Genomic DNA, 72,089 nt, shown 5'->3' with positions numbered 1-72,089 from the left:
GGGATATCACTGGGTGGCCGTTAACCTGGAACCGGAGTGCACACCCTGCGAACCCAGAGGAGAAAGAAAGGGGTAGAAGCAGTGAAGAGGGAGAAGAAAAAGAGAAATAAAGTGTCATGTCAGAAAAGGTAGTAGAATCATGCAATGCTGTGAACATATAACTCTGTAACATTAAGATTGCTATGGGTCGTGGGTTTAACATCCCACTACTTGGTCGGGTGTTGACTCGAATGTTAGTCCAGATCAAGTACCACATCATGAGGGTGCAGTGGTCCATCGGAAACCACTCGGCTTAACATAAACAATAACCATGAATATTAAAGTACATGTCAACAATGGCATATAGGTGTAAACCCCAAGAACGAGTAAAAAAACAAAAACACACAAAAAAAATAAATAAATAATAATTTCTCTCTCTTCCTCCTTTCCCCCACCCTCCCCTCCCCCTTAGAAAACAGGTTAGTGCATGTGGTGACCCTCTGCTCAGGAATAAACAACATGAACCAAGCATCATCTGAGTGGAACCCAAAAACAGGTGTGCCTATTAACCGTGGGGCGGGTGCAAGGCCTCACCTCATCAGGCCAATAGTAAGCAGGGGCCAAGTCCATAATGTATGAACTCACTCTAAACTTACACTATGAAAAAAAAAAACACAGGGGGGAAAAAAAAGGGGGAAGGGTGGGGTGGTCTGTCCAATACCTCAGTATACAGAGATCCGGGCAATGAGGGGCGAGGAATAAAATTTGAAAGCGAGGAAATTGTAAATTAAAATAATAATTAGAACTTCATATATAAAAAATAGTCTATATTGGGAGAACCGAAAAGGAAAGAAAAAAAAAGGGAGGAAAAAAAAAATTGAACACTACAAAAAAAAAAAAAAAAAGGAAGTGGGGAATTGAAAAAGCTTATGTAATTGGGGGGGGGGGGGGGGGGAGAAGGCAGTCATTACCTGAGTGCAACAGTTGTCCAAGAAAATATCAAGACAGTTCCCCTTCCCATCATCACCAGCCGGCAAGGTGAGCCGCCACAGTCCAGGGTTGAGGATCAGCACAGTCTGTCTGTAATCAAATAAAGACTAGCTTACTACTTTTCACAGTTGTGGTTCGCTCCAGTCTCCTGGTGGCATTAATTGCAACTGGTTCAAGAGCCAGATGCCTGCCTGCTGTGCGAAGGCAGGGAAAAAACAAAAATAAAATCAAAGCACAAACAAACAAACAAAAGGCGGAAGCAGCATTTTTCTAACGATGCCCATCTGTAGAAACCTCTTGAAACCTCTGAGCCTTGAGAGAACGGAGGGCTTGGGATCCAAGCTGTGAGGATTGTGAGGATCTTGTTGGGGCCCGGGAGGGACCCGGGCGGGCCACTGATGTTTCGGGTTGAGAAGGAGGGAGGTCAAACTGCAGCTCTTGAATTGCCGCCTCAGATCTGGCAAAGATGAGGCATGAAACTGACGTCCCAGGTGATAAAAGGAGAGTTTAAAGGGAAACCTATAGCGGATGTTTCTGGCTTGCAGGATTTGCAGGTAGGGCTTCATATTCCGCCTTTTAGCGATAGTGACCGGGGAAAGATCTGCAAACAGTTGGAGAGAGTTTCCCTGAAATGTAATGTCTGGTAATTCTCTGGCCGCTTGGAGAAGCCGTTCCTTGGTTCTGTAGTAGTGACATTTTATGATCACATCTCTGGGGGGGCCTTCAGTTGGCTTGGGAGCGAGGGACCTATGGATGCGGTCAAATTCCAGGCGTTCCGTAGGAATATCAGGTGCAAGCTCCTGGAAGAACGCTGTAGCTGTTCCCTGGAGGTCTGTAATGGTCTCCGGGAGGCCACGTATACGCAAATATCCTCTGCGAGCCCTATTTTCTGAGTCCTCAAGTTTGTCCTGGAGAGTTATAAGTTCAGCATTCAGTTTCTCCACCTCTTCCTCATGTCCCTACAGTACCGTGGTTGTTAGGTCCATCCTCTCCTCCAACTGATTAGTGCGGTATCCTAGCTCTTTAAGACCCTTCACCAGCTCAGCAGACAGTTTGCGAAAGGCTGCGGTGATCTCGTCCCTTACTATGGTATGGAATTTCTGTAGCAAAGCTTCAGAGTTGTGTCCACAGGGCTTGCTAGGTTAGAGGGAAACTGTGACAGGCTATCGTCTGAATGCTGTGTGGTATCGTCAGGTTCCGGCGGTTCGGGCGCCATCCTGCCCTTCCCTTTCGCCTTTCCCCAGATTGGAGAGGATTTCTGTTGTGATGTGTTGCGGGGACGGTTCCGGGGCATATTATACATACCCGCCAGTCACACAATAGCGCCTGCAGTGGTTGGGGTAGATGTGACAGTAATTGTTAGCTGAATATGCCTTATCCGCCAAGTGAAATGTTCCGGCGGTGCGGTGCTAGGAAATTATGCTGCCATTGTCCCTGCGACCGCGCATGCACCCCCAGTCAATTTATATATCATTATATGTCCATCCCTGGGCCCTCCAGGGCCACTGTACTCTAGTTGGGTGGTGTACAGTACTGAGGGGGAGCAGGATCTGCCTTTGGGAGTGTGAGGGGCCTGTAATGGTGTACTGGGTGTGCCAAGATGGCCACCGCCTACCTCAGCCTCCAGTGTCTCTTCCCCAGCAGCGTGCGGCCTGTTGGTGCTGGTCCCCACTGCTGGATCCCTGTCCCAGGCCTCAGGGGGGCTCCTCTGACACGCAATGGGTGCATGTATTTCGCCGCGGCACTCGAGCACGGAGGCTCCGGCGTCCCTGTAGGCCGCAAGATGGCGGCCGGCACTCGTGGAGTGTTGCAGGCCTCGGTCCCAATTGCGGGACTCGCAGACGGTCTGGGGCTTCAAGATGGTAAGCTGTGCACTCCAGGGACTCACGGGGAGTAAGCTGAGGTGTCCGCCGGCCCGAATCCAGCCTTATAGCGGTGGATGGGAGTAGATTGTATCTCGGCCGGCGGAGCTCAGCTGAGATGCGACCTTTCTCCACCACTTCCGGCCACGCCCCCCTTTTCCTATTAATTTCTTGCTCTTAAGTACGTTCTTCCTTTAATGGTGATTAAATACCACCAAAAGAAAGCTCTATCTCCAAAAAAATTATACAAATGTCATATGAGTACAGTGTTGCATGACTGCACAATTGTCATTCAATGTGTGACAGAGCTGAAAACTGAAAACTGACCTTGGCAGGAAGGGGGGTCAAAGTGCTAAGTAGGCAAGTGGTTAACCTTCAACCGCAATGTCATGCAATACTGCACACACATGAAATTGATGTTATAGAGCTTTCTTTTGGTGCTGTGCGTTGTCCAATACCAGTGCCAGTCGGCAAGGGGGCATGCGCATGTGCACGCATAAACCTGAAAGCAAGCTGTTGATGCACAGGTACCAGCCTGCCTGTGCCACCAGTTTGCAGCAAAACTGCTTTGGGTGGGTGGCAAGCGGTTAATAACATTAAATTACAATATGGCTATGTATCAATTGTACATGCTATATTGTTTTTTTCTTGTTTTTTTCCAACTGTACAAGTGGAGAAAATGTAAGAACTGTAAACATGAACATAAAATAAAACCAAAAGCAGTGCTTGGTTGAGGGATATTTATGCTTTAACAGTTCCTATGTTAGAGAATCATGGGTAGTATAGTATGGTTTGGTATGATTTGGTTTGGTTTGGTACCGTATGGTTTGGTAAGGTATGGTTTGGTACAGTATGGTTTGGTATGGTTTGGTACAGTATGGTTTGGTACGGTATGGTTTGGTTTGGTACAGTATGGTTTGGTATGGTTTGGTATGGTAGGGTTTGTTATGGTATGGTTTGGGTTTGGTTTGGTTTGGTTTGGTTTGGTATGGTTTGGTTTGGTATGGTTTGGTTTGGTATGGTTTGGTATGGTATGGTTTGGTATGGTTTGGTATGGTCAAAATGATTAAGTGGTAGATGGCGTAGGACTTTGCTCACAGGAATTAAAGCATGATACTTATTATAGGCTTACCTGTAGGTAAAAGTAAAAAAAAAAACACTAGAGTGCGCATGCGCGAAGCTTCCAAGATGGCCGCGATCATCTAAAGCTCTGCTGCCTCGCGGAACGACGGAACCCCTACCGCACGACACGGCTACTCTTCCGCTTCCCGAGCTACAGGGACGGACTCCCGAAGAGTTGGGGCACATTACCGAATGACCGGTGGACTGGCTAAACGCAATCTGGGCCCGCTGTTCACTTCATTGGACGTGTGGGAGAAATCCAAGATGGCCACCGCAGCACAGCTCCTATCTCAGGATCACAGATCCGCAGGCACAGTGGATTTCAGGTCAGATACAGACTTTCCTCCTCTCCACGCCACCCCAGGCAACCTCAGGGGTCCTCCCAAGGAAGCCACACCGTCCCCGGCCTCCACGGTCTCTCTGCTGGAACGCACCCTCCAGGAGTTCTCCCCCTCCCCAGCGGGGACATACAGGGCTACCCAGGCCGCCATGGCCTCCCATGAGGCTGCTCATGCAGACCCAGTTTCCCACATGGATGCCCTGTTTGGCAAATTCTCTGAACTATTAGAAAGGGGCCTCTCCCAAACTGCCTTGCAAATCACGGGGGAATTGAAAGCTGACTTTATTAACCTAGGCTCCCGGATCGAAACGATCGAACATAAAATGGAGGATACCATTGCCAGATCCATCCAAAACTCCAGGCACATTTATTCAGTACAGGAGCAATTAGACCTAGCCATGGCCCGTATCGATGACCTCGAAAATAGGTCACACAGATATAACATCAGAATTCGCGGGCTTCCAGAATCAATAACTGATGTGTCCAGGGCGGTGCAAGACCTCATTACACAGCTAATCCCTGACATCCCAGCTCCTAAGCTTGAACTTGACCGGGTCCATAGAACCCTCGGCCCCCCTAGGAAGGATGGCACTCCGCGTGATGTTCTGGCCAAGCCACATCACTTTTCGGTGAAAGAAGAAGTTATGAAGAGTGCCAGATCCCTGCAACACGTCACATTCCAGGGCCACCAGGTTCAGATCTTTGCGGACCTCTCCCCCTCCACCATACAGAGACGGAGAGCTCTGAAACCCCTCTTGCTTGCAATGTCGCAAAAAGACATAAAATACAAATGGGCATTCCCATTTGCGGTCAGGTTCACAGACAAAGGGAAGTCTTTTGCTTTCTCCACCTTCCCCGAGGGGGAAAAGCTCCTCACCAGGCTGAAAATCATTTCTCAAGAAGCTGATATGGACACTTCTAACCCTAGCCAGAGCTCCAACAAACGGCCCACTCCTAACAGCCCACAATCCCCGTTGTGGACCTCCGGAAGAGCCAAGAAGGTCAAGGATAATGCACCCACCTGAGCAACATTCAGACCCCTTTTCAGACTCTCCATTCTGTGCCTGACCATCCGAGGTCCTGGAGAGGGCTGGAGGACTTCTCCCCAAACATTGAAAGTTTGGCCCTCCACCCTTTTTTGCCCTCTCCTTGCCTAGGACTTGTGCTACCCTCTTCCCCATTGCCTTCAATATCCCGGGACGCTATGCAGTACTTCGTCCATCTACTGGACTGCCCGTAACCCCTCATATTATTTGCGCCCCCTCGAAATGGGCCCTAAGGGCTGCTTTGAGGACTCTTCAGGGGGCTGCAGTCCCCAGCACCCTCCCTGGATATACCATCTTACCTTTTGCCTAATGACCAGCATCCATTGTTTAGCCCCAGTGTCTTCTAATCATTATGTTTAGCCGTGCCTTAAGTTTTTCTTATTGCTGCTTATCTTCTATTGTTATTTAATGTTGATTCAACAGATCGGGTAGTTACCCGACTAGGGGTCCCCAGTTCCGCGAGGGACCACATGTGTAACTCCCCCTCCCTCGGCCTTTCCCGGGCGCCTGAGGGTCGGGACTTCTGACCTTATGGGTCGGTTGTCTACATTGTTCTTTCTTGGGATTTCGGGGGGTGTCTCCTGCCCTGATCTCCTCTTTCTCTTCTCAGGAACGCTTTCTTTCCTTGCCCTTTCTCCTTCTCTCTCCCCCCTTGATGGTAAGCTACCCCTGTTGAATGTTTACATGACACTATTTTTTTTCTCCCCAGGTCTGGCTGAGCTAACCCAGGCGGCATTGTATTCTGGGAGAAAACCACGGGCCACCGATCCCAATGCTCTTGCCGAGAACCCCGCTATGGATTGGGTAAGTGAGGTCGCTTTCAGAAGCTGGGCTCCCCCTCTGCTCCATGGCTGATCCACAGGCTGCTAGGCTTAAGATAGCCACCCATAACATTCAGGGTCTTAATTCCCCCATCAAACGGAGAAAAGCCCTTGATTACTACAAATCTCTGAAACTAGATATAATTCTACTTCAGGAAACGCACCTTCCTATCCGGTATGGTCCCAAGTTCCTACATGCCCACTTCCCTCAGTTCTACTTAGCCAACGCGGAATCCAAGACCAAGGGGGTGGCCATTTTGATTGCCAAAACATGCAAATTCAATAAAAGTTTTGAAAAGGCGGATCCAGAGGGCAGGTTTTTACTTGTAAAGGGCACTGTAGGGGACCAACTTTACTCCTTGGTCTCCTACTACGCCCCGAACACGGGTCAGGCCAAATTCTTCGAATCCCTGCTGCGCACTTTAGTGCCTCTTTTGGAGGGAACGGTTATTGTCGGAGGGGACTCTAACGTCGCCTTTGATCAAGGCCTTGATAAATCCTCCCCCTCACACTCCTGGTTAACCAGGCCCACGAAGGCAAGCCTACGGATCGCCAAATTGCTTCACGCTCATGGGTTATCCGATGTCTGGCGGGAATTAAACCCCACAAAGAGAGACTACACTCACTACTCAGCGCCACACCAATCATATGCACGGATAGACCACATACTTGTCCCCTCCTCGCTCCTTCCCAGGGTGCTCAAAGCCTCCATCACTGACACAGTGATCTCGGATCACTCGCTGGTAATTGTGACGGCCCTCGGGGGTTCGAGTGGGAAACACCCCAGGCATTGGAGGTTAAATGAATCTCTCCTATCAGAGCCATCACGAGTTATGGATCTCGACAAAGCACTGCAGGAATATTTCTCTATTAATGCGACTCCTGATGTCTCCCCCGAAACCCTGTGGGCGGCGCACAAAGCGTTTATTAGGGGAAAACTCATTCAATTAGGTACTCAAATAAAACGGGAAAGGCAATCAACCATCCTGAAGCTAGAAGAGGAATACTCTAAACTCAGAGCTCTTCACAAAAAGGACCCCCTCCGCACCCCCACCTCCCTACTAGACAAGATTCGCTTAGAACTTAATCTCGCCCTCACCACGAAAGCAGAAAAATCGGTTAGGTGGTCTGGCCACAAGTTTTACTCACAGGCGGACAAAATAGGCACACTCCTGGCTAATAGACTCTCCCCTAGAACCAAGCTAAGCACCCTCCCTCGGATCAGAAGCGCAGGACACCCGCCCACGTCTAATCCGGTCACAGTTCTGAATGCCTATCTGAACTTTTACACCTCTCTCTACAGTAGCCTCCCATCTCCCAAAGCTAACCTCCTTCCAAAGTTTTTGGAGGGACTCCCCATCCCTGCCTTATCGGACGTTCACAAACAAGTCATGGAATGCCCCTTCCAGGTAGAGGAGATATTGGGAGTCATAAAGGATCTTAAAAAAAGCTCCGCCCCTGGACCCGACGGTCTTTCGATCCCTTACTATAAAGCCTTTGCCAACACGCTTGCCCCCCACCTGGCCAATCTCGGTAATCATAAAGCTAATGGAAGCCCCCTAGATCCCCACCTTAACATGGCGTATATCACGGTCATCCCCAAACCTGGCAAGAACTTAGAGGATGTCAGCAACTACAGACCGATTTCCCTCATTAATAATGATCTCAAAATTCTCACGAAAGTTATGGCCAACAGGCTAGCCTCCTTCATCGGACGCTACGTCCACAAGGACCAAGTTGGTTTTATCCCTGGCAGACAGGGACCTGATCAAATTCGGAGGGCGATCGATATTATCTCCATTCTGCAGTCTAATTGGGAAGGGGGACCCAAACAATCTGGCTTCCTCCTTTCCTTAGATATTCAGAAGGCTTTCGATTCGGTCTCATGGCAGTACATCTTCCAGCTCTTTGACAGGTGGGGATTTGGGGCTCGTTTCCTGGGCTTATTACGGGCCTTATACTCCCAGCCGAGGGCCCAAATTCGAATGCAGGGATACCTTTCCACTCCAATTCCCATCACCAGGGGGACCAGACAAGGGTGCCCCCTATCTCCCCTCATATTTGCAATAGCCATTGAAACACTGGCGATCGCAGTCCGCCACAACATAGACATTGGAGGTGTCCAGTGCGGTAGTCAAACGCACAAATGCGGACTCTTCGCGGACGACATACTGTTATTCCTTACTTCCCCCCTCACAACCCTGCCCAACTTATCCCGAGTACTAGACGACTTTGCCAAGGTCTCAGGCTTGCGGGTTAATTACTCCAAGTCTGTGGCTTTGAATATTTCTCTCCCCACCCACCAAGTCCTCTCACTCAAACAATCCTTTCCGTTCCAATAGAGTGACACTGCCATCCAATACTTGGGTATCTCCCTTACACCCAAAATAGAGATGTTGTATGCCCACAATTACCCCAAATTATACAGACAGCTGGAAACTGATCTCTCCTCATGGTCTAAACACGAACTCTCCTGGCTTGGCCGGATTAACTCCATAAAAATGACCCTTCTTCCCAAAATCCTCTACTATTTCCGAGCCCTTCCAATACCAGTTCGGAAGGACCACCTCTGCTCTCTGCAAAGCAAAATACTGAAATATATTTGGGGTAACAAGGGGTACCGTCTATCGCAAAACACGCTCTTCCTGCACAGACGCAGGGGGGGGCTGGGCTTACCTAACCTTCACAAATACTACCTTGCAGCTCGCCTAGCCCAACTCTCCTCGATCTACTCCAAATACGAGAAACCGGATTGGCAGTCCATAGAACGCTGGTCCGTACCCTCCTTTACACTAGATTTTCTATTGTGGTGCCCGCCCAAAGCCAGGCCGCCCATCATGTCCCCATCCCTATCTCACTCCTGCGCCCTTTGGGAGGGTCTTCGCAAAGAGCCTTCCCTAGACCCCTTGCTCACATGTTCCGTAATCATGACTTCCCCCCTGGTCTGGACATTGAGGCCTTTAGATGGTGGTTGGATAAGGGACTATACCGGATAGGTCACTTTTTCAATTCAAGGGGTCCGATTTCCCTGGCTTATTGTGTTGAACACTTAGAGCTACCAGACTCAGAGAGGTTCCGCTTCCAACAAATATCTCACTTCTTGAACTCGCTTTGGAAAAACAAACCCCTTCCTCCTCCCTTTACTGAATATGAAGCCTGGTGTGGTAGGATCGGGGAGCAGAGGGGTGGTATTTCAGTGATCTATGCGGCTCTCACTTCCCCAACGGGCAAATCCCCCTATATGACGGCATGGGAATCTGATCTCCAGACCTCTGGCAGTCTTGAAACCTGGCAGCTGGCCCTAGCCAGATCCTTCCGTGGGATCCAAAACACCTCACTAATGGAGGCTAGCATCAAATTGATAACCAGGTGGTACCTCACTCCAGCCAGGCTAGCCAAAATATACCCCACGGCTAACCCCTTATGTTTTAGGGGGTGCCAACTTCGTGGCTCCATGATCCACATCTGGTGGGAATGCCCTAGGCTTCGATCGTTCTGGACTAAAATCTTTAACTTGATTTACATAGTCACAGGCTGCCGGGTTCCAAGAACTCCAGAGGTTGCGTTACTCAACGCCCCTGTTCCTTTGCTGTCTGGTAACACTCAGAAACTAACTTATTTTATCCTATTAGGAGCCAAAATTGCGATTGCCTCCGCATGGAAGCAACCCAGACCCTCCTTCCTCGCAGTTAAGAGGAAGATATCGTGGATAATGTCCCAAGAAAAACTGTCAGGTATTCTGTCAGATACCACACCTAAATTCCGAAAGGTGTGGGACCCTTGGGCCCGTTACATGGGAATTTCTCTGCTGCCTGGGGTACCCCCAGGCTCTCCTCTAGTGACCAGACCTCACCCCTAAAGCGCCCCCTCTTGCATTGAATGCTAAACATTCTCCCACTACACCCTTCCACCCTTTTAGGACATAGCTTACATCCCCTTACCCCTCTGTCCTCCTCTTCTCCTCCTCTCTTCTTTCCTCTGTCCTTCTAGACGTTCTAAGTTTTAGGTTTGCTCATCAGAGCTGTAATTGACAGGTTCACCGTACAGTCCAAATTAATGTTGCGGTGCCCACTGTGGACGGCCCATCAACTTCGTTATCCCTCTGAGAGGGGGGGGGGCCCGGGAGGATACTCCCCCATCCTGGCACAGCAAGTTCCCTATTAGGGGTGTCGGGGTGGGGGCTCCTGGGTGTTACCCCTTACGGTTCTATTGGGTGGGCTCTCCCTGGGGGGTCACCCTTTGTTTATCTCTCTTTTTGTTTAGCCCCTCGCTGAGGAGGGGCATGCTGACTGTACCCTTTTGATATTGTCTGTCTTTCACTAATGTCTCCTGTTTTCATTACTTACATTGTGTCAGCGGGCCCTCCCTGCTGCAGATTGTTTATATTCTGGTGTATGTTTGTAAGTGCCTTTATCGTAAAATAAAATCTTTTGAAAGTAAAAAAAAAAAAACACTATACAACCACTTTAACTATTATAATTTCCAAAGATTAATATCTAAACTTGCTGCAAAAATCCAGTGTAATAGTAGTCTTCCTAGCATAAAACTATAGGAACCTAAGAAAGGTCTACTAAAGTCCATATCACCAATTGCCCCTAGTAGACACCACTTTGGGTTAAAAATATTTGAGTTTTCTAAATTTTGTGAGACAATTTGTAACCTGTAAACTGTAATTTGGGACCAAAATGGTCTAACTATTGGGCAAATAATTTTGTCTTTGTATTTACTGATTTTTGTCTTTTAATTTATGAGTTTTTTTTGGGAGAGACCTGAAGTTCTTAATACATTGCTGTTATCATTATCTTTGTTACACTAGGATATCACGTCTGTTACTGGCAGGATCACCAGGTGAATATAAAGGAAATAAAGCATTAAAAAAGGAGGGGGGCGTGTCCGGACGAGGAGCGAGAAGGACGTGTGGTGACCGAGCTCCGTACGGGACGGGTGAAATCCACCGCCATCCACCGCCATCCACCCCTTAAAATCGGGGATAATAAGACACCGAACTTGTGTTGAGCCTGGGGACCACGGAACTGTCCCCCGGAGGCCATCTGACGGGACATATCTACCCGTAGCGGCATACCCACACAGGCCGCATCGCGGAGCACCCGGCGCCATATTGCGGCCTACGAGGTCACCGGCCCACGTCAGCCTCTGCCGTAGCGCCACTGTAGTAAAGAGGGAGCGCGCAAGCAAGCACCGCCACTCACCCGGAGACATTGCGGCCGGAACGACAGGGCACAGCATCCAGCGGACTCCCGGAGCGGCCATCCAGGCCCTGGAACCGGCCTACATCATCACCAGGCCGCAGTGAGTATAAACGCGCCCCCCCCCCCCCCTCGAGGCGGACTTAGTGGGCGCATACACTCTATACTGTTCTGGGGAGCAGATACTGGGGGCATAGGAACTAAATCAAGCGGAACACAGCTACATGGCCACCAGAGTAAGGAAAGCCTGAGGCTCCGGCCTACTCACTGGAGACGGCGGCCATCTTGCTACTCCAAGCACACCCTGAGTCTCCCCACCTAACACTAACTCTGTTTGGACTATAACCACCTAATCCTACCCTAGCATAACCCCAGCACTGGTGCATACCCCACTAGTAATACAGTTCTCCTACCCAAGAACTGGCAAACTCTATCACAGGGGCAGTGGCCTGGTGAGCAACACACATGCCTGTAATGTAGAAAAATCCTGGTGACCAGAGGGGCCTGTGCACTGAAAACAGACCTGATAGCCGAATATGTCCACGCAATCAAGGCGAAGCACACACAGCCATACTCTCCGTTCTCTGGGAACACCCCAGAAGAAAAAAAAGAGCTCGCCAGCAAACCTTAGCAAGTTTAAATATTGTGGAGGGAGTAAAAGCTCCAAAATGGCACTGTCACAGAGAAACAGTATTGTCGAAGATATGGAAGATGACGAAGTCTCCCTATCAGCATCTGAAGACTCAGCCGCAGGAAACGGTAAAAACGACCAACCTCTTACTTACTCAGCTATGGCAGACATTGCCGCTGATATCAAAAGCTCTTTTGCTGCAGCAATCACAGATATCAAAACCGAGCTAATGAGACTAACTGAGCAAATGGCAATCTCAGACAGAGCTGGGAAAAGGAGGGACAGAGCACTGGTCAGACTGGACGATATCACAAATTCGCACTCCCAACATTTGATCGATATGAACAGGCAGATTGAAGACCTGGACAACCGTGGTAGACGGAACAATATCAGGATCAGAGGAGTGCCTGAAACGGTATCCCCAGACCAAATTAGACCAGCCCTAACCGCTATCTTCAATACTCTAATCGAATGGCCGGAACAATCCCCCATCGAATTTGACAGGGCACATAGGGCTCTCAGACCCAGAGCGCAGGACGGAATCCCCCCAAGGGACATCATCTGCTGCCTAACTAACTTCAGCTTGAAGGAAGACATTCTCCAAAAAGCATGGATGAAGGAAAGGATAGTGCATGAAGAAGCCACGATTCAACTTTTCCAAGACCTTTCACCCATCACACTTAAAAATAGAAGAGCTCTACGTCCACTTTTAGAAGTACTGAAGCAAAAAGGAATCAACTACAGATGGAAATTCCCATTCGCACTACAAGCAAACTTTCTGGGGAAACAACATATGCTAAAAGTCCCTGATGACCTCAAAAAATTCTGTGAGGAACTACAAATTACACAGATGGAACTCCCGGACTGGTATGCTGAATTCCTCACACCACCGGCAATCAACAATCCACAATTCACGGCGGGACCTCCTCACGCGCAATCGCCTTATCAGCTAGGCAAGCACCGCAGAAGCACTGACAGACACAACTTTGAATCCCCAGCATCCTCTAAAAGTGCCAGGAGCCCGAGGGCAAGGGACCCAAGAGGCTACTGAAGTGGCTACAATTTCTACGATACACATCTTGGCTTGAAGCAAGTTACTATCCAGTTTCCTGGTATGGAACTTTGATACGGCGCAACCCACCTTGTTTTGTTCTATTTTTTGAGCGACTCACCCATTATCCCATCCGGCGGCTGTAACTAATTTTTCGCAACAGGGGAGCCAACAACCCTAAGAGCTAAAAGTTCACAAACCAAGGCTGCTCTCTGAAATCCACACCGGCAAATGATACGACCTGCCTATCTGGGGCCCCCTCCCCCCCCTTTTTTTTTTTTTTTTTCTCTTCCCTAACCATTGTTTGATCTACACATTCAGTGGAGAGACTATAATACCCTGCGACAACGCTGTTCACTTCTATTTTATTATGCCCTAACTTTTATCTTTTATTTAGGTTCTGAAAACGGCAAAAGAGTTAAGCGTCTTACATGTTGCCACTTGCATGTGTGACTTTCCCCCATGTCCTCTGAGATGGTGTCTCTCTTTTGACTGCAGAACCGTGAGTAGCATTGCACGAGTCACCGCTTTATATGTCCCCCCCCCAACATAACAAGGGGGAAGGCATACCCTAATGACTTATGGCAGGGAGCAGCGACTGGTTGACCCTACGGGCACTATTTAATATATCTTGACTGCACCTTCTTTATGCATAACCCAGGCAACCATCAGCGAAGTTCCTCCTCCCTAACCCGCTTAGACTTACCTTGCTTTGGGACTGTGAGAATGGGCTGGACCTTATATGGGAAGGACACCACACTGTGCCTTACTGTGGAAATAGACACACCTATCAATGATCTTGTGGCTCCCCTACTTGGTGTGGGAAACTCACTGTCCTTGCATAGGGATTAAAATGCCCACAGGGTACACGGAGGCATCTGGTACTCAGTATGCAATACAGAAATGTGAAAGTCAAATGCTCAGGATATGGGTTAAAAGTTTATAAGTTTTTTTTAAGCTAGTATTTGTTATACAGCCTGGCGCCCAGGCCATAGTTTCTTTTGAATGGTTTATACTGTGTTTATAATGTTAATCTCTTCTGTGAACTGGTTAATGGCAACTCGCACATCCCCTTCCCCTCTCTCCCCCCACTACTCAAGTCTACTGTAGCTTATAATAGTTGCTAATAGATGGTCTCAGATACCTTACCTACAGATAACCTCTTGATGAGGCTTAGAACCAAAAGCTGTACAGGTCTCCTACACTGGTCACCTTCATCACTGCTATAGCACAGTCCAAAGAAACAGTCGCTGCTAGACTGTTTGTTGATCACCTCCCACTCTCCCCCAAAGGGAAAGTACTAACACATACGCACGTTAGTTATCTCCCAAACTGACCCACCACCAACTGGTGGCTGGTGGGTACTCCTCTTCTTATACCCTAACCACTTACGTCTTTTTTCCTCCTTACCCCCTAACCTAACTCCCCCTCCTCCCCACTCCCACCCCCCCCGCTCTTACCCCCACGCACGTTTGCAATTTCCTTCTCAAACCCAAAGCATCGTATCCTAACACACTCTGTGTCACTAACATCTCTTGTGAACACCGTTCACACACACACAGCTTCTCCAGAACCTGCCCATCCTAGATTAAAAGACAGGATGGCATATGCTTTCTTAGGGAAAACACCAACTCTTATCTCACACAATGTAAATGGTCTGAATACTCCTGAAAAACGGTCTAAATTGTTTAGAGAACTTAAAAAAGTACGCCCCTTAGTGGTATTTCTACAAGAGACCCACTTCAAAGATAAGAGTATTCCTAAACTCACTGACAACGTATACACAAAAGTCTACCACTCTACCAACCCCCATACTAAAACAAAGGGAGTGTCCATCCTTTTGAACAAAGACGCGCCCTTTGACCTGAAGCACCAACTTACTGACCCTGAGGGAAGATATTTGTTTCTGAAGGGCACATGGGAGGGATCCCCTATAACACTTGCTAACGTGTACTTCCCGAATACATCCCATGTGCCATTCTGTAGCAAAATAATTGAAGAACTTAAATGGTTTGCAGAGGGGTGTGTTCTTCTGGGAGGGGACTTTAACATTCCTCTTTCCCCCCTCAGGGATACCTCTTCTGGACACACCCACGTCAGTTACAGGCTTCTCAAACGAATGAAATCACTATTGCAGTCTCTGACTCTGGTTGATGCATGGAGATCCGTCCATCCATCAGAGAAGGACTTTACTTTTTTTTCCGCACCTCACAAACGGTACTCAAGAATTGACATGATCTTCATCTCACAAAGGGACCTGGGCAATTTACTTGCAGCCGAGATAGGCATTATTGCCCTCTCTGACCATGCACCCACAGCTATCTCAATAGAACTGGGTGCACACAGCAAACCTGCATTTAATTGGAGACTCAACCCTACACTCCTCACTGACCAAATAGTGAGAGATGACATCCACAACACGATTAGTGCATACTTCCACAACAACACTGACAATGATACAAACCCGCTAAACAACTGGGAAGCCCACAAATCAGTGGTGAGGGGTGAACTGATAAAGTGGGGCGCCAGGAAAAAAAGGGAAAGAGAGGGAGAAATCACAAAACTATCCCAGCAAATTGCTAACTTGGAATTGCAACATAAACAATCTCACTCTCTCCGGGTAGAAGAGCAACTGACCGAATGCAGAAAGGCACTACGCTTTTTACTAGATCTCAAAATTAAAAGATCCCTGTTTTTCAAAAAAAATATTTTCTACGAACAAGGAGACAAGAGTGGGAAACAACTAGCTAAGGCCCTGAAAGAAACAACACTATCAAGTCATATACACGCCATAAGGGACAAAGAGGGCCCACTGACACTGCTTGCCAATAACCCTGCCATATGACCTTCTCATTCACCACTGCATGACAAAATCGAAAATTAAAACATTTGACGCACTTAGCTCCGAGGTGGGCGGGACATTTTCTGGCATTTGGTTTTATATGCAATTACGGGACTTTGTGGTAAACAGTAAGCACAAATCCAAATTTAAACTCCCGTTGACGCAACTGGAATCCATATGCTTAAAAAGATCGCCAGTAGCCCACACCACGTCCCTTGCCTACTCATGGCTAATTTGTACGCCACATGCGGATAACAATAAACACAAAAAGAAGTGGGAACATGACCTTAAAATGAAAATCTCAGAAAAAGAATGGGAAAAGGTGTGTACTTTGACACACAAATGCTCGTTAAGCACCAAATACCAAGAGATTCCCTATAAGGTCCTCACTCAATGGTATATGACACCACAGAATGCTGGGGGATGGTCCCGCCCTACCTCGGATAAATGTTGGAGATGTAAAACTTGTATAGGCTCATTTATACATATTTGGTGGGAATGTCCCCTCATCAGCACCTACTGGGATGAAATTAAGACATGGATAAAACATATAACGGAAACTAATCTCGAATTAAACGCAGCCACATGCCTGATCAATTTAGTCCCAACTACCCTAAGTCGGTACAAAAAATCTCTCTCTAGACACCTACTCGTTGCTGCGAAAACACTCATACCTATCTACTGGAAAACCACCACAGTCCCAGGAGTCAAGGACTGGTTAAACAGAGTGCAATACATTTACAAGATGGAGGAAATAGTGGCAATGAAAAAAGAGAACAGCACATCCTTTAACAAAACCTGGCAGCCTTGGCTGGCTTTTACCCTCTCTTCCGATTACCAATTACTTACTGGTTGAATTTCCCTTCCCCATTTCTCTATGCAGGAAAAGGAAATAGAAAGGAGAAAACAGACTGATTGAGTTATATATACTCCTATTAGACACACACCTAACCTTAAGAATTGAACCCTAGTGCGATGGCATCCCCCCTTGGCCTCCAATTCCCTTTACCCTGTACCCTCTTCCACCCTTCCCCAAATACATATCCTATCCTATGGTATCACTAGTTTCTATCTTATCTATATGATTTGGTTTTATCTTCTGTTCCAATTGAGATAAATGGTTACAACATACATGCTACCTAATTGTACCAATGCTTGTACACATACCATTGTTGACAACATCTATAATTTCATGCTAATTGTAAACCTGCATATATTTTCAATAAAAACCTTTTTGATTGTGAAAAAAAAAAAATAAAAAATAAAAAAGGAAATGCAAGTTGGCTCCTCACCACAGGAGTACATGAGTTGTATCTTAATTAACGGTAATCCCGAGTGTGGCTCGGGGAGGGGGGGGATTTTCAGTACCAAAAGTGGTAACCCCCGAGCCACACTCGGGATCGCATTGCAGAATCCAGGCAAAGTTACCTAGTATACCCCAGGATCCTGTGATGTCTCCTCGCTCTATGTGCGAGTCGTCCTCCACCGGATCTATCACAGTGCTGAGCTCCATCCCCTGTAAGCATTGCGAAGCACAGGGACGGAGCACGGCACCAAATTCAAAAAGTAAAAGACACATTACACATACAGTACACTTACAGATTGCATTACTGTATCAAATTATTTCACATCCCTTTTGTCCCTAGTGGTTTGTCCAATGCCCTGCATGCAGTTTTTATATTATATATACTGTTCTTTCTGCCTGGAAACTGGAGATTGTCCATAGCAACCAAAAAGTGTCCCCTTTACATCAAAAGCGGTTTTAGATGAGCTAGAATACAGCGATAATAAATTAGAATCACTCGCAGAATTGAGCGATAGCGATTTGTGGGGAGATCCATCATCAAATACTGAAAAGTAATGACAGCGACAATACTGCAATTGAGCAAATTTCAGAGTTTTTGATTTGATTATATTATTGAATAATTTATTATTATTATTATTATTATTATTATTATTATTATTATTATTATATTATTTGTTATAATTATTTATAGTTATTTATTATATTTTAATTTATGATTTTGTGTTTCAAGCTTTATCATACCTGGGATGTCTACTAGACTCTTGTTTGGACAGATTTAAGTGCTATTACTAAGAATTACAGGCCTACAATATAAAACTCCAAATTTCCATGCAAAACATTGTACCACTTTGAGCATCAAAAATCTGAAATAATCATACCACCAGGGAGGTTAAGGAGCTGGTATTTTTGTCACTTTGTTTCAAATCTTTATATAACAGTTTGTAAATGACATGCAGAGATTAAAAGCAAATTACATAGGCATGGGTGAACGTTTCGGCCCAAACATAGATTGACGTCACATGACATCAGAAGGGGGCAGTGTAGACAAAAAAGACACAGCAATGACAAACCTCCATCTCTATTATACATATAAAAACAAGGGAGAAAAATAGTGGGACTTTAGATGAGGGATGACACTGCATGTGCCACCGGGTGACGTAGCCGGGTGGCCCTGGCCCTTGCCTATATAAGAAATTTCAAAGAGCAGAATGGACTTACGGCGGGAGGCCTCCCAGAAGGCAAAAACATTTAATTTTTTTTTTTTTTCGGCTGTGGCAGGCATCATGATTGACGATGGATTTACATCGAAGGACACTATTTATTTATTTTTTTAATAAAGAATTGGTCAAAAACTGTCTTGTGTGGTTATTGCTTTTGCACACTTTTTTGGTGAATGGGTAAGGGTACGATGTACCTGATACCCCTTCACATGGGGGAGGCGGGATCTGGGGGGGCTTATCTGAATCTGGTGGTCGGGAAGAGGACCTTGTCCCCATCAACATGGGGACAAGGTGCTTTGGGGTGGAGGTCAGAGCCCCTGCCCCAAAGCACCGACCCCCCCATGTTGAGGGCATGTGGCCTGGTATGGTTCAGGAGGGGGTCTCTGGTGGATAAGGGCCTGGTATGGATTTTGGGGGGACCCTTTAAAAAAAAAAAATCAGTAGCCAGGTGCTGGCTATTGTAACCGTGAGTCATTGTAAATGGGATTTGACTTGTTTTTTTTTTTACTTTAGAAAATGTTTTCTGTACAGACATGGCACTTTACAGACATATTAAAGGGGGGGGGGGGAGGCAGGCACTATATTTAAAGAAAGGCATTTTTCATTTTTATTGATGCACTTTAAGCATCATTAAAGTCACTGCTCCTGAAAAAAACAATTGTTTAAAAAAAAATATATATATAGTTACATGTCCCCCAGGGCAGTACCCGGACCCCCATGCCCCTTTTATTGCCAATTACTTGTATATGAGCATTCAAAATGGGCACTTTTGATTTTTCCTGTTCGGCTTCCATAGACTTCAATGGGGTACGCTGTTTGGGTTAGAAAATTTCCCCTGTTCGGGAGTTCTGCTGCGAACTGAACAGGGGGTTGTTCGGCCCATCCCTAATAGGCGTTTACATGACAATGTGTACATAAAAGTACATTATATACATAGCACTGTTGCTAGATTAGTATATAAGGTAAAAACAATCAACAAGCAGGTAGTTACAGTACAAGTTAATATTTGCTGGTTAACCATCACTTGTAATAGAAAAAAGGCATGACAGGACCTCTTGAACATGAGATCTGGGGTCAAAAAGACCTCAGTTCTCATAGTTACACTAAAATAGAATAAAAAAAAGAGCTATGGGCTGAAGTGATGTTTTGACAATGGTATGGAGTAGGGTGGGGGCCCTCTTCCCCTCACTCGTCTCCATACCTAACAGGAGAGCGGAGCCGATCGCCTCCACTGGCAGCTCCGGTAAGCGACAGAGGGCACCGGACCGCTGCGGGAGCGCCCCCCTCCCGCCGCTGATAAAAGTGATCTTGCAGTGATTCCACTTTTATCTGAAAGCGGACCACCCACTGAAGAAGAGGATACTGAGGTTATGGTAGCTAGCTGCTGCCATAACAACGATATCCTCTTCAACAACGGCGGGTGGTCCGTAAGTGGTTAAAGCATAACTCCACTTTTGTTGAGAAAAAAAAAATCCCCCTCTGGATGATCTCTGTACATTGCAACCTTTGTTGCAGATTCCTACCTTTTTGTTATTCTGAAGAAATCCATGTGTGTTTTTCTGTGCTTCTGCACTGAGTGGGTCTAATGGGAGTGTTTTCATAATTAACTGTCAGGTGTGGCAGCTGCAGGGAAATCTGCTGGGCCTGCATCCCTTTAGATGTGCTCCTATTGAAAGTATCTCTCCAAAAATGACATTTTTGTTTCAGGGGATGCCTGAAATCTGACTTGTATCTTGCAGTGCAGATTTCTGGGAAAATTGGTGAGCCAATCGCACAAACAGGAAATGATGTTTCTGGGGAGTGGTCAGTACACACTCCAGGTAGCCATATTGCAATGCATTCTCCAAAAATTACAGAGGCTGCAGACTGGAAAGCAAAGGTAATTTTTAATAACATTCAATTACAAAAATATGATTATTATTTTTTCTTTAGTTGCTATTTTTCCCTCACAAAAGTGGAGCTACCCTTTAAATGACTAGGAAACAGCAGATCAAGCAAATATATATTCTTCTAAAAAGTAATTCTGGAATTACTATCAACAAAGTGTTGAATGGATTACATTTACATAGGATATCCCCCGTCCAATCCATCATTAATTCTGCTGCCAGGCTCATCCACCTTACCAACCGATCAGTGTCCTTTTAAGGACTGGTATAGGTGTACAGTGTATAGGGTTGTACACGTATAATATACTTTCTTTCAAAGATACAAAGTATATTCTGTATACTCTCTATCACGGTGCTGGTGTTGTGTCAGTGCTCTCTATCTCGGTGCTGGTGTCAGTGCTCTCTCTCTATCTTGGTGCTGGTGCCAGTCCTCTCTATCTCAGTGCTGGTGTCAGTGCTCTCTATCACAGTGTTGGTTTCAGTGCTCTCTATCTCGGTGCTGGTGTCAGTGCTCTCTATCTCGGTGCTGGTCTCAGTACTCTCTATCACGGTGCTGGTGTCAGTGCTCTCTATCACGGTGCTGGTGTGGTGTCAGTGCTCTCTATCTCGGTGCTGGTGTGGTCTCAGTGCTCTCTATCACGGTGATGGTTTCAGTATTCTTTATCTCGGTGCTGGTGTCAGTGCTCAGTCTCTATCGCGTTGCTGGTGTCAGTGTTCTATCTCAGTGCTGGTGTCATTGAGGGAGATAGCAGAGGAGAAGTCAATCAGCAGGCAGTGCCAGCACCATGGCTGAGGATCAGCACTAGACTGGCACCTCCGGACCACCGCAGTGGAGCCCTGCATAGGTGGGGGTAAGGGCCGGGCAGAGGGAGGGGCTCAAGCACAGGTTGGCACACTGGGACACTGACACAGGACTGCGCTGCCCTGACTGTGGCACTGAGCATCTCCTGCACCCCCTTCATAGCCTGCCCTGACCTTGCCTCTCCTCCATGGCTTTCATGCGCTCCTGAATTGTCAAAATGTCACAGATAAAAAAAGAATGCTTGTGGCCTGCAGCGGAGCCGGATGGTCGCATAGATCCAGAGCTCCGGCGCTTCAGGGATTAAGTGGCTATTAGCGAACCATCTGACCACCGTTTTCACTCAAAAAAACGGCGATTTAGCTTGGGCAACAGTCTTGATTATGCCTAGCAAACGGCAGAACCCAAGGCGCCCGCACCGCTTAACGGACTTCTTCCACATGAAAGCTATGGAGGGTAAGCAAGATGGCGCTGGGGCCTACTCTGTCCCTGCAGCCCCAGCAGAAAGACATCACACTAAGACAGGGAATCCTGCTAAAATGACACTCTCACCCAATTCCCGGCCCTCCTCCCTGCCTTCCCCAGCAACCCGGAGCCCAGTTAAGTCCAGACCCAGGCTGGATGGCAACGGATTGCACACATTGGATAGCCCAGGCCCCGAGTCCGGAGATGACACGAGAGACATGCCGGAATCGATCGAATCTTTCCCTACACAGAATCAGCCTGTGATGGACACTGTGTTAAAAGACATGCTGCTGTCCCTTAGAAGTACCATACAATCAGATATGGCATCCTGCATGCACAAGTTTAATGGGGATATTCATAAATTGGGTGAGAGGGTAGATCACATTGAGGTGAAAATGGGCGAATACGTCGATACGATTAACGATCTGGTCGATGTGTATGAGGAAAAAGAAAGTGACACTGCGTGAGTTAAGGCGAAATTGGCCGATTTGGAAGACAGGTCTAGGAGAAACAATCTGAAAATAAGGGGTATCCCCGAATCAGTGCAACAATCTGACTTGAACTCCTATGCTACAACGCTCTTTAAAACCCTCATTCCTGAGCTTACGGATCTTGATGTTATCATTGATAGAATACACCGGCTACCTAAGCCTTCCCATTTGTCTGAGCAAATACCACGGGATGTTCTCCAACGCCTACACTTCTTTCACGTTAAAGAAAGTCTTATGTTGTACATGAGAAAGCAGGAGGTCATTCCCCCACAGTATCAGAACTTGCAGTTTTTTGCAGATCTGTCCCAATACACCCTACAGAAAAGAAGGAACCTGAACACTGTTACAAAAGTTCTCCGAAACCACAAAGTTGCATACAAATGGGGTCACCCCACGAAGTTTGTAGTGACACGTGATAATCGCACATATGTGATCTCTTTTTTAGAGGAGGGTATTACTCTCCTGCGAGAATGGGATATTCTTCCTGAGGATGTGATCACTTCCCCATCCACCAGCACACCCAGACAAGTTGACAGGGACTGGAAAGAGGTCACTGGCAAAAATGCTCATTCTCATACATGAGCCTATCGGATGGTCATAAGAAACTTTGTATCCCTGGAGTGTAGGGCCGTGACTTGTACGGTCGGACTAAACCCCCACAAATAGCAGCAGTTGCCCGCTGACTACGGGTGACTTGTTATTCACTTAGAGGAGCACCCTGTTTGGTGCTCAGTTGCACTGGACTATGTTTCTTTTTTATGTTTTTACATGTTTACTTCCTTTCTCTTTTTCTAATATGCTCCGTTTCTTTTCCACGAGATGTCTACCTGCAACAGAAGCAGGTCTCTTTGCGAACCTTCAGGAGACCAGGATGACAGAAAACCCAGACCATTTGCATCTTATTTCTCTGAGTCCTTCGGGTGGACCCTATGTCTCTATGATTGGCAATGTGAGTACACCTTTTTTGTTACTGGCTATGGGACTTTCTTTATTGGTGCACCCCCATTCTCCTTCTGATGATTGCACCGCCGCCCCAGATCCTTACCAACGCTACATCTTAGCACGTAGATCCCAGAACATATGGCTTTGAGGGTCCTCACTATCAACGCTAGGGGTCTTAATCATCCCGCAAAGCGGAAATCCTTATGGCGGGAAGCTTTACTCCACAACAGTGATATTGTCTGCGCTCAGGAGACACACTTTAACTCCTCGGGTCCCCCCAAATGTTCACATAGCAACTATCCCTTTGTCTTTACAGCCAACGCTGACTCCAAGTCTAGAGGTGTTCTCATGGCTATTAGAGATACGGTGGCATTTAAGCTGCACCTAGAGGTTAAAGATCCAAAAGGCAGATTCTTGATCCTGGTCTGTGAAGTGAATTCTTCCTCTTACACGATCGCCACCATATACTCCCCTAATGTGCACCAAGTGCATTTTTTCAACAAACTTATTAGAAAAATCTGGAAGATCCAGAAAGGTTTATTAGTGATATGCGGAGACTTTAACGCCACTCCAGACCCGACGTGCGATTCCACCTCAACTTCCTACCAGAAGGCGGCCAAACTACTACCCTCCATTCACAACAACAATTTGTATGATGCTTGGCGCTGCTTCCATGCGGCTGAACGGGATTTCACTTTTTTCTCTTCACCCCACCGGGTCTACACGCGAATAGACCTGTTTTTAGTTGATCAAAGAGTGTTATTATTGTCGAAATCTGTCTCCATTGGCACAATATCTTGGGCTGACCATGCCCCAGTGGTGTTGTCCATTGCGGTGCAGAGAAGTCCATTATGGAAACTTAACTCTTATCTTCTTCAACAGAAGGAATCTAGAGACACTGTACATACCCGCCTTCGGGAATTTTGTGATCATAATGATGGTTCAGTCGGTGATAACTATGTATTATGGAATGCCCATAAGGCATTTATACGGGGAATTCTGGTACAGCTGGGAGCGAGGGCTAAGAGGCAGAGGCTGCAGCGATTAAACGAGCTAACTACAGCAATTGCTGACACAGAGGCACAAAACAAACTCCACATCACACCGTCCTTATCCGTAAGACTGACCCAACTCAGACATGAGCTTAGGCTCCTGCTCGTAGAAGAATTCGAAAAAACATCCAGACGAGTGAAAATGAACTACTACGTACACGGTAACAGAGCAGGCAAGCTCCTGGCGCACAACTTGAGGGGCGACAGACACAAATCTAAAATTCCTTACATAATTCACCCTGTGACTAAGCAAAAAGTGTATCACCCCCAACAAATAGCTGATGCATTTAGCTCATATTACGAATCCTTATATAACCTTAAAAAGGACCCTTCGACACACCAACCCCAATTAGGTACGATAAACGACTTCCTGTACTCCATCTCCATTCCCCGACTGACGCCCGACCAACTACAATCATTAAATGAACCATTTACTGATACTGACATCCACAAAGTTATTGCCACTTTACCACTAAATAAATCTCGGGGACCCGACGGATTTGGGGGGGAATATTACAACGAATTTGCTCCAATACTGACCCCCTATTTAGTGAAAGTTTTTAATGATGCGGCCGCCTCTGCCTCTTTCCCTCCTGAAATGTTAGAAGCAATAATTGTTACTATACCCAAGCCAGGGAAGACTCCCGACACCCCCTCTAATTTTAGGCCGATATTGCTCCTCAATACGGATGTGAAACTATATGCTAAGCTGATTGCTCAGCGCTTAGTCGAAATAATCCCTACAATTGTTCATCCGGATCAAACGGGGTTTACCTTGGGCAGACAGACGTCGGATGCCACTCGCAGAATGATTAATATCATTCACATGGCCGAAAGGCAGAAAAGGCATTCTCTGCTTCTGACTTTAGACGCAGAGAAGGCCTTTGATCGCATACACTGGCTTTATATGACAAGAGTCCTGGAAGCCTTTGGTTTTGCTGGCAATATACTCACGGCTATTTTAGCTCTATATTCTAATCTCTTGGCTAGAGTGAATGCATCCGGGGTTCTTTCCACCCCTTTCGCAATTTCTAATGGCACAAGGCAGGGGTGTCCGTTATCCCCGTTAATATTTAACCTGTTAATGGAACCCCTAGCTATATATATCAGAAACCATTCTGAAATTAGAGGCTTCCCAGTTGGCGCAGACAGTCATGCTATCAGTTTATTTGCTGACGACATAATCTTGATCGTGACAGAGGTGGAGTCTTCCCTAGCTGCGATTTCTGATACTTTGACTATGTTCAACCGAATATCTTACTATAAGGTTAATGAAAACAAATCCCACATTCTTGGCCTAGGCATCAACCCTGCCATCCAAGCTCGCCTAGAGGGAACCTACCCCTACTCTTGGAACGCCAATGGGATACAGTATCTAGGAATTACACTAACGGCTAGGGCTGCACAATTAGCTGAGGCAAATTACACAGCATTTCTTCAACATTTAGAACCCAAACTGCATTCTTTATCTAAAGTAGAACTAACGTGGTCCGGTCGACTGGCAGCCCTTAAAATGACAATACTCCTCCAATTTATTTATCTGTTTCGCACTCTCCCTCTTCCAACCCCAAACATTTACTTTACTAAAGCTCAATGCATGCTGAATAATTTTCTATGGCAGGGGAAAAAAGCTAGGTGCGCATTTCACAAACTCATCAAGTCCAGATTAGTAGGAGGTATAGGACATATCGCTCTAAAAGACTACTATCTGGCAGCGTGCTTGGCCCAAATCAGACAGTGGTTTCTGAGCAGGGCCAAGGCCAGATGGATTGAATTGGAAGTCTACCAATGTCCTTACAGGAATCCACTGGATCTACTCTTAGCAGCTAGATTTATGTCCGCACTACCCCCTAACATTTCTCCGCCTATGGTGGCAGCCATAGAGGCTTGGAGAATCCTACTTCACACTCCATCGGACGATGCTCCTTCAAAATCCATTCCACTAACCCTATCCAGTCTTCAACTCCTGATCCCTAACTTAAAAATCAAACAATGGTTGGCCAAAGGTGTCACTGCAGTCACTGCATTGCAAATAGGACCAGCCACAAAAACCTTTAGAACATTACAATTGGAATTCGGATTGCAACCGGACGACATTTTTACTTATAATCAATTCTCCCACTTACTTTCGACACTTCCCGACCCATCCACCGTTTTACCGTGGAGGGTCTATCTTTACTTCAACAACCCTACCACATCTATTAAGGGAATCTCATTAATGAATAGCCTTTTACAGCAGAAAACAACATTTATTAAAACCCCTTTCATGCGGTCGTGGGAATTGGACCTGTCCAAGTCTTTCACCGATGATCAATGGCGTATTGCCATATCTTCTACCTACAAGACCACCAGAAGCGCCAACTTGTGGGAACTTTACCAGAAGTTGTTGTTGCGGTGGTACCTCACACCCTCAAGGATAGCCTGCTATACCCCACAAGCCTTGCCATTGTGCTGGAGGAACTGCGGCTATAGAGGCACACTCATTCATATCTTTTGGGAATGCCCAGTGATATAACCTCTATGGACTGACGTATTTAACACATTATCCATACTCTCAAGCATCCTTGTGCATCCATGCCCAGGTCTAGCTATTCTATCTCTAGGCATAGAACTATTACCTCCTCGTTTAAGGAAAATTGTAACACATATTCTCCTGAGTGTACGCCTGGAGTTGGCCAGGGGTTGGAGGTCGGTGGTAGCACCTTCACTCTCGGTAGTTCTCCAGACAACGAACTTGCACATTTCTTATGAACTGATGTTTGCCTCTTCCTTAGGCAAATATAGGCAGGCTTGCACAGAATGGGAACCGTGGTTGAACTGGTAAAAGGGACATAAAATATATCCTATTATGTAGCTTAATAGTCCTTGGGTACCGTTAGTTATCCGAGAGTGGAGAAATCCATGGTCCGTAGCAGGGGGGGGGGTGCGGCCCACTCACTCGGGTGCAGTTAGATCCCATAAGGGGCGCCCGGGTCGGTGAGTCGCAAACTCCCTATCTAACTGTTTCACCTCTACTCTTTGAGGACTACCCAGTAGTTATTCTATACCATGGGTCTTCAAACTATGGCCCTCCAGTTGTTCAGGAACTACAATTCCCATCATGCCTAGTCATGTCTGTGAATGTCAGAGTTTTACAATGCTTCATGGGATGTGTAGTTTCACAACAGCTGGAGGACCGTAGTTTGAAGATCCCTGTTCTATGCACTCATATTTAGATCGGTGATGCTCCCATCTTGTTCTATTATTTTATATCATCCAGTGTGTAACACATATATTTGCTTTGGCAGGTCTCGGGTCTCCATTAGAGTTATATTTGCTTTGGCAGGTCTCTGGTCTCCATTAGAGTAATGTTGAACTTTCAGTACTTATTGTTTCATGTGCTGACTTTATATTGCTTATGACTATAATTTGTATTACAGTTTGAGCATATGTATGCTGTTGAATATCCTTTGCTGCTATTCTTGTGGAAATTTTCAATAAAAGTTTATTGTTATAAAAAAAAAAGAATGCTTGTCGTTGTCGATCCCAGATTCACTTAATACTTTTGTTATGTCAGTGTCCATGTGGTGGGACTATGTGTACACAGATAGTAAGTATTTTGTGGCTGAAAATATGACCTGTAGGTTTTTAAGGTTCGCCTGCCATTAAAGTCAATGAGGTCCGCCTCAAACTTTGCGGTTCGCGAACTTTTGGCCGCGTTTGTGGTTCGCGTTTGCGAAACGTCTCGTCGGAAGTTCGTCCATCACTACTTGTCACCTCCTCCATGCTCTCCTCCAGGACTTCTCCCGAGCCCCTCCCAATCTATCCAACTAGCTCCTACACTGTTTGTGTTTAGATGATTCCTGAAAACCCTTCTCTTCAGAGAAGCCTATCCTGGCTCCACCTGACAACTGTACTTTTGTTTTCTCCATCAACTCATCCCCCACCGTTATTACCTCTTGTATCACTTGACCCTCCCTCCTAGATTGTAAGCTCTAATGGGTAGGACTCTCTGATCCCTCCTGAATTGTATTGTAAGTGTACTGTCTGCCCTCATGTAAAGCTCTGCACAAACTGTTGGTGCTATATATGTAGCACTGACCCCCGAAGGAGCTGCTGAATTTGTTTGGGCCTGCACTCTGCTAGTGAACCCCCACTGACTTGGCTCAGTCTCCTTGACACAGCTGTGGTGCAATGTTGGTGTGGAACTAATGGTGAAGGATAACCCCACAATATACAATATAATAACAGTATACCTTTGTTATTACCTGGGTATCCGATGGCTCCACCTGCTGGGAAAGGAACAACACTTCACACCCAAGTACTTAACCAAAAACTTATTTTTACTATGGTTAGCGTAAATTTATAATTACAGCAGTTGCCCTGTCACATAAACATAATGTAACAATACAGAAAGTGCAAACAACAAAATTGTACCTGCATAGTTGTCCTATATGACCTCTGAGAAAGTGGCTCCAATTGGGACTAGTGCTCAGAGTGACTACACCTTACTCTGGGCACCTTCCCACTTCCAGCACACTCTTGTGAATACAGAAATGAGAATGATAAATATAGCACAACACAACTACAAAGGAGCTCCCCCTACTTTAATAAAGGTGCACGGCCTTGCAATACAAGATGCAGTCTTTGATCTTCTTTCTTCTGCTAGCTATTTGCGTTTATAACAATTTGTAATCCAACAGTGGAATAACAAGAGTTAACTTGAGATGAATATCAGAACTGTTCCTGTAGTGTGATACAACTGTAATTGCTTTGGAATAACACAGTGCTAATAGTATTGTAATGAATAGGCTTGAGGCCTGCTTAACTCAGTCTCTTTGTTCAGTTCTCTTCCGTGGGACTACCGGTCAAAGCAACACTGTGTTAAAGTCTAGATTTATGCAAGTGCGTAAGAAACTGTGGGCAACAGCCCTCTCACCAAACTGGGTCTGAAGAATGCAACATCTTCACTCCACTGGTCTCAGTCTATCCACTGCGGCCACGCCACCACACTGTTCCACTTCACCAGGTCACCAGGAGCTGTCAGTTACCTCCGTCAGGGTGCCTCTGGACCCTTCTGGAACTGACCACACTGCTGTCCCAGCACGCTGTGGTGTGTAGTCCTCCTCTGGCTTTAGATTGCTGCTCTGCAGGCTGCAGTTCTCTGGAGACCTCCTCACAGGTCCTTGCAGGCAGGCCATGTGTCCAAAAGAGAAAGAAAATGGCCATGCAGGCTCTTTTATAGCCTACCCAGCATGAATTTCAGTACAGGGTGATCATGGGTAGGTCACTTGGCATTCTAGGTAGATAGGTCACAGTAAAATGTAAACAGAACAGTAACCTTCTGTTATAATTCTAGTGCTATAAAAGAAAAAGAATTGAAGTCCATTTCCAGTTTTGGCCACTAAATGGCACCAAATACTAAGCTATAACATTGTCCATAGAATTACATTGCATTACATTAATAGGCAAAAATGCCAGCGCTACATATATAAATCCTGTATAATTGAAATAATAATAATAGGAATGCTAGTAAGAATTGACCTGATTGTTATCTTAGCGGGCCTCCAATATCAGCTGCTTCAGCCGTATTGGCTTACCCAGGTGTTCTGCCTAACTAATGTCTCTCTCCTTCATGGTAATCACTCACCTTTATCCAATCAGACCCATTACTGGTGCTACCTAGTCCAGTCTCTAAGGACCCTTTCACATGGGCAGGATCAATTTTTGTTCAGCAAGGGATCTGTCTGCTGATCCCCTGCTGAGCTGAGTCGAGTGGGCAGATGACAGGTCCGTGCCCGACCCCTTTATGCAGAGAAGATACATCCTGCTCTGCTCAATGGGCAGCATGATGTAAACGGACCATTCCAGGCCGTTCCAGACAGCCAGAGGGGAACAGACCCCCTTCCGTTGTTTTTTTTATAGATCAGATCGGACCCCGAGGTAGCTGGGTGTTAACAAACACAAGAGAATTTACATCCGATGCTTGAAAGAGGAGAATGGAGGGTCTGATTTGGGACCAGCTTAAAAAAAACAGATAGCCGGACCTGATTAAACCTCTTGTATGAAAAGGGGCCTAAGTCATTCTTTGCATGCCAACAATGGCTCTGCTAGTGTCTTTTAACACATTTTGATTCTGACAATCAGCTCTTGTAAGTAACCACAAATTGGTGTTGACTTACTAAAGTCAAATAGGGTGTTCAGTTTGCAAGTGAATTTTCCCCAGAGCTGCAAAGAATACCCAATGAAGTGCTAAGAAATAAAATAAAAAAATTTCCTATGCGTGATTGAATGATGGATGTTAACCGCTTGCCCACCGCCTCCTGTATATATACGTTGGCAGAATCAGTCGGAATTCCCGCTGTGCGCGCACGCTTATTGTGATTTTTTTACAAAAAATATGTAGAAGAATACATGTTAAAAAAAAAAAAATATATAGCTTTTAGGGATTTTTCTTATAGGAAAAAGTAAAAAATAATTAGTTTTTTTTCAAAGTTGTCACTGTTTTTTGTTTATAGCGCAAAAAATAAAAACCGAAGAGGTGATCAAATACTGCCAAAAGAAAGCTCTATTTGTGGGGAAAAAAGGACGTCAATTTTGTTTGGAAGCCATGCCGCATGACCGTGCAATTGTCAGTTAAAGTGATGCAGTGGTGAATCGCAAAAAGTGCTCTGGTCTTTGGCCAGCCAAATGGTCCGGGGCTTAAGTGGTTAACAGAGCATCACCTCGTTCACTAAACTTTGGGGCATATGTGCTTGCAAAGTGTAACTTCTTTTGAAAAGAGAACCGTCTATATAAAAGTTAACCTTCCGTTCTTTCCTGTGTTGGGGAAAATGTGCTGCAAAGTTCAACTTCCCTTGAACAGAGAAGTGTCTATATACCTTTACCTTTACAATTGGATTGATTTACCTTTAGTAATCAATAGACATGTGCACTGCCAAACTTTTTCTTCGTTTTCGCTTTATTCGTTTTTTTTTTTAGTTTTTCGGATCATTAATTATGATCACAATTCGTAAATAAAACCTGAAAATACGAAAGAATAACTAACTAGAAAACTAGAAGTAGCCTCTACAACAGTAATGGTAGTAAAAAATATATGGAAAATTGTACCATCATCCAGAAACTTAGAGCTTTGACTGCGAAACTAGTTGAGATATATCCGTGATCAACTATCTCACTGTGATCTTCCCTTGTTTGGGGACCACTGTTTTGGTGATACACATGGATGGTTACCATGCTTTTATTCTGTATTTGAGTATTTGTTATGTTTTATTACTTTTGTATTAATAAACCTTTATATAAAATCTTTTACATACTTGTTTACACATTTGAATTTAACTCAGCTTATCTTGTACCGAGATAGTCCAAATGCCCCTGTTCTCTAAGGAGGCCTGATTAGGGACCAAGCTTCTGACCCCTATATCTCTAACTAACTAACTAACAATAACTAACTATTAAATTATAGGTATTGGAATTTCCTTTCAAATCTGGCTCTTAGTGAACGCAAGGCATACAAATTTATTCAAAAAAGAATGCATGCCACATCTAAACAAATGGAACGAAACAAATACTGTATATATATATATAATAATTGTATTATTATTGTTATTATTATTAATTTGTTACGTTCCATTTGTTTAGATATGGCATTCGTTATTTCAGATAATTCATAACTTCGGATAAATTCATATTTGTTACATTCACTAACTAGCCAAATTTGTTTTCAATCTCTTTTTTTTATTAATTTTTAAAACAGTTTAAACAAATACATATGTACAGATAATATATAGAACATTCCTATACCGACACATTCTATTACTTTAAGTATTGAGGCTGAAGTGATGTGCCTGCCAGGGTTGGGTTAAGTGGTTTTGCTTCCGCTTGCCGTCTATGCTGTGTGAAACATATTCAATTTCCACCCTGATTGCAGTGGCCCGCCTACATAATGCACCTCTATGAATGCCAAGCCATGCCCCTGACAATGTCAAACGTATGATGAAACACGTAGGGAGGAGCTTGCGATGGGATGTGACGAGAGTGTATGCCAGGACACAGTGGCCATTTTGCTGGTGGTTTTAAGCTACTATACAGTGCATGTTTTTCATCTTGAACATGTGAGTGCAATATAGCATTTACTTCTATTTCATGGGCCAATTCATATGCAAGGATTCAATGTTATAAGAACGGAAATCGAGTGTGGAGAGTGTTATATATCCTGCTTCCAGTCTGCTACATTTGCTGGTGTCAGGTGGTCTATGGTAGTTTGAGGTTTCCCTCTTCCATGGAATGCTTATTCGACCCCTGTAATAAGGGTCCAAAGAGGAGGGTAAGAGACAGTGTGTCTGGGTGCCAGTGGTGGTGATTTTCTCCCATACCATTCTCTGCTATACCCTATTGACCTTATTACTAACATTTTCTTTTGGTAATCAGAAAGAATCTATGGACATTTCTTAGCGCTGCACCTATTTTATATCTACTGAACTCATCTAAAAAAAAAAAAAAAAAACAACACCCGGACATCTTAAGAAAAAAAGGGGGTAAGGGAAAAAGGATATGGTCATATTCATATATATTATAAAGAAAAAAAATCCACGCTAATGTGTTATCAAAAGTAAATACAGCGCTAAATAAAATTACCATGTGCAAAACATCATAAAACCTTTGAAGTGAACAGAAAATCCAATCAAAACATTATTCAATCCAAAAATGTCCTTATGCAAAAGCGCAAAATATATTATATTCATAAAGTGAAAAGTTCATAAATTGGTCACTAAAGTGCTCCTGCGCAAACAATTCATGCATGCCAGTGTCTCACACTGGATAGATCGATCCTGATGTCGCAGTGCTCAGACATTCAACGTTGTGACCCCTTCACCATAAATCAGATGGGGGCTTACCAGATCACCAGCAATCTTCCTGACTCAGGAAGATTATTCAGCGCTTATTGGGATCTCTGATCCTCAGAGGTAAATCCGGAAATGTTCCCCCACCAGCCTCACTGTGTTCCCCTTATGGTGGCGAGATTATACAATTCACCATATCAGATGGGATAGATGAATCCTCAGAGTTAAAATAAGTAAAAAACAGGGAGACTCCTCATAGTGTAAATTCATTTTAAAATCAGTGCACTTACATATAAAACAAAAAATGCTGCTGGCTGTAAATCTCTCCACTATAGCCAGTGCTATGCTTCAAACAGTCATATATTCAAAAAAGCATCTGTGCACATACATATTCATAAATATTGTTTAAGGGTTGCTGAGATCCGTAACTCTTCCCAATGTTGCCATATTTTTTTAGTTTGTTTATTTAAATTCTCCATGAATATAATCATTTTCTCCATAGATTGCATCTCGTTCATCCCACATACAATTTGAAAGGAAATTCCAATAACCTATAATTTAATAGTTAGTAGTAGTTAAGTTATTATTAGTTAGTTATTTCAGATTTTCGAATTTCGGAGTCCCGAATTTGCAAATTTATGAATTTTCTTATATTAGAATATTCCAATTTATGAATATTCGGAAAAATGTGTTAAACGGGTTTTCGTTAATTCATATATTTTTGAATTACCGAATTTGTCGAAAAATGTGTTAAAAAATTCATTTGGAATGGAACGAATTGCACATGTCTAGTAATCAATCCCATTGCATCATAGTTAACCACAGGGATAATCCTGAAGCTACAGGGCATACATAATAAAGAATCTAAGGTCTAGATCTAAGGTCCTGGTTAAATATGGCTATATTTGCCAGGATGAACAACATTGATTTAACATATGCGGGCAACAATAAATCAGCTTGCATTCTTTCAAAAGGAGAAAAGCATTTTTACAATGTCAGTATGTACATCTTTTCTTGTACACAGATAGGTATTTCCATATGACTGATTTAATTACTTGGTTCCTCAAGCTGTATATGACGGGGTTCAACAATGGCGTGACCACAGTGTACATCAGAGATACCACCTTGTTCATGTTCAAAGAGTGTCCTCTTGAGGGAACCACATACATGACAAACAGTGCCCCAAAGTAGGTACATACAATGGACAGATGAGAGCTACAGGTGGAGAAAGTCTTCTGCCTGCCGGTGGCTGAGGTTATGTTTAAAATGGTCAGAAAAATATACACATAGGTAACAGTGATAAACACAAATGGTATAAATGTCAAAAGAATAGAAAAAAAGAACACATAAAATGTAATAATGGAAACGTCTGAACAAGATAGTTCCAGTAGGGGGCCAAAATCACAGAAAAAGTGATCAATTACATTGGGGCCACAGAACCACAATGTTTGCAATAAGAAAACTGTGACAAGTGTTATAACAAATCCTAGTGACCAGCAAGCTACAACCAGGTAAAAACAGAGATTAATATTCATAATCATTGTGTAATGCAATGGCTTACATATGGCAAGGTAGCGGTCATAGGACATGGCTGAGAGGAGAAGACACTCCGTGATTACCACAGAACCATACAAGTAAAATTGGGCAATACAGCTTCCAAGAAGTACAATACTGCCCTCTGATAATATTATATGGAGCATGCTAGGAACAATATTTGAAGTCAGCAACACATCTGAAAATGACAAGTGACCAAGAAAGAAGAACATAGGAGATCGAAGATGATTACTGGTCAACACCAACAGAATAATGACCACATTTCCAGTTATAGTCACTATGTAAATTAGGAGGAACCAAAAGAAAATGACATGCTTGAAACCATGAATGTGTTCAAAGCCAAGGAGAAATATTTCATTTATGTGTGTCCGGTTCATAGTTTACACTACAAAAAAAATAAAAATTATAATAGAATTGCATTATTTCTGTGATGCTGTACGTGTCTAACCCAGGACAACCCCTCCCAATTGTAATGTCAGAGTTTGAAAGGTATGGAGAAATCTCTAATATAAAGATTAATAAAGAGAAGACGGTATTAAATGTTTCTATTCCTATGATAGTTAGTAGGCTTCTTAAATTTCAGGTCCCCTTTGCCTGGAAGTATAGGGGCTTAAAGTACTTCGGTACTAGAGGCGATTCAGTTCGCATTGTGCACTATACAAGTATTTCATTCATTCATTCATTCATTATCCTGCCCACGGTAGAAGCAGATCTATATCAGGACAATTATTTACCTTTATTAAATAAAATCAAGCAAGATCTGAGGGGATACCCAAAAAATAAATTTGGTAGGATAAACGTGATCAAGATGGTGATACTGCCAAGGGCTTTGGATGTATTTCAGACTCTACTGATTAACATCCCAAGGGCCTATTTTAGAACTCTCGGGATGCTGGTTGGAAAATTTATATGGAAGGATAGGAAGGCCCATATTTACTTTAGGTCCTTGATAAGACCTCGGTCTAAGGGGGGATTATATCACCAGGATTTTGAGAGGTACCATGAGGCAACAGTGTTACAAAGGACGATTGATTGGGTTCATGTTGCCTTCCAGAAAAAATGGGTCTCACTAGAAGAAAATGTATGTGGAAGACCTTTGAGTCAAACAGTATGGGTACCAAGGCAGTAAAGGGACCTCCCTGACGAAGTGGCCCAAATAACAAAAGAAACCTTAAGAGCCTGGGATAGCCTATTTAAATCTAGGCAATGGCAATATAATAGCCCATTGATGCCCCTTTTGGGCACGAGCTACTTCCCACCAGGGAGGGAGAATAAACTATACCTGAGGTGGACCTCTTCGGACAGTTTGAAACAAAAGGATGTTATGAATGGAAATGCTCTTTGTTCAATAAGTGAACTACATGAGAGATATTGAGAATCATTATGGGATTTTTGGAGATATAGGCAACTCCAGCACTTTGTAGGCACTCTCCCAAAACCTCTATGCTCTATTAAGGAGCTAACTCCATGGGAACGTTTTTTGGATCAAGGGGGATAAAGGCCCAGGGAATATCTAATTTATATGGGATGCTGATCTCCTCCCTGGGTCTGGGGCCACTACACTTTCTAGAAAGTTGGGAATTGGAATTAAATCATACTATACCAGAGCAAATGAAACATAAAATCATAGATTACGTATATTCCACATCAATAGATGCGAGAATAAAAAAAATAAACTATAAATTATTAACAAAATGGTATAAAACTTCATAAAATGGATCCAGAGATAGCACCGTTATGCTGGAGGGAGTGTAGGTTGGAGGGTGCTCATGCTCATATTGGTGGCAGTGTTCTCAAAAATAACTTTTCTGGAAAGTTATATTGAAGATGATTAAAAGGATCAGTGGGGTGGAGATTGTGCAGGACCCCTGGCAGTTGTACCATACTTATAAAATACAGTGAAAGCTCTAATACCAAGACAATGGAAATTTAAAAGAAACCTGCTAATAAAGGATAGGTTTAGAGAGGTGGATAAAATTAGACTAATGGAAGAATTGATAGCTTCACAAAATGATTGTAGATAAAAAATTGATAGAATAAGGAGAGGATGGCTGAAGTTTAAACAAACAGAAGTATACTGTAACCATATGAGGGATCCACCCCCTCCCCCTCTCCCCCATCCCCTTCCCTTCCTCTCCCCCTCCTCTTTCCTGCCCCCTCTTCTTTCTCCCTTCCCTCCCCCTCCCCTCCCAATCCCTTCCCATCCTTCCCCCTCCTCTTCTTTCCTGCCCCCCCTTTCCTTCCCCTCTCCCTGCCCCTAGAGAAATAGGGAAGATAGTTGCTTAAATGTGACTTTTTATAGTTATTAAACATGGTAATAGGGTGGAATGGGAGGGTAGTTGTAATATTAAATCCCCCATAGATCCACCCCCTAATATTTGATTAATTTTTAGAATTTATTTTAAAAGCACTGGAAAAATAAGAGCACAGGGAAAATATGTTTTGAAATTTACAAATAGCCCCCCTTTCCCCCCACCCCCCCTTCATATCTATTTCTCCCTCCCTTTCCCCCATCCCCTCCCCCCACCCCAATACAAACACAATAGAGTCAAAATGTGCATGTCAGGTCACCTTGAGGCGAGGTGACAGATGTACACTGTAGGGATCAGGAGTGCACCGCAAGGTTGTTTACCCTAAGGCTGACTGCTGCGGACGGAGACAGATCCCACCATGGTTAGAGCATAAGATTCACTGGGGCGCAGAGTCTAAGAGCCAGCAGATGTTCATCAGAGCCTCTAGTGGTGAGGATGGACTTGGCTGCAACTGGCTCCAGGTCGCGACCCCCAGGGTCCCCCAGCTCGCACCCACGGTAGGCAACAGGAGGATAGGGATAGTGAGAGATAAAGCCAAGGTCGGGGCCACAAGCAGACAGAAATAGTCAGGGACACGCCAATAGGTCAGGATCACAGACAAACAGGGATAGTCAAGGACACGCCAAAGTCGGTAACGGAACAACAGAAGAGCACACGGCAGGTAACAGGAAGCTAAACACACAAAGGAATACACAATGGTTGATCAGCAGGGTTAGCCTGCAGTGCACAGGTTAATATAGAGTTCTCTGATAGGAGCTAGGGTGGAGTCATGCCAGAGGATGGATTACAAAAGCAGTCAGGTGAGGGTCGGCTGGTCTCTAGAGATGAACACATGGAAACAGGTAAGCAGACAAACTCTATTGCATAACCATGACAGTGCAACTATTAACATGAATGAATATACTCAATAAAGTGCATACAAGTTATACATCAACATAATAAAGTGCATATGTACTAAAGGATCTATTCCCTAAATGACAAAAATGACTTGGGTAATCCAAAAAAGTGTATGATATAAAGGACAAGTCCACAAGTCCACAAATATCCGTGTAGGAATAAGCTCACAACACTCTATCAAGTGTGAAGGAGTAAGGAAAAGTCAGTGCAGATAAGGATGATAGTGGGCAACCCTTTGTAGAAGAGACACTCAGGACTGTGCATGCACCACCCAAGGAAAGGGGTAGGTACTTCTTACCAGAGGATGTGGACACACACGCCGGCTGCGGAGAGTTAAACTGGGGTTAGCTTAGGAAGAAATGTGTTGGGTTATTGTTTGTCAGCTCTGCACATTGCGTTTTTCCATATTAATTTGTGATCACATTGCTTTTATTGTACACATTGTTCAGATGTTATTACTTTTTAAATAAACCTGCATACATTTTTTGACCTACACCATGTGGAAGCCTTCTCCTTCTTTTTTATGAGTCTATTTCCAATCGGTTGATGGATGAGAGATTTGTAGGTGTCACTTGGATTTCTGGAGACCATGGTTCCTGATCCTGTTTCCATCCCATGCCAGTTCGACTCACCGTCACTGGTGTGTGTGTCCACATCTTCCTGTAAGAAGTACCTACCCCTTTCCTTAGGTGGTAGATGCACAGTCCCGGGTGTCTCTTCTACAGATGGTTGCCCACTATCATCCTTATCTGCATTGACTTTTCCTTACTCCTTCACACTTGCTAGTGTGTTGTGAGCTTATTCCTACATGGCTATTTGTGGACTTGTCCTTTATATCATACACTTTTTTGGATTATTCAAGTAATTTTTGTCATTTAGGAAATTAATCCTTTAGCTCATATGCACTTTATTATGTTGATGTATAGCTTGTATGCATGAAGTAATTGGTGCAAATAACTATTATTTAACCAGTTCCCACCCGGCCAATGCATATATACGGCCGGGTGGGAGCCGTCTACTCCTGATAGGACGTTCAGGAACGTCCTTCAGGAGTAGCGGGATCGCGAGCGCGCGCGCCCGTGCAGCGGTGCGATCCCGATGTGCTCGTGTCACCCGGACATGGCACATCTCAGATCGGCAGGAGGGCTCTGTGATTGGCCCTCCTGATCACATGACGGCCGTGTCCAATCACAGCCGTCATGTGATGTAAACAAACAGCCGGTTGCTAGGCAATCGGCTCTCCTCTCCTCACACGGAAGCCACCGCTGAGGAGAGGAGAGCAGAACGCTGCAGCCGGCTGATGATCAGTGAGTATGGGCTGCTTTTTACAGCTTTTTACTCACTGATCATCAGTGTAGTGTAAACACACAACACACCACACAGTACAAACACAGTCCCCACATATGTCCCCAAAACACACATGTCCCCAAAACATACATGTCCCCAAATAATAAAAACACATGTCCCTAATAATAAAAACATGTCCCCCACACATGTCCCACTAAAATCACATGTCCCAACGATTATCTGCACACATATGTACGTGATCACCTGCACACATATGTACATGATCATTTGCGTACATATGTCCGTGATCACACAAACCAATTATTATACACTTAACGGAATTTTTTTTACCAAAAACATGTAGCAGAATACATTTTGGCTTAAATTTATGACAAAATTTGATTTTATTGGATTTCTTTTCAAATAGAAAAAAGAAAATATTGTTTTTTTTCCAAATTTCCGCTATTTTTGCGCTTATATCGCAAAAAAAAAAAAACGGAGTCGTGAATAAATAACACCAAAATAAAGCTCTATTTGTGCGAACAAAATGATAACAATTTCATTTGGGTACAGTGTAGCATGACCGCGCAATTGTCACTGAAAGCAATAGAGCGCTGAAAGCTGAAAATTGGGCTGGGAAGGAAGGGGGTGAAAGTGCCCTGTATTGTAGTGGTTAAGGGTGGTTACGGATTCCCCCTATCTATTGCACCTATGTATTAACTTGTCTAATCCACTACTTAGCTAGTCTATTAAAACTCTGATCTCATGTTACAAGGTTAACTATGAGACCAAGAACACGGCGTAATAAAACAAAGTCTTATTTATTTCCCAAGAAAATAGGAAAATGCTTACATAAAATACTAAGGAAAGATATTACAAACATATACCAACAGAACACATAATATCAGAATATCAAAGATACTTATCACAATGCTTTCCTCGAGGTTTTGTGTCATTGGCTAGGCTCAGATGACAAAGAGAGAGCCATGTGGCTCAAAAATGGTGGATAGAGCCATGTGGCCCAGGCATAAGCCAAGAGCGATAAGGATAGAGGCAAAGAGATAGCTTTCTCACTCGTTCAGTCTTTTATACTTTGATCATACACCATACAAACCCAACCCCAGTGCCATCCCATCTATACTTTTGATGAATCAGTATTTATGGGGATTATATTACTGTCCATCCTGCTGTATTGGCTTTTAGGGGCAGAATTGTCCATGTATAATGTCTCTGTATCCTAGGTCAATCTTCAATGCCTTTGATCTTTTGATCTTCTGTAGCAGGACATTCATCAATCATCTTGTGAGCTATGGTCCCTTTCAAGTTTGCATTATAACAGCAGACGGTCCGGAGCCAGGAGCTGAGAAATGGCATTCCAGACCGCCCCAGGAAAGCAAATGCTTGGTTTTATCAACCAGTAAGAAACTCAGACCTTTACCTTTTAGAGCCATGGAACTGCAAGTATCAGCATGGCTGATCTTTGGGATTAGGAAACAGATATGTAGAAACTCCAGAAATATGACATTAGACCATTTTGCCTTCCAACAATGCACTTTATTGAGTATAGTCATTCATGTTAAAAGTTGCACATTTTTACATTAGTGTTTACTCACTTATTTTTTGACACTATTGTGTTTGTGTTTTGCATACATTCTTCCAGTGCTGCACTTTTTACATATATCCCTTCACAACTTGTCATGCTGTAGTGTTAGCACCTATTCACGTCCTTTGTCCGGTAGAGCAGTAATTTCTATACTCCAATGTCAGTTACTTGACAGTGTATGGTTTAGTGACACCCTATTACCAAAAGATCAGGTAAGCTTCAACCTGTTTATGGTATTTCAAAACGTGTTTTTAATTTTTTAAATCTGCAGCTTTCATTAACATTTCCTTGTAATCCTCTTGTGAAGGCTCTTTCATTGGGTGACAACGGTCTTCCAGTTATGCTCCAGTGTTGTCACCCTATCACCCTATCAGTTTTGGACTACAAATGGGCAAGAAAATACACATCGCACAGAGGACGGTCCACCATTGTCTAGTAAGTCAGTCTGGGGAAATGACAGCCAGGCATCACCGCAAGAGAGTGTGTCCGGGAAGGAAGAGTCTGAAAGAGGCAAAAGAGGATAAGAAAACAGTGGGGTTGATTTACTTAAAACAAATATATTGTGCACTTTGGAATTGCAGTTTCTCCAGAGTTTAGTAAATGTGGAAAAGTGCTCCTGACTTCCATCATCCAATCATCATTACATAGTAGGCGAGGTAGAAAAAAGACACACGTCCATCAAGTCCAACCTATGTGTGTGATTATATGTCAGTATTACATTGTATAACCCTATATGTTGTGGTCATTTGGGTGCTTATCTAATAGTTTTTTTTTTTAATTATCGATGCTCCCCGCTGAAACCACTGCCTGTGGAAGAGAATTCCACATCCTAACTGCTCTTACAGTAAATAACCCTCTACGTAGTTAAAGGTTAAACCTCTTTTCCTCTCATTTTAATGAGTGGCCACGTGTCTTATTAAATTCCCTTTTATGGAAATTTTTTATCCCTATTGTGGGGTCACCAGTACGGTATTTGTACATTAAAATCATACCCCCTCTCAAGCGTCTCTTCTCCAGAGAGTACAAGTTCAGTGCTTGTAACCTTTCTTCATAACTAAGGTCCTCCAGCCCATTTATTCGATTTGTTGCCCTTCTCTGTACTCTCTCCAGGTCCAGCACATCCTTACTGAGGAATGGTACCGAGAACTGGACAACGTAATCCAGGTGTGGCCAGATCAGAGTCTTGTAGAGCGGGATAATTATCATTTTATTTCTGGAGTTAATCCCCTTTTTAATGCATGCCAATATTCTGTTGACAGGCTCAGCAATGGCATGCAATGCCAATCTGCGGCAAGCAAAGCCAACTACTAGTATCCCCAGTTCCTTTTCCCTCCTAGATTCCCCCAGAGGCCCCCCCCCCCCCCCCCAGTGAGTAGATTGCATTCATATTTTTGCCACCCAAATGCATTATTTTACATTTTTCTTCATTAAGCTCTTCAGTCCCAGAAGATTTTACCCCCTTACTGACCAGAGCACTTTTTGCGATTCGGCACTGCTTCGCTTTAACTGACAATTGCACAACCGTGCGACGTTACACCACCTTTATTTTCCATAAATAGAGCTTTCTTTTGGTGGCATTTGATCACCTCTGTGGTTTTTATTTTTTGAGCTATAAACAAAAAAAAGAGCGACAATTTTGAAAAAAAAAAAAAAAAACAGTATTGTTTACTTTTTGCTATAAGAAATATCCCCCAAAAATATATAATTATTTTTTTCCTCAGTTTAGGCCAATATGTATTCTTCTACATATTTTTGGTAAAAAAAAAATATATCACAATAAGCGTATATTGATTGGTTTGCGCAAGAGTTATAGCGTCTACAAAATAGGCAATAGATTTATGGCATTTTTATTATAAAAGTTTTTTTATTAGTAATGTCGGTGATCTGCAATTTTTATCGTCACTGAGACATTATGGCGGACACTTTTGACACTATTTTAGGATCATTGTCATTTATACAGTGATCAGTGCTATAAAAATGCACTGATTACTGTGTAAATGACACTGGCAGGGAAGGGGTTAAACACTAGGGGGTGATCAAGTGGTTAATTGTGTCCAAGGGATTGATTTTAACTGTGGGGGGATTGTCTCACTAGAACATGACATAGATCACTGCTCCCAATGACAGGGAGCAATATATCTCTGTCATGTTGCTAGGCAGAACAAGAAAATGCCTTGTTTATATAGACATCTCCCCGTTCTGCCTCTCCATTACTCGATCGTGGGACACCGGCCGACATCAAATCTGCAGGACCCACGGGCATGGTCACGCTGTATGCGGCGGGCATGCCCACTAGCCAAGCAAATTAAAGAGGATGTACAGGTACGCCCATTTGCCCACCGCTGCCATTGTGCCGACATATATCAGCGTGCAACAGTCGGCAAGTGGTTAAACCTCATTTGCCATGTAGTTGCCCACCTCATTAATTTGTTCAGGTCTTCTTCAAGGTTTCCATATCCTGTGGAGAAGTTATTGCCCTGCTTAGCTTAGTGTTGTCTGCAAATACTGAGATTGAACTGTTTACCCCATCTTCCAGGTCATTTATAAATAAATTAAATAGTATGGTGCAAGGTTTTTTTTTTTTGCATATTATTTGGTATTCTTTGCAAAGCGAATCTTCACTTCTTTTATTAAGGAGGTCAGTATTTTTTTTTTTTTTTTTTATCTCAATGCATTCTATGTATTAAGATAAAAAACCTTCTGTTTGCAGCAGCCCCCATAATACTTACCTGAGCCCCATTTCTGTCCAGCAATGTCCATGAGTATAAACAAAAAAAAACCTTTACGTCAAAGAAAATAAAAAATGATCAAATAAACAAGCAAATTGCCAGCAGCAGTGTAAATGTGAGCTGACTAGCGTCACCATGAAATGAAGTGGTTAGACATCACGCTTAGCTGATAAAAAGTTCAAACATATTAATCATAAATGGGTGAATAAAACATAACAATTGTTATAAACGTTCCGCCTTGTGAAATAAAGTGCTTGTGCGTAGATAAATAATAGGTGCTCAGCAGGGCTGGACTTACCATTGGGCTTGACTGGGCTCAAGCCCATGGGCCCCACCCAATAGGGGGCCCCGCCAAGATACATAGCCGAGTGTACTTGGCTCGGCTCGGCTCCGCTCACAGTCACTCCCAGTCCTGCCCTATGATGTACATAACACAGGGACTGGGCATGACTGTGAGCCAAGCCGAGTACACTCGGCTCCGCTCGGGACTGCGAGAGGACCCGAGAGCCGCCGAGAGGACCTGAGAGCCACCAAGATACACAGGAATCTGTATCTCGGTGGTGCCATTTTTAAACTTCAAGGCTGCAAATGACACTGGACAAGGGTGCAGATGGATGGGCAAGGCTGCAGATGGACACTGATAAGGCTGCATTGATGGGCATTTAAATGTAAGTTTTTTTCCTTAAACTTCCCTCCTAAAAGTTTTTTTCCTTAAAATTCCCTCTTAAACTTGGGGTGCGTGTTAGACGCCGATAAATATGGTAATGTATAGAAGGTAGGGCCCAAAAGTGACTCAAGCCCAGGGGCCCCCACCACCCTAAGTCCTGCCCTGGTGCTCAGATGCTCAGTGTTCAGACAGAAGTGCCCCACATGGATGTACACTCACCCCTAAACGTTGACCACCTAACTCTAGAGTGGTCACTTATGCTTTGTGGGGAATATAGACCCCTAGGTGGTTTACTCCAAGGTCAGCTGTACTTAGGATGATTCTCCACAGATGGGAAGAAAAAAATGACAGAAGGGGGCCTCCCATAGTGTAAAACCATAATTTATTAAAAGAATATAAAGTAAAACATATAAGATGCACTCACATGATTTGGTGCCGGTGCCTGCCACTTGGTGCGATCAGCATGTGTCTTAATGAAGGGTAATCCGTCCAGTCTTTGTTGGATGTTGCTTAGTTACGGTGAGGCTCAGTCCCCTGTACTCGCTTTTCGGGCGGATCTGGTGTTGCGAAGACGCAATCAAGCTTTGACGCGTTTCAGCCAATAGGAAAGGCCGTCATCAAGAAGCTGGAAGCACAGGTACCAAATCATGTGAGTGCATCTTATATATTTTACTTTGAATTATTTTAATAAATTACGGTTTCAAACTATGAGAGCCCCCCTTCTGTCATTTATTTCTTCCCATCCATGGAGGCTCATCCTAAGTACAGCTGACCTTGGAATAAACCACCTAGGGGTCTATATTTCCCACAAAACGCAAGTGGCCACTCTAGAGATAGATGTCCATGAGTCCCTCAGCCATCCGGGACTCTCTCTCCTGATTGGCTGAGACACAGCTGTGGTGCCATTGGCTCCCGCTGCTCTATCTATTTGTCTTTAGTAAACCCCGTTTTTTTCATAGGGAAAAAAAATATATAATTATTTATAAATAATTTTATCCATGATTAACATAACTTTCATCTACTGTAATGCCGTGTACACACAGGCGGACTGTATGGCGTACTTAGTCCGTCGAAACACATTTCAGCGGACAGTCCGCTCGTGTGTGGGCTTCAGCGGACTTTTTCAGCGTGCAGTCTGGCGTACTAAGTATTTTGGATTTTTCGAAATTCTGTCCGTCGTACTTTGGTTTCAGCGGACAATCCGCTCGTCAGTAGGCTAGTTCGACGGACTAAGAATGGCGCATGCCTAGAAAGGATTTACACGGCGGAAGGGTGCTTTGCTGTGTATTGGACTTACTATTTCTAGTCCTGTCGTACGTGCTGTACACGTCATCGCGCAAGCTTTCGACGGACTGTTTGTGCATCCGTGTGTGGTCAAGTCCGTTCAGTCGAAAGTATGACGGACTGTCCGTCGGATTGTATGAATGTATGAAAAAAAAAAAAAACATTCATAGCTAGACCCCTAAATGTAATTTTGCTATGGTTTAGAATATAATAGATAATTTAAATCATTATTGACCTACTAAAGGGTAGAGAATGGTAACAAAGGTTAATGTTCACTTAGCTCAGGGAATGAGAATAAAGCCGGGTTCACTTTGAATGGCCAACCACGTGCAAAGAAAATACTGACATTTTGACATTGAATGTAATGACATGTGATATATATATTTTTTTAACTTACCAATATTATATTTTCAGTTTTTCTTGTTACATATAATGAAGCTGCATTCAATGAATTTACACAGTGTATAATAGCATTTACTATGGGAAGGCAGAAAAAAATACAGAGTGGGATAAAAAAAATAAGATAGACAGATAGAAATATAGACGGAGTAACACTATTTGTGGGTAACCTCACACTTTCATGGACTGAGAGTTTAATGCACTAATTTCCATATTCATTGGAGCTTCATATATACAATTGAGAATTCTCTATGGAAGAAAATCTTGCTATAATAAGTAATCCCCAGAAAACAGTGGATCAGTAAAAATATGAATTATTTAACTCTTCCTGGCTTCCCAGTCTGTGATCTCTAATGACTTTAATTGTTACAAGCTCATAATTACATTTTTTTTAAATGTCCAGTTAAAGTGGCTGTTAAGCCACTTTATTCTCTTCATACAATCCCCTGTGTTAGATAAAGTTAAGTTAAAGTTTATAATATGCATTATAACTTTTTTTTTTTTTAAAAGATGCAACTTTATACCTTATTTTAAATATTAGTGTAGCACTGACCCCCGAAGGAGCTTCTGTTATTTGATTGGGCCTGCACTTTGCTATTACACCCCCAATAGCTTAGCTCAATCCCCTTGACACAGCTGTGGTGCAGTGTTGGTGTGAAGCTAACAACAGAGGATGACCCCACAATGTACAATACAACAACAGTGTACCTTTACCTGTACCTGGGTATCCGTTGCTCCACCTATAGGAAAAGGAACAACACTGCACACCAATTGTAATTAACCAGAATGTGTTTTTACTAGGGCTGTGGAAATTAAAGATTAATTCCTCGATTAATCATACATTTTTTTGATCAAACAAAATTCTTTTGATCGATCAAAAAAAGCACTTAGATCTTTTCTTTCTACCCATGACCTGGCATCCTTGCTGAGATCTAAGGAGACGTGAGAGAAGTTTATGGTCCGTGTTAACCCTTTTTGATACCCGCTTACATGACCACCCATTTGCACAGGGGTCCATGCCATAAGGTGAGAGTGATTAGTTAGACCTGAGGTGGAGGGTTTGTTACGCTACTGTGGAAAATAAAATTACTTACGTCAGTGCTACAGTTTGAATTTAAAATGTATTTGTGTGAACTGTGAAGTTAAGTCATGGATTGTGGAAACAAACTAGTGTCGGGTGATTGTATATAGTGCATACCACATTTTCCACTAATTCAGAGCTGCAATGCAAGGAGATCAGCTAAAAGTAGTTGGATCTGTATGTGCGTTATAATTAATCGAAATTAGTCGATTAATCAATAAAAAAAAAAATTGATTAATCGAACAGGAACATTTTAATCAGTAACAACCCTAGTTTTTACTGAAAACTGGTATAAAACAGTAATTACAATAACTACACCAACACACAAACGTAATGTGACAGTATAGTGGGTATTCACAACAATTTTAACATGGAAAGAATTCTTGGATAACCCTTGCACGCATGTCTCCAAGTGGGACCAATGCTCAGAGTGACAATGCCTTAATTCCGGGCACCTTCCCACTTCCAGCGCACTGTAATATACACAGAAATGCAACGCTATCAACACTATACAATACAATTGCTAGGGAGCTCCCCCTGCTTTATAATGCAGTCCTTTCCTATAGTGGTTGAATGCAAGGCCTCACAATAAAAAATGTAGTCTTTAGCCTTCTGTCTTCTGCTAGCTATTGTGTTGAAGTAATTATAATTCAAAGGGTTTAACAAAAAAAGAATAGTGTAGAATGAGTATTGAAATTGTTCTTGTGATGTAGCACACTTATAACTGCCTCCAGTGTAGTTGTCTCCAAATCACACAGTGTCAGTTCTCAGTGGAGTATAGGCTTGAGGCCTGCTTGAACTTAGTCTACTAGTGTGAAGCCTCCTCTGTGGGACTACAGGCCCCAGCAACACTGTGGTCTGAGTCTAAGTGTGTAAAAGTGTGTTAAAAATTTTGGGCGGCAGCCCTCTCACCAAACCAGGCCTGGAAGAGTGAAAAACCTCTGCTCCGGTTGTCTCAGTCCTGCTTCACACCAGCAGCGTCACACTAATTCCGCTCCGCAAGATGGCCTGGACTCTCAGATGGCTCCGTAAGGTGTCTCTGGATCCTTCCCGATCCAGTCACACTGTCTCTCCAGCACACAGGTATGAGGCAGAGTCGCTGATCGTTCCGCTCCGCAGTTGTTGCAGGCCGGAGAGGTTGGCACACAGTTGGCACACAGGACACGTCAGGCAGGGTGGTGAGGCTGGCACACAGGACACATGGCAGGCAGGGTGGTAAGGTTGGCACACAGAAGACATGGCAGGCAGGGCAGTGAGGTTGATATTAAAGAAAGGAGGGGTTTCCAGCGCTCCAGTTTTTGTAATGTCTTATTAGAATGGTGCAATATAAGCTTAAATGGCTCATTAAAATCAGTCACTATTTATTTGCAGGTGAGAGGGCAGCCATCCTCAGAGGGTGTCCATAACCTCAGTATACAAGCAAAAAAGACAGGAAAGGATTTTTTGGAGGCACCAACTCCAGTAGTTTTATCACATACATATATATTGTTTTTTTAACTTACTGGTTTGCAGGTTCATAAAGTGGTGATGTCCATCAAAGGTTAAAAAATCCTGGCGTGTGTTGGTGATGGGGTGCAGGCTCCGCTGGCAGCCCTTTTGCTGTAAGGATGTTAGTCCTGGTTGTTTTAGCAGCTAGTCCGTGTTGTACAGGGCAGTGAGGTTGGCACACAGGAGACATGGCAGGCAGGGCGGTGAGGTTGGCACACAGGAAACATGGCAGGCAGTCAGGGTGGAAACATCAGACTCTTTAATTGTCATATTCTCTATTGCAATCGTTCATATATGTCACCTGCTGTCCATATAAGTCTTTAATTCTCTTCTGGTGCATGCTATCTTTCTTTAACCACTTAACGACCGCTGCATGCCATTGTACATCATCACAATGGCATGTACAGGCACAGGCACGTACATGTACGTGCTTGCCTTCCAGTGGGTGGGGGGTCCGATCAGACCCCCTCCCGCTGGATGCGGTGGTCCGTTTTGCTTCAGGAGCGATCCGTGATGAGGGGATGGCCGTCGGTTTCTGGCCATCCCCTCTCGATCGCTCCTGGCAAATGAGAAGCTTCCTCCCACTGTGTATTGTATACACAGGCAGGGAGGAAGTGATGTCATTCTCCTCGGGGCTGTCTTATTGACCGGACTACGAGGAGAAGATTAAAAGTAAGTGTGCACCAACACTACACTGACATGTAGGCACACACAGGCACACAAACCCCCCGATCGCCCCCCTCCCCCTCCCAGTCACAGTGTCATTGATTGCAGTGATCATTTGTTTTCTGATCACTGCATTCAGTGTCAGTTGTAAAAGTAAAAAGTGTCAGGGCAGTTAGTGTTAGGTCCAGGCTAACCCCCTACCACCCCCCAATAAAGGTTTAACCCCCTGATTGCCCCTAGAGTTAACCCTTTCACCCCCTTTTGCCAGTGTCACTAAGCGATCATTTTTCTGATCGCTGCATTAGTGTCACTAGTGTCGCTAGGTAGCTAGTTATTTTTTTAGGTTCACCGCCAGGTTTTTATAGCACTAGGTACCCCCATATACTACCCAATAATGGTTTTAACCCCCTGATTGCCCCCTGATTGCCCCCTGATTGCCCCTAGTTAACCCTTTCACCAGCGATCACAGTATAAGTGTCACTGGTGATGCTGGTTAGCTAGTTAGTTAATAAAAATTTGAACCCCCTGATTGCCCCTAGTTAACCCTTTCACCAGTGATCACCAGTGATCACCGTATAAGTGTTACGGGTGACTCTGGTTAGTTAGTTTGCTTTTTATAGCATCAGGGCACCCACCATTTATTACCCAATAAAGGTTTAACCCCCTGATCACCCGGCGGGTGATATCAATTAGGTTTTAGGGTCAGGGTCTGCGTCGCCCCAGGCAGCGCTAGGTTAGTGCCAGTACCGCTAACACCCACGCGCAAAGCATACACCTCCCGTAGTGGTATAGAATCTGAACAGATCAATATCTGATCTGATCAGATCTATACTAGCTTCCCCAGCAGTTTAGGGTTCCAAAAAAACGCATTGTTAGCGGGATCAGCCCAGATACCTGCTAGCACCTGCGTTTGCCCCTCCGCCCAGCCCACCCAAGTGCAGTATCGATCAATCACTGTCACTTACAAAACACTAAACACATAACTGCAGTGATCGCAGAGTTAGGCCTGATCCCTGCGATCGCTAACAGTTTTGTTTGGTAGCGTTTTATATTTAAATCCGGAAGGCAGTGCTTGGTTTTGGGGTCCCGTACGTGGCTAGGCTCCCAAAAAGTCCCCCACATGTGGTATCCCCGTACTCGGGAGAAGCAGCAGAATTTATTTTGGGGTGTAATTTGACTTATGCCCATAGCATGTGTGAGCAATATATCATTTAGTGACAACTTTGTGCAAGAAAAAAAAAATTGTAATGTTCCTGCAACGTGTGGCAAAATATAAAATATTTCATGGACTCCACATGCCTCTCAGTAAATAGCTTGGGGTGTCTACTTTCCAAAATGGGGTCATTTGGGGGGGGTTTGTGCTATTTTGGCATTTTATGGCCTTCGAAACTGTGATAGGTAGTGAGGAGTGAAATCAAAAATTTGCACCCTTAGAAATCCTGAAGGCAGTGATTGGTTTTCGGGGTACCGTACGCAGCTAGACTCCCAAAAAGTCCCACATATGTGGTATCCTCGTACTCAGGAGAAGCAGCAGAATATATTTTGGGGTGCAATTCCACATATAACTATGGCATGTGTGAGCAATATATCATTTAGTGACAACTTTTTTGTAAACTTTTTTTTTTTTTTTGTGTCATTATTCAATCTAAAAATTTAAATGGGCTCAACATGCCCCTCGGCAATTTCCTTGGGGTGTCTAATTTCCAAAATGGGGTCATTTGGGGGGAGTTTGTACTGCCCTGCCATTTTAGCACCTCAAGAAATGAGATAGGCAGTCATAAATTAAAAGCTGTGTAAATTCCAGAAAATGTACTCTAGTTTGTAGACGCTATAACTTTTGCGCAAACCAATAAATATACACTTATTGACATTTTTTTCACTAAAGACATGTGGCTGAATAAATTTTGCCCTAACTGTATGACTAAAATTGAGTTTATTCGATTTTTCTTATAACAAAAAGTAGAAAATATCTTTTTTTCTCAAAATGTTCGGTCTTTTTCCATTTATATCGCAAAAAATAAAAATCGCAGAGGCAATCAAATACCATCAAAAGAAAGCTCTGTTTGTGGGAAGAAAAGGACGCAAATTTCGTTTGGGTACAACATTGCATGACCGCGCAATTACCAGTTAAAGCAGTGCAGTGCGAAATTGTAAAAAGACCTCCGGTCCTTAGGCTGAAAATTGGTCCGGGGCTAAAGTGGTTAAATAATCTCGCTTTTATTGTCATCTGCTGTTCTGTAACTGTATTGGTGCTCACTCCCGCCTCAGCCGCGCATGAGCAGTGTAGTCAAAATCGGCTGACTGTGTTCTATCACAAAGCCTCTACCCATCACACATAATGTGTGGAATGCATAGCGGCCATGGAACGCACTGTGGAACGCATTGAGCATGGGCAGTAGTATCGGCTTTGTGATGAGTAGCAGCTATCTGATAGAACACCACCTCATTAGTCCCGCCTCATCAGTGCCCATCAGTGCTACATATTATTATTAATTTCAATAATTTTTATTGGTATAAAAGTAAGTATAAAAGTTATACAAACAACCTTTAACATCACAGATTTGCCTTTGTGTAGTTAACATTACACAATAGTATATACATTGTCCAGTGAATATGTACAGTAGTATAGGTAACATCTGGATGCGTTATATGGTTTACATAGAAGTAATTATAACATGTAGTAACTAGAGTTAGGGCTTGAGTCCCTAACATAAGGAAACATTGGTGTGTCATAATTTGGCATTAACTACGGTAACGGAAATAACAGTGAAGAACAGAACTTAGAAATAGGTAATATTGCACAATTCGGATCAAGCATGTTTCAACAACAATCGGGACAGTAAATTGTCACCTATCTCCACCTTTATGATTAGATGTGTACCAAATAGACCATCTGAACCACTTGTTTCTTAATTTACGATAATTACCTTGGGCTGCAGCGAGCATAAGCATGTGTGTTGGTTATCTCAACTATTTCCTTAGATGTGGGAGGTTTGGTGTCTTTCCAGTGTCGTAATATTGTATATTGTATAATATCTAGTGCTAAGAAAGATGTGTGTGACTATGGTTCTAGCTGCGATTGGTGTTCTATACCTAGTGATAGCACCGCCACAGCTGCGTCGGGGGGTAGCTTGTAATCCTGAAATCTCTGAAATTAAATACTTTGTACCATAATGCATGGGGAGCTGGGCATTTCCACAGAAAATGGTTCAGCATGCCGATTTCCCCGCAGTTCCTCCAACACAGAGGTGACGCCTGCGAGTCAAATTTGGATATTTGTTATGGCTTTAGGTACCATCTTAACATTATTTTATGGGTTACCTCCCATAAACTGCCTCTCTTAGTCGCAACAAATGTATTGTGCAGAGTTTTTTGCCATTGTTCCTCAGTAAACGTTGCGCCTATGTCCTGTTCCCACGCATTGATGTTAATAGTTTTGGTAAATACATTCTTGTTGTTCAGAAGATTATAGAACATTGAAATTCCCTTAATATTAGTGTGGGGATTTGTGAGGAAAAGAGATACTCACCATGGTAGTGCAGTGGAGAGTTTAGGAATTTTGTGAAGGAGGTGAGCGATTTGGAGATACCTATATTGGTCATTGTCATCTAGTCCATATTTTATTTGTAAAGCCCCAAATGTTTTAGGTGTTGGACCTACCAATAGGTCTTCTAGTGCTATTATACCTTTAGGCAACCAGTGTGTTAAGTGTAAGTCTGGGATAATCAATGATAAACTGGATATGGTAAGCGGTATAGGTTTTGTTATCTGATCTGTAAATTCTAAGGATGTGAACATCTTTCATGCTAGTAGTGTGGCTTCCATTGTAGGTGATATATGCATTTGAGTATGTGGTTGGATGTTACAAGTCAATAGTAGTTCAGAAAGAGGGTGATGGATGCGTGGTCCGACCACGTAATAGTGTTAATAGCTGCAGATGTCACATTGGCTAGAGTACCTTGATCTACAAGGAATAGATCTAATCGGGAATAGGCTTTATGGGATGAAGAAAACACATATAGTCTTTTTCTCCTGCAGGTAGGCACCTCCAGGCCTCAAATAAGTCCTGTTTGTGAAGTGAATTCAAACGAGATGGGCTTGTGTGCTTTACACCAGAAGAAGTGTCCACGCTGACATCAAGGTGTTGTATTAAAAAATCGCAGCACATTATTAGCCTTCCCTTTTGGTGAGCCTTCACCTTACATAGTAATTTGTGGAAGAAGTGTACTTGGTGTTGATTAGGTGTGTAAACATTTACAATGGTGTACGTTATTAAATTGAGATTGCATATTAAGATTAGATAATGGCCCCTGGGATCTTTAACTTCTTATGCTGCTCAAGTTAGGGGGGAAGAAAGTTCAAGCCTGTAGGCTCCTGGTAAGTCCTCCAGGGAATTGTAGGAGATGAAATACCCATCCGGGCTCAAGAATGCGATTTGGCGTTTTTCGCTGTGACCTTTTCTCACTCAGGTTCTACTTGTCACAGTGAACTGTCCGTACCCAGATCGTCTGAATGCTTAGGCAAAATTTTCCACTCTTCCAAAAGAAAAAAGCCTTTCTCCAGGGAATCCACCATGTGGGTGCGTTTATCTTTCTTAATGGAAAATTTAGTAGGATATCCCCATCTATAGATGATTTTATGGTTTCTAAGCACTTTGGTGATGGTGTTTAAATTCTTTCTTTTTTTGTAGTGTATACTGAGATAAGTCTGCATAGAACTGTAAGTTCTGGTATTGCACAGGGATTTGAACCCTATTGCACATAATCATCATCAACTGCTCCTTTGCATGATAAAAATGGAGACGCAACATTACATACCTGGGAATCTGTTCTAATAGGTAAGACAGTTTTGGCAAGCGGTGAATCCTATCGATCGCGATCTCTAGATCAGAGAGGTCAGGATGGAGAGCTTTAAACAATGAGGAGGCATAAGTGTGCAAATCAGCTTGCTGTATTGATTCAGGGACCCCCCTTATTTTCATATTGTTTCTCCTATTTCTGTCCTCAATATCTGCGAGTTTGGCCTTGATCCATTCAGTATCCCTCTTCTCTTTCCTCATGTGAATCCACTAAATCATTAATGGTAACAGCATATGCTCCCATTTTTTGCTCAATGTGCTCAACCCTTGATTCTACCACTTGTATATCTGTATTGAACATGTGCATACAGTTTATCATATCAGATTGTAAAGAGCTTCTCAGTGATAAAAGCATATCCTTCAAGACAGTATCTATTACAGGCTGATGCATGGTAGGGAAGGATTTGATGGAGTCTGGGAGTTCACGTGTATCATTCCCTGAATCAGAGATAGGGCTGGCCGTGCTGGTTTATCCCTCTACATCCATCCTAAATTTTGCCTTAGCTGGACTGCCTGAGGGTGGGGAGCTCGGTCCCAAGCCATGCCCCCAATATTTTGTACTTTTTGCTATAATAAATATCCCCATTTTTTTTTTTAAAAAAAGCTAACTTTTCTCAGTTTAGGCTGATATGCATTCTTCTACATATTTTTGGTAAAAAACAAAACAAAAAAAATGCAATAAGTGTATATTGATTGATTTGCGCAAAAGTTATAGCGTCTACAAAATAGGTATAGGGATAGATTTTTAGCATTTTTATTATTATTGTTTATTTTTTTTGTAATATTTAGTAATGGCGGTGATCTGCGAATTTTATCATGACTACAACATTATGGCGGACACATCGGACAATCTTGACACATTTTTGGGACCACTGCCATTAACCACTTGCCGCCCACCCTATAGCAGATACGCAGCGGCATAGTGGTTTCAAAATCATGATCGGACGTCATATGATGTGATCAGGATTTTGAGCCACTGTGCACCCCCGGGGGCGCACATCGTGGCGATCGTTGTTGCAGGGTGTCAGTCTGACACCCTGCAACTACGATCTCGGTAAAGAGTCTCCGACGGAGACTCTTTACCACGTGATCAGCCTTGTCCAATCACGGCTGATCACAGTATAAATAGGAAAAGCCGGTGATCGGCTTTTCCTCACTCGCGTCTGTCAGACACGAGTAGAGGAGAGCTGATCCTCTGCTCCTCTGACAGGGGGGGTCTGTGCAGATCAATTATCAGCACAGCACCCCCGAGGATGCCCACACTGGACCGCCAGGAACGCCACCAGACCACCAGGGATGCCCAGCACAAGGTAATCCTGCCTAGACCACCAGGGATGCCAGTCAGTACCCACAATGAATGCCAACCAGTGCCCATAATGGATGCCAATCAGTGCCCACAATGGGCATCACTGATTGGCATGCATTATTGTTTGGCACTGATTGGCATCCATTAGTACAGTATAACATAATACAATGCCTATCAGTGCCCACCTGTGCCGCCTATCAGTGCCCATCCATGCCACCTATCAGTGCCCATCCATGCCCATCTGTGCCGCCTATCCATGGCCATCTGTACCGCCTATCCATACCCATCCATGCCACCCATCCATGCCAATCCGTGCCAGCTATCAGTGCCAATCCGTGCCAGCTATCAGTGCCAATTTGTGCCACCTATCAGTGCCCATCTGTGTCACCCATCAGTGTCACCCATCAGTGCTGCCTATCAGTGCCCATCAGTGCCACATATCAGTGTCCATCAATGCCACCTCATCAGTGCCACCTCATTGGTGCCCATCAGTGCTGTCTTATCAGTGCCCATCAGTGTAGCCCCATCAGTGCCCATCAGTGAAGGAGAAAACATACTTATTTACAAAGTTTTGAAACTGAAACAAAAAAAAAACTTTTCGCTATTTTTTTATTTGTTTAGCAAAAAATAAAAACCGTAGAGGTGATCAAATACCACCAAAAGAAAGCTCTATTTGTGGGAAAAAAAATGATAAAAATTTCATTTGGGTACAGCGTAGCATGACCGTGCAATTGTCATTCAAAGTGTGACAGCGCTGAAAGCTCAAAATTGGTCTGGGCAGGAAGGTGTTAAGTGCCCTGTATTGAGGTGGTTAATACAGCAATCAGTGCTATAAAAATGCATTCATTACTGTATAAATGTCACTGACAGGGAAGGGGTTAACACGGGGGGGTGATCAACGGGTTAATTGTGTTCCTTGGGAAGTGATTCTAACTGAAGGGGGAGTGGACTGACTCGTCCCTATTCTGTGTCTCCTGCTCCCGATTGATCCAGGCCAGTGGTCTTTGTGACCGTACACCACGAGCATCGGCTCCCCGCAGCCTGCTATCCCATTCCCACGAACCACGTGCCGACCTGCCACAGTATAATGATGGCGGTTGGTCGGCAAGTGGTTAAAGAACATTTTTAAGTTTAGTAACACTTTATCGATTGATAAATTTGCTAAGCAAACAACCTCTACTCAGTTAGTAAAGCACCTGCTTTTTTTTTCAGTCTAAATGTATCTAAACAATTGCTGGTTCTACACCAGATTCATGCTAGCAAAGGAAAGCTGCTGAATTACTGTGTTACTTATATCAAAATCAAATAAATGGTGTTGCGCTACCTAAAAATAATATGCTTAAACTAAAGTGTCTAGTGCATGAAATTACCAGATTCAATGTGTAACCCCTAACACATTTTCCCAAAAGGTAAACAATTACATAAAAATATAAAGTCAATAAAATCCGAACACTTATAAAACAAATTGTGCAGCAACAGCAAACAATGCAAATAGGTGAATAAAGTGTCAAGTGCTTAAATCACATCGCAAAAGGGATAGTAAAGTGTCTAGTGCTTAGACATACATAAATCGCATATGTGAAACATAGACCTCTAATTAGTGCAATAATAAAGTGCAATCACAGTCCTCATAACCAGCGTAAAATCAGGCACAGTAGCTAAACAAGTATACCAATACTAGCATAGATGTGAATCACACAGTGTAAATACAGAAGAAAAAAAAAATGGGCTTGAGTCTCTATATAGAGAAAAATAACAAAGTGACACGTGACTCATAAAGTGATTGTCCAAGTAAATAGTGCCAGCAAACACAGTGAGTGTGCACTCTTGTGTCTCTTCGGTGCTCAACACACACCAGGTGGAATGGCCCCTTACCTTACTGCTGTAAGGTAAACAGCAGAGCAATAAAATGACAGGCAATCCAGGGGATGTAACCCTATTCCTGGAAGGTTAGTAGTATCCCCACGACTGATGATGATAGCTCGGTAATACCCTTGAGGTCTCATAGGGAAGGAAAAGTTAGGCTCCAATAGTGAAGTATGTTCTGAACTTTTATTAATTTAAAAAGTAATGGAGTGGTACTCACAAACCCAGAAAAAACAGCTTGCAAAACAAACAAACGAGCATGTCACGGAAGTCACTTCTGGTGTCCTAATTCCTCCTATTCCAGCGCTGATGAAGTCACGTGACATGTGACGATACGCGTTGCAATAGGAGGAATTAGGACACCGGAAGTGACGTCCGTGACACGAGCGGAACGCTCGTTTGTTTTGCAAGCTGTTTTTTCTGGGTTTGTGAGTACCACTCCATTACTTTTTAAATTAATAAAAGTTCAGAACATACTTCACTATTGGAGCCTACTTTTTCCTTCCCTATGAGACCTCAAGGGTATTACTGAGCTATCATCATCAGTCGTGGAGATACTACTAACCTCCCAGGAATAGGGTTACATCCCCTGGATTGCCTGTCATTTTATTGCTCTGCTGTTTACCTTACAGCAGTAAGGTAAGGGGCCATTCCACCTGGTGTGCGTTGAGCACCGAAGAGACACAAGAGTGCACACTCACTGTGTTTGCTGGCACTATTTACTTGGACAAGCACTTTATAAATCACGTGTCACTTTGTTATTTTTCTCTATATAGAGACTCAAGCCCATTTTTTTTTTTTTTTCTTCTGTATTTACACTGTGTGATTCACATCTATGCTAGTATTGGTATACTTGTTTAGCTACTGTGCCTGATTTTACGCTGGTTATGAGGACTGTGATTGCACTTTATTATTGCACTAATTAGAGGTCTATGTTTCACATATGCGATTTATGTATGTCTAAGCACTAGACACTTTACTATCCCTTTTGCGATGTGATTTAAGCACTTGACACTTTATTCACCTATTTGCATTGTTTGCTGTTGCTGCACAATTTGTTTTATAAGTGTTCGGATTTTATTTACTTTATATTTTTATGTAATTGTTTACCTTTTGGGAAAATGTGTTAGGGGTTACACATTGAATCTGGTAATTTCATGCACTAGACACTTTAGTTTAAGCATATTATTTTTAGGTAGCGCAACACCATTTATTTGATTTTGATATATGAATTTGTGGTGGTAGGGTTTATACCGCTGTTGGTGGTCTGCTGCAACCTGCCCCTAGTGTTAGTTTATGAACTGTATGATAGCGCGGGGATACTCCAATTCTGTCGACTGTGTTACTTATGTCACATAACAAAAAACAACCAATCAGTAGTGCTATGTAATTCATGAACCCTTTGGGGTAAGTCTGTTTTCACTCACCCTTACTTTTTATTATAATATGAATACATAGAACCTTGTAGGGTTTAGATTATGGATGGCCTGAGCCATATATACTCCCTTTTGGGGTTTCTATATTCATGTATGCATATGTTATACATGTGCCCTATGGCTATATATAGACATAGTGTTCTATATGTACTCATGGTCAGTCCTTGGTCTACTATTTTGTATTTTGTCTTGCAGCCTATGTTATTCCTCTTTAAGACCCATTCGTGGGAGACATACCGCTCCTGACCATATCACCACAGATATATCTTCACTTGTTTGTTTAACAATCACAGGTGTGTAATTAGGATGAGATGTATTATACTATATACCGTATTTATCGGCGTATAACATGCACCGGCGTATAACACGTACCCCAAGTTTAGGAGGGCATTTTAAGGAAAAAAGTTTTAGGAGGGAAGTTTAAGGAAAAAAAAAACTTACATTTAAATGCCCGTCAATGCAGCCTTATCAGTGTCATTTGCAGCCTTGTCCATTATTGCAGAATGATCAGTGTCATTTGCAGCTTGCCCAGCATCATTTGCAGCTTGCCCAGCATCATTTGCAGCTTGCCCAGTGCTGTTTGCAGCCTTGCAGAGTGTCATTTGCAACTTGCCAGTGTCATTTGCAGCTTGCCCAGCGCCGTTTGCAGCCTTGCCCATGTTTAAATTTCCCGCCGCCGAGACAGACCGAGCAAGCACTGCCGAAAAAGACCGAGCGCTGACGAAAAAGACTGAGCCGACTGCTCGGCTCCGCTCGTAGTCCCGCCTCCCTGCTGTTTCTGGAGCGAGCGCTGCCGAAAAAGACCAAGCCGACTGTACTGTGTATTCGGCTTGGCTCCGCTCGCAGTCCCGTCCAAATTTCCAGATTTTAAGGGGGAAAAAGCGCGTGTTATACGCCGATAAATACGGTATATTTATATTCACATGACGGGCCAATTTGACGGCTTTTTTGTGTTGTGTATATGTATTCTTTGCATAACTCTTTTGTATCTATATTTAAATCTTTCTCTCTCCTTGACAGTCTGTGTTTTTAGTACTCTGTGTATCTTGTCCTGGTTCCCACACCCACCCGGGAATTTGCCCTTAGGGGCTCATAGATACCTTTTGAATTGCCCCGTTTGGCTCGGGTAAGCCTAATTTTTATCATCACACTTGGGGTCTTACTTATTGGTATATAATGATTTATAATTTTATAGGTATGTTACTGTAGGGATCTAGTGTGTTCCTCTCTATGGCAGAAATCAGACGTGCCCACAATTTTATCCACTTTCCCCAGTACAATGTTTCTTGTTTCTTGTTTTGTAAAATTGTTTATATATATATGTTTATTCTTTATAGAGACTACTACATACAATCTCTTGGGAAATATACACTCCTGAAGAAGTGGTCACCCCGCGAAACATGTCGAATATGAATCAGTTTGATCGTCATTCTCTTTTCCTCAGTGTGGAAGATTGAATGCACTTTTTTCAGATATTGCTGTATGTATTATGTACATTCCTTTTTATGGATTTTTTTAAATTGTGTAGCACTAACCTCCGAAGGAGCTGCTGGTTAGATTTGGGCTTACCGTTACCTTTCTTTTCTCCTTGTTGCACATCTAGGAGATGTCCCGTGGTAAATAGACCAGTAACTTGAGACTGACAATCGATCCACTTGAATGGATTTTATTTGCAAAACTTAGACAATTGAACAGTCTTTTAAATTGGGATCAGAGGGTTGGAAAGGAAGTTCAGGTACTCTTATGCTGCGTATACACGACCGGACTTTTCAACATTAAAGGTCTGACGGAATGATTCCGGCAGACCATTCGATCGTGTGTGGGCTGCAGTGGACTTTTGATTTTCAAAAATCTGACAGACTTTAGAAATGGAACGTTTCAAATTTTTCCGCCGGACCCAGTTCCTACCGAGAAATCCGCTCGTGTGTATGCTAGTCCGACTGACAAAAACCGATGCGAGGGCAGCTATTGGCTACTGGCTATGAACTTCCTTTTTCTAGTCCGGTCGTACGTCATCACGTTCGAATCCGTCGGACTTTGGTGTGATTGTGTGTGGCCAAGTCCGTTCATTCGGAAAGTCTGTCAGAACTCTGTCAGAACTCTGTCAGAACTCTGTCAGAACTCTGTCAGAACTCTGTCAGAACTCTGTCAGAACTCTGTCAGAACTCTGTCAGAACTCCGTCAGAACTCCGTCGAAAGTCTGTCGGACCTAGTCCCTCGAAAAGTCCGGTCGTGTGTACGCGGCATAAGTGTCAAAGTGAAAAATGTTGAAGAACTTGCTGCATCCAGAGAATAGCCATTCGCAACTGGATGATCACTCAGGTTGGACAGTCCCTCTCTCACAAGGCCTAGCAGCCAACATGGTGCTTACTCAGGAACAAGTCTATGCCACAGACGTTGTTGTAGAAATGTACACGATAATGTCTCTGCCACAGACGTTGTTGTAGAACAAGTAGGGAAACTAAGCTTGAAAACACTTGTAGGATACCTGGATCTCTCAGCCTGCTTGGCGATATCCCCAAGACCGGATTCTCTAGGTTGCTTCAGCCCTTCCAGGCTCTTGCTAAGAAAACCAACCAGTACATGGTCTTCTTCTGAAGAGTCCTCCTCTGGAATGCTTGAACTACACTGGGTTTCTCCCGAACCGGAGACGGCACCCAACCACCTCAGAATCCTTCCTTTAGTTTCCTTGCCTCGGGCTAGCCAGCCCAAGACATTAAAGTCTTGTGGATCCACACCCCAGGCCATAGCCTTCCTGGGGGCTGGTCAGGAGGACCAGGACCATGAAGTCAGCACATCATTCTGGACCGAAACCCCAAACCACGTGATGTGCGCATCTTAAATACCCTCTCCCAGAAAGCACAGCGAGAGCGCCTCCCACTGGCCGGGCTCCGAGAGAGAGTAACTTAAGCACCTAAACAGATCATAGTTCCATGCCTGCCAGAAGAGACAGTGCCCCCTGTGGCCAGGCTGAACATCTCACAGTCCAGTCAGATTGATGCTGAAGTCCAATTTAGACAATTGCACCTAAACCAAACAGCGGTTTAGGCAAAGTTTAACTTTGAAAAAAACGCATAGCGCATGTTCTTCAGGAGCCGCCAGTACAATAGAAAGTATGTTTGTTGATTAAAAAATAAATGTATATATTTTTTACATTCAAGTTTATGTGAGTCCTTACCGTACCATGAAAGTCCACAGTTGCTTTAGATTTTCTGCCAAATAGTTTTTGTAACCAATCAGCAGTGACTACCTAGGGCCGCACCCCAACCCACCACCCCTAGATGTTCAGCCCCTCAGTGCCGGTGATTAATTCATGTGCACCCGGGCCCGTTGACATGTGACAGTATCATACAGGGCTGGATGGGGGCGGGAACTGCTGCAGTTAACGTTTTACATTACACAGAAGGTGATTGGTTGCCAGGCGATCCTAGCAACCACTTACCAGCCTGTAAATGTGAAAAGTTAGCCAGTAGTTCACGCCCCCATCCAGCCTTGTAATATCGATCTCTGCTCTGCACACAAAAATCCGAATCTAGGCAGTGTTACTAGGCAGAACGGGGTTGTTTACATTAGCATCCAACTCTCAGATGAGTATCCACTATCAACAATGATCCGTTTGACTAGCTGTAAACGGGGAATGGGAATCACAGTGGCCACAAATGTAACGAGCAATGTACCACAAACTTTTAATATAGTAAATTATTAGCAGGGTTTTCCTGAGCCTGAAAAGGTATACTGACTTGGAGAATGCATGTATCCAGTGAAGGTTTAACAGTTTGAACTTCTCAGCTGCAATCTTTTTAAGGTAACAAGGACTAACATGATAATGCAGCCAAGACTGAGTTGACAGCCCCAAAGCATATGTTTAAAACAAGTTTAGGCAAAAAATAATGCTTTCCTATATATATATATATATATATATATATATATATATATATATATATATATATATATATATATATATATATATATATATATACATACATACATACATATACACATATACACATATATACATATGTATACATATATATACATATATAATATATATATATATATATATATATATATATATATATATATATATATATATATATACATATATATATACATATATACATATATATACATATATACATACATATATACATATATATATATATATATATATATATATATATATATATATATATATATATATACACACACACACATATATATATATATATATATATATATATATATATATATATGTAACCAACAATAAAATTAGTTCCAAACATTTTTTTCTCAATAAGAAAGCAATTTTTACAAATTTAGGTTTTATAGGCTTTTCTTGCATACAGATATGTATTTTTTCATTACCCGATTTTATTTCTTGGTTCCTCAAGCTATATATGATGGGATTAAACAACGGAGTGACCACAGTGTACATCAGAGATACCACCTTGTTAATGTTCAAAGAGTATCCTCTTGAGGGAACCACATACATGGCAAACAGTGCCCCATAATAGGTACATACAACAGCAAGATGGGAGCTACAGGTGGAGAAAGTCTTCTGTCTCCCAGTGGTTGAGGTTATCCTCAAGATTGTCAGAAAAATATACACATAGGTGACGGTGATTAACACAAATGGTATAACTGTCAAGAGGCTAGAAAATATAAAAACCTCATATTTTACTATGGAAGCATCAGAACAAGACAATTCAAGTAGGGGCCCAAGGTCACAGAAAAAGTGGTCAATTACATTGGGGCCACAGAACCACAAACTCTGCATTAAGAAAACTGGAATGAGTGTTATGGCAAATCCTAGTGACCAACAAATTATAACCAGATAGAAACAGAGTTTTAAGTCCATAATGGCTGTGTAATGCAATGGCTTACATATGGCAAGGTAGCGGTCATAGGACATGGCTGAGAGTAGAAGACACTCCGTGGTAGCTGAAGCACCATACAAGAAGAACTGAGTAATACAACCTCCAAGGAGCACAATGCCACCCTCTGATAATATTACATGGAGCATGCTTGGAACAATGTTTGAAGTCAGCAACATGTCTGAAAAGGACAAGTGACCAAGAAAGAAAAACATAGGAGATCGAAGACGATAACTGGTCAACACCAATAGAATAATGAGAACATTCCCAGTCATAGTCACTATGTAGATGACCAGGAACCAAAAGAAAACAAAATACTTGAAATCGTGTAGGTTTTCAAATCCGAGAAGTATTATTTCAGTAATGTGTGTCCCATTCATTGTTCACACTACAGAAAATTATAATAGAACATATATTTTACAATTCAAAAAAACTATAATGCAGCACAATGAAACTAAAATATACATATAAAGAATTACCAATCTGTATAAATGCTATTGGTTATACCAATTAGACATGCGCATTTCTTTTCGCCCTGATTCAATATTCGGACAAATTTTTGGTTATTTTGAGCTTTGGATATATCATTATACCCCGAATTACAATATAAACAAATTTTACAGAATGCTCCGAATAACATAACTAAATTTGTCAGAATTTTGGAAATTTGGACTGAAATTTGTATCAAATTTTACATTGAACGCAATTCGAATTCTAACTACACATAATGCTGAAATCAAAGACTGTGGGGTTTATTTACTAAAGCTGGAGAGTTCATTATCAGTCTCACTTCTGCAGAGAAACCTATCACCTTTAAGGTTTTATTGCTAACACTGAATTGAACAAGCTGCAATTAGAAACTCTGCAGAAGTAAGACGGATTTTGCCCTCTCCAGCTTTAGTAAATAAACCCCTGTGTGTGTTATTGGAGTACCATTTCAAAATAATGCTGTTTTTGTTAAGCCAAAGGTGAGTCATTGCAATCATTTGTTTTTTGATTTGATTTTTCTTTTGTTTGTTCACTTTGCTGCATTCAAATGGAAGAAAAATATACATTTTTTGTTCTGAGCGATTCGAAAATTTATCAATTTGAAAATTTTGATTATGAATTCCAAATATGAATTCCATATTCTGCCTTATCCATTTGGTAAATCTGTGTTTTCTTCACCTCCTCTGCTGCTTCTTCATCAGTACCCCACAAGTCATTAGGGGACAGCTCTAAATAGGAGGGTGCAAAGCTCTGCTCCTCTACGTGATGGTCACCTCTACCCATAGAGGTCTATTTATTTCTTGCATAAATGTCTCAAGCACCTATAGCCATATTATGGTATTTTTCCGATTGATGTCTCTTTTGTGCTGGAGACCGCGCTGGACTGACTGGATCAGACACTTGTCGTGTCTGGTAGGATGTGTGGGCAAGTAGGAAGAAATACCTTCAGCGAGTTGTGACCAGTATTGGAAAATTATGATGGACTCCTTTGGGGTTCGGACTGCTGCCTTTTGGGTATGGCCTTATGGTCGTTTCCAGGTGTAGACCTGGAAACGTAGGAAGGACAGAGCGCCTGGTGTCCAGAGGAATGAAAACTAAAAGGTAGGTTAAGAGGTGTTAATTGAAAGTATTGGTAAGTACATCAAGTCCATGCATTTTAGAGTAAAGGTCTCCCCCTTCTTCAGGGCTATCAAGCAAACATGAAGAAATGCAAAGAAAACAAATATATTAAATTAGGTCTCTTATACCTGGATTTTATATATTTGTGCATAAGAATGCATAGAAAACAAATATATAAAATTGAAGTATTTTTCATGTTCGCTCGACAGACCTGAAGAAGGGGGAGCCTTTTACCCCAAAAATGTGTTGGCTTGATGTACTTACCAATATTTTCAAGAAACATCTTTTAACCTACCTTCAAGTTTGCATTCCTTGGACACCAGGCACTTCCTTCCTACTTTTCCTGGTTGAGGAATTTCAGGAAAGACAGCATTGTGGCTACTAGATGGAGCTAACGGTCATAGGGAATAAACATATTAGAAAAAATAGAGGGATTCATTGTGATAGATGTGTGAATGCTTAAGACTTTCAAACCACAAATAAAAAAGAAAAAAAAAAGGATCCCATAGACAGAGTGCAAAACTCATTATGGTAAGTCAGTAGTGGGGAGGCCAAAAGCAGGAAAGCCACAGGCAGTACTAGTGACTAGTCCTCAGCTGGCCTGTTTTGGGGCACAACTTTCACAGTATGGGATAAAATAAATAAATAAAATAATTATCAATGGGTTGCTTAACTAAAAAAAAAAGAGTGTTCACTTAGCACTGTAAATAAGGTGACATTGTAATTAAATCCCATGAAAGCATTTAAAAAAAAAAAGATTGGGTTATTGAAGTAAACAGCTAACATTCAATGGGCAAAGTGAAAATTCTCTATTCTTAGTAAATCAACCCCAATGGATTTTTAAAAATACAAGTTATCCAGCATGAGTTCTTTTCAATATAATAACCCAGCACACACACACATTAGAGAGAGATTTCAGGTTTGCCTATTTATTTGCTTCTAGTTTGTATTGCTAATGTCTCTTCATGTACAGAGAAAAAATCACTAGAAGATTAGATGGCAGTATAATCACCCAGTCACTAAGGCACTGATATTTTTTAAGTTCTGATTGTCTACGCATGCATGGTCATGGAGTCTGGAGGAGCTCTGCTGAATTATTCTGGCACTGTCTTACTTTAGGACAGTTATTCTTGACTGCCTGCCATGTAGACCTTATGGCTTCAATGTTTCCACTGCACTGACCTAGAACAAGTGTGAAGAACATGAGGTCAACAATTCTTTATAGTTGTGCTGGACCAGTGGCACACAAAGTAATGCAATAAAAGGATGTTCATCAGCAAGTATCTTGAAAATGAGGTCACCAACGACGTCCCTTGAATATTTCCCATAACAGAATTACTTTTTTTTTAATAAAATGTTTTATTTTATTTTTTATTTGGCTTTTAACAAAACCAAAATAAAACAAATAGGATATCAAAGATACAGCAGACATCATGCAGGGTGTGGTAAATAATTATACACAAACAGCACTAAGTGATCAGTAAAAGCACATGTATCTCCTGAGTAGGGATGAGCCAAACACCCCCCCCCCCATTCGGTTCGCATCCAGAACATGCGAACAGGCAAAACATTTGTTCGAACACGCGTCCACCATTAAAATCTATGGGATACGATCATGAATAATCAAAAGTGCTCATTTTAAAAGCTTACATGCATGGTATTGTCATAAAAAGTGTTTGGGGACCCGGGTCCTGCCCCAGGGGACATGTATCAATACATAAAATAGTTTTAAAAATGGCAGTTTTTTCGGGAGCAGTGATTTTAATAATGCTTAAAGTGAAAAAATAAAAGTGTAATATTCCTTTAAATTTCGTACCTGGGGGGGTGTCTATTGTATGCCTTTAAAGGGGGCGCATGTTTCCCGTGATTAGAACAGTCTGACAGCAAAATTACATTTCTAAAGGAAAAAAAGTAATTTAAAACTACTCGCGGCTATAATGAATTGTCCGTCCGGTATTATACATAAAAGTTCATTGATAAAAACAGCATGGAATTTCCCCACAGGGGGACCCCAAACCAAAATTAAAAAAAAAATCCATGGGTGTCCCCCTAACTTCCATACCAGACCCTTCAGGTTTGGTATGGCTATTAAGGGGAACCCCACGTCAATTGTTTTTTAAATGGCGTGGGGCCCCCCCAAAAATCCATACCAGACCCTAATCTGAGCACGCAATCTGGTAGGCCACAGGAAAAGAGAGGTAATGAGAGTGTGCCACCCCTCCTGAACCGTGCGAGGCCACATGTCCTCAACATCCTTAACATTGGTATAGTGCTTTGGGGTAGCGGCCCCCCCAAAGCACCTTGTCTCCATGTTGATGGGGAGAAGGGACGAGAATAGTGGAGGAAGAAGAAGATGAAGAAGAAGAAGATGGAGGAAGAAGAACAGAAGAAGAAAGAAGATGGAAGAAGAAGCGGAAAGAAGAAGAAATTAATAAAGGACTTGTCAAAAACCATCTCTTGTGTTTTTTAACCCTTTTGACACTTTTTTTGTGAAATGGTAGGGGTACATTTGTACCTCATTACCAATTCACAAAGGGAACCGGGATCTGGGGGTCCTCTTGTGAAAGGGAGCTTCCGGATTCCGATAAGCCCCCCGCCCGCAAACCCCACAACCACTGGGCAAGGGTTGTGGGTATGAGGCCCTTCTCCCCATCAACATGGGGAAAAGGTGCTTTGGGAGGGCGCGACCCCAAAGCACCCTCCCAATGTTTTATTGTATTGTTTTTATTGTTTTATTGTTTCACTTTAAGCATTATTAAAATCACTGCTCCTGAAAAAACTGTGTTTTAAAAAAAAAAATTGTATTGATACATGTCCCCATGGACTTTTAAAGGGTGTTCCGCGGCTTTCGAATTTGCTGCGAACACCCAAAATTGTTTGCTGTTCGGCAAACTGGCGAACAGCCAATGTTCAAATCAAACTTATGTTCGAACATAAAGCCCATCCCTACTCCTGAGCATTTAAAGTGTAACTCCACTTTTACTGAGAAAAAAACATTCCCTTCTGGGTGATGTACATAGCAAGGATTTCAACAAACTTTTTTGATTCCTACCTTTTTTTATTCTGAAGAAAAAGCTGTTTGTTTGTCTATGTCCATGTACAAAATGAATGTGAATTGGAGAGATTTTATAATTATCAATCAGCTGCTGCACTTGCAGGAGTCTAATGAGAAAATTGGTGGGATCTGCAACCTTTTAAGCCCCATACACACTATCAGTTTTTCTGCTGAGTTTTTCCTTCAGATTTACCAAAACCATGTAGTAGAAGGGCCTGCCTGGTTGCATACACATTGAAACTCCTAAGGTTTGCCCTCATATTATATGGTTTTGGTAAATCTGAAGGAAAAACTCAGCAGAAAAACTGATAGTGTGTATGGGGCTTTAGAAGTGATTTCCCTTTGGGAGTATGTCACCAACTATGACATTTTTGTTGCAGGTAATGCCTAAAATCTGACTTGTATCTTAATGCAGACTTCTGGGAAATTCAGTGAGCCAATCACACAAGCAGGGAATAACATTTCTGGGGGGCCTTCTGTGTACAGAACACTTGCAGGTAGCCACATTGCATTGCATTTTACAGAAAAATACAGAGCTGCAGATTGAAAAGAAAAGGTAATTTTTAATAACATTCAATTATAATTTGACTTGTGTCATGAAAGTATATGCTATATTATGTTTTTTAATTTGTTATTTTTTTCCCCATGAGAGTGGAGTTAACTTTTAAAGGTTTAGAAGAAATCAGACAGGATTACTTTGATGTTTCCAAATGAGAGTGAATTGTTACATGTGTCAGATAGGTTATTCCTTCTTTACTTACCGATATTTAATTTCAGGTTTTCTCATCACGTTGCTCCTTTGTGGCTATAGTGAGATGTATTCAAGGTTTCTATAATGGCACTGAGGAGAAGAGGAGGAAAAAAAGAAAGAAAGAAAGAAAGAAAGAAAGAAAGAAAGAAAGAAAGAAAGAAAGAAAGAAAGAAAGAAAAAAAATAAAGAGTGAAAGGAAAGAAGAACGAGGGTTTGGAGAAAGCAAGGCTAAACACAAATCTGTAGGAATTTATTTTAGAGTGAAAGAAAAAGAAAGGGAGAGAAGGGGAGAGAGAGGGAGAGAGAAAGAGAAAGAATATCATTTAGAAAATTAAATAACAATTAAAAAAATAATAAGAAAAATAAAAAAAATAATAAAAAAGATAGATAGATAGATAGATAGATAGATAGATAGATAGATAGATAGATAGATAGATAGATAGATATGTAGATTACCTCCACTTGGTGGTAGCACTACATTTTCACGGACTGAGACTTTCCATGAAATGCCAAGAAAGAAAGGAAAGAAGTATATAAGGAAGGAAGAAAGAAAGAAAAAAGGATAGATAAAAGTGATACCCAGGAGAGAGAGGAATAGCGAGTAGTGGGAGGTAAAGAGACAGATAGATGTAGGAGACGAGACTAAAGTCTTGTACACGTGATCAGATTTTCCACAAACAAAACCCCGGACGCCGAACTTGCCTTGCATATAAACTGCAAGGAATTGTCGGCCAACACACACGAACATAGTGACATACAAAATGTTTTTTCAGCTCTTTTAGCCACCCTTTGGGCTCCTTCTGCTAGTAGAAGTTTGGTGAGTGTTGATTTCATTTCGTGCTTTTCATTTTGTACTTTTCATTTCATGCTTTTTATGTTTTTCATTTTGCGCTTTTCAGTTCATTTCTGAACGATCGTTTGCCAACCAGCCATGTTGATAAATCGGAGGAGATAATGTGTTATTTATTAACGGCATTGGAGTTATTGCTTTGACCATAGTCCAGTCCAGGAACAGGAGGAGGAGGATTTCTTGGACCAAAAATTGGTTGCTTTATTAATCGTAATCAATTAGGTCATATGCCTTTGCTACGGGAGCTCCAGGAGAATAATCCAGATGATTTTCGGAATTATCTCCGAATGACAGACCCCTGCTTTCACCAACTCTTGGCATTGTTGACCCCCTATATTAAGAAGCAGGACACATGCATGAGGCTTTTATTTTATTTTTTGGTTGAATAATGAATTGATTTGGTATATTTTCTATATTTTTGGATGCATAGAATGTACCTTCTGGTTAAGTTCTATTGGCAGATAGCATGTCTAATTTTATTTGTTATCTTTTTTTTAATGCACAATAATAAATTGTGTAGAATAATACTTGGCTATGTGTTTTACTTCAAATGACAGTTTGGGAGTAGACAGTTACATTAAAAAAAATACAATCTAAAATTAACAAGGGACACCAGCCTAGTTATATCTTTGATCTTAAAAACTATGGGATAATGGTGTTGTGGTAACTTGCACCAAAAAAATAAAAATAAAAAGAATAATAATATTATTCTTGATGTCACTGGAAAAAAAAAGCCTTTGAAAATTTGTTTGCAATAACTCCATCAGTATCACCAGCAAAGCAGCTTCATTATTATCCCATTAAAGAAGAAGAGAATTGTACGCTTAATTTCGAGATTTCATAATTTTCCACATCACTAGTGTTAATTCTCCATTACGAATGCTAGTTTACAAGACCCACCGCTTCTGGCTCATTCTTGCTTCTGAACATGCGTATTTGTACTTTGGACTTTTGTCCAACGGACTTGTGTACACACACTCAGAAAATCCAACCACAGACATTTGTCCGCAGAAAATTTTAAAGCCTACCATTCAACATTTGTCCGTGGAAAATCTGACAACAATTGTCCGATGCAGCATGCAAACGGTCGGAAATTCAGCCAACAGCCTGTCATCACACACTTCCCGTCAGAAAATCTGATCGTACGTACGAGGCTTAAGAGTTAAAAGGTAGGAATGAGTGTATAAGAACAATCATGTAAAGGAAATGGCTAAAACAACAAAGACAGAGAGATTAGGAAAGAGAGATCGAGAAAGCAAGACTAAACGCAAAACTGTAGGATTTTCTTTTAAAATGAAAGAAAAAGAAAGAGAGAGACGGAGAGAGAGCAAGAGGGAAAGAGAGAATATAAATTAGAAAATTAAATAATAATTAAAAAAATAAGAAGAAAAATAAATAAATAATAAGAAAGAAAGATAGATAGATAGATAGATAGATAGATAGATAGATAGATAGATAGATAGATAGATAGATAGATAGAGCACTTAGATCGGTAGCACTACATTTTCACAGACTGAGACTCGCCATGAAATGCCAAGGAAGGAAGGAAGGAAGGAAGGAAGGAAGGAAGGCTGGAAGGAAGGAAGGAAGGAAGGAAGGAAGGAAGGAAGGAAGAAAGGAAGGCTGGAAGGAAGGAAGGCTGGAAGGAAGGAAGGAAGGGAGAAAGAAAGAAAGAGAGAAAGAAAGAGAGAAAGAAAGAAAGAAAGAAAGAAAGAAAGAAAGAAAGAAAGAAAGAAAGAAAGAAAGAAAGAAAGAGAAAGAAAGAGAAAGAAAGAAAGAAAGAAAGATTAGATAAAAGTGATGCCCTTCGGAGAGAGGAATAGAGAGTGGACGGTGGGAAGGACGATGGATGAAGGACACGAGACTAAGAGTTAAAAGGTAGGAACGAGTGTATAAGAACAATCATGAAGAAATGGATAAAACAACAAAGGCAGAGAGATTAGAAAAGAGAGTTTGAGAAATACAGAAAAGAGGAATAAAGAGTGAAAGGAAAAAAGAACGAGGGATGGAGAGACCAAGACTAAAAACAAAATCGTAGGATTTTTTTTAGAATGAGAGAAAAATGGAGAGAAGGCGAGAGAGAGAAAATATAAATTAGAAAATGAAAAAAATAAGAGAGAGAGAGTGAGAGGGAGAATATAAATTAGAAAATTAAGAAATTATTTAAAAAAAAAATTAAGAAAAATAAATAAATATTAAGATAGATAGATAGACAGGCAGACCAACTGATATATAATGTAGATTGCCTTACCACTACTTGTCAGTAGAGCTACGTTTTCACAGACTGAGACTTGCCATGCACTGATTATGTATTCTTGGGAGCCTTATATATATCTTTGAGAATCCTCTATGGAATTGTTAAGTGGTCTCCAGAAAATAGTGTGTCGGTAAAAACATTAATGTTTTTAACTCCTCATAGCTCTCTGGTGTGTGATTTCTAAATACCTTTATGTTGGCCATCTCAGAAATAAAAACAATTATAAAGGAAATATCGAAAATGAAACCTGAATAATAATAATAATAATAATAATAATAATAATAATAACAGCAAAAACATGGCAATTTTGCATTTAAATTAGAATGTAGAGACTAATAGCAATACAGTCAGTAAGTATCTCTAATTGTCTCAGTAATAATTCCTAGA

The 72,089-nt window shown here is 42.6% G+C and overlaps 2 protein-coding genes and 1 long non-coding RNA gene across 3 annotated transcripts; all 3 read right to left on the bottom strand.

Moving 5' to 3' along the window:
• Nucleotides 1–33,202: 33,202 nt before the first annotated feature.
• Nucleotides 33,203–34,808, bottom strand: LOC143961475 (olfactory receptor 5G26-like). Its single transcript, XM_077470770.1, has one exon. The coding sequence runs from the start codon at nt 34,803–34,805 to the stop codon at nt 33,870–33,872; it is 936 nt and encodes a 311-aa protein (XP_077326896.1). The 5' UTR covers nt 34,806–34,808; the 3' UTR covers nt 33,203–33,869.
• A 5,660-nt stretch (nt 34,809–40,468) lies between these two features.
• Nucleotides 40,469–45,850, bottom strand: LOC143961474 (uncharacterized). The gene is made up of 3 exons (XR_013270476.1): nt 45,605–45,850; nt 44,348–44,548; nt 40,469–41,028 (listed from the first exon to the last, which is right to left on the bottom strand). It is a non-coding gene; the product is annotated as an uncharacterized LOC143961474 (long non-coding RNA).
• A 171-nt stretch (nt 45,851–46,021) lies between these two features.
• On the bottom strand, nt 46,022–71,739 carry LOC143962377 (olfactory receptor 11A1-like). Its single transcript, XM_077471665.1, has 5 exons — nt 71,697–71,739; nt 68,606–68,835; nt 62,620–63,569; nt 53,659–53,909; nt 46,022–46,052 (listed from the first exon to the last, which is right to left on the bottom strand). Exons 3-5 carry the CDS (start codon nt 63,559–63,561, stop codon nt 46,022–46,024), a joined length of 1,224 nt encoding a protein of 407 aa, XP_077327791.1. The 5' UTR covers nt 63,562–63,569; nt 68,606–68,835; nt 71,697–71,739.
• Between the last annotated feature and the right edge of the window lie 350 nt (nt 71,740–72,089).

This window comes from Lithobates pipiens, unplaced genomic scaffold (genome assembly GCF_037356315.1).
Source record: "Lithobates pipiens isolate NorthernLeopardFrog02 unplaced genomic scaffold, aLitPip1_a1.2 Scaffold_8, whole genome shotgun sequence".
Lineage (NCBI taxonomy): Eukaryota > Metazoa > Chordata > Amphibia > Anura > Ranidae > Lithobates > Lithobates pipiens.
This window is presented reverse-complemented; position numbering and strand designations above follow the sequence as displayed.

Coding starts and splice junctions, on each gene's coding strand:
- LOC143961475 (XM_077470770.1), bottom strand. CDS start 34,805: ATGAACCGGACACACATAAATGAAATATTTCTCCTTGGCTTTGAACAC.
- LOC143962377 (XM_077471665.1), bottom strand. CDS start 63,561: ATGAATGGGACACACATTACTGAAATAATACTTCTCGGATTTGAAAAC. Junction 53,910..62,619: donor AGCCTATAAAACCTAAATTT/GTAAAAATTGCT, acceptor TTAATGATTTAG/TGGATTCACATGAGGAAAGA. Junction 46,053..53,658: donor CTATTAGAACAGATTCCCAG/GTATGTAATGTT, acceptor TATCTAACACAG/GGGATTGTATGAAGAGAATA.